Source organism: Callospermophilus lateralis, chromosome 2 (assembly GCF_048772815.1).
Source record: "Callospermophilus lateralis isolate mCalLat2 chromosome 2, mCalLat2.hap1, whole genome shotgun sequence".
NCBI classification, from domain to species: Eukaryota; Metazoa; Chordata; class Mammalia; order Rodentia; family Sciuridae; genus Callospermophilus; species Callospermophilus lateralis.
In genome coordinates, this window is record NC_135306.1 from 209,118,069 (window position 1) to 209,181,127 (window position 63,059).

Below are 63,059 nucleotides of genomic sequence, written 5' to 3' on the forward strand. Positions count from 1 at the left end.
AGGTTGTATATATCCTTCCGCTAATTGTTGTTTGACCAGGTCATGAGCTGCTTGTATCTTTTCTTTAGTCAGGGGCCACTGAGGAACCCACACTGGTCTTTCTGAGTTCCAAGTAATTTTTGTTGTCTCAGTGACCCCTTCTGAAAATCCAACCCATGTCTGTCTGTTCCTTGATCTATTTTTATTGGTGCTGCTATACCTTGTTCTTGTTCTCCTAATCTTTTTTCTTTCCTGAAATCTTGTCTAGCCCTAGTAGTGGGTGCATTTTGATTGATGTTATTTGTTAATGTCAAACCTAATTGATCTAGGACATCTCATCCCCATACATTCATAGGAAGGTGATCCAATACATAGGGCTGTACAGTTCCTTCACATCCTTCAGGATCCTTCCAATCTAATACCATTGCACTTCTATGGGGATTAGTCACCACTCCTAGGCCTCGAAGCGTTTGAGTGGGCTGTTGTAATGGCCAATGTTTCGGCCAAATAAAACTTTTTAGAAAGGGGGATTTATTAGACTGACAGAAACGGAACGTCCCATGACAGCCATCTACAGGCTGCAGAGCCAGGAGAACCAGAGCTGCTCAGTCCAGGAGGCTGGAACCTGGATCCAACAACGCAGTTTGGGATGAAAGACCTGGAAACTCCCTGGAGAGCCACTGGTCAAAGTCCCTGTGGAGGGTGAAAGGGCTGGGGTCTGGTGTCCTCAGGTGCCCGCCGCATTGCTCAAGAGCCTGCTCAGGAGAATCTCCCTGCCCTGCTCCTGCCCGGACCGGTTCCTCCACCTTTCTGTTCCCAATCGTTCCTAGAAATGCCCTCACTGAGGTGCTGAGAAGCCTCTTGATCTTAGGCATCTCTTAATCCAATCAAATAGACGATTCAGATCAGCCATTACACTAGGTGATCTAGGAATAACTATCAAAAATGAATTAGGTGCAGTGGCTCTCACTTGCAATCCCAGCAGTTTGGGAGGCTCAGGCAGGAGGATCACAGGTTCAAAGCCAGACTCAGGAATTCAGTGAGGCCCTGAGCAACTTAGCAAGACTCTGTCTCAAAAAAAAATAAATAAAAAGGGCTGGTTTGTTCTGGTTCAATCCCTGGTACCAATAAATAAAGTAAACATGAATGGAACGAATATTTACAGACGTACATAATAGAGGTCAAACAGTCATCTATATAAGTAAGAACACTGAAATATTAATTGCTAGACATAAGTACTCTTGGCTTCTTAAATTCTAAAAGACAATATACATATAATTTCTATAATTGGGTCTATTAAATGTGTTTTCATAAATTGTTGGTGAAAGCACATGAAAGGGAATACAGACCTCAACACCAGCTGGGGGGCATATTCTCTGGAGGGAGACTGGCCACAGCTGCTGCCAGGGTCTGGGTTTGATAGGGTTCAGCAGGGCCAGATCACGGAGGAATTTGGTTCCCTGCTGGAGGTGGGCTCATTTAGTGTGGGGCAGGAGGGCGGAGGGGAGCAGCTGCAGGTAAGGGAAGTTCCGGTGGCCTTGTTACAGAGGACAGCAGGTTCAGCTCTAGGTAGGGCCAGGTGCAGGCACTCTGTGCTCTCCCCCTTTCCCTTCCTGCCCTCCCTCTGGCTGAGCTGGACTCTGTTTTACCCTCTGCAAGGACAAAAGCTCCAATTTGCCACAGACACCCACAAGCCGCCGGCTCGGCCGGGCAGACGGCCGGCCGGACTGGGAACAGTTGTAGATCTGGGGCCCATTGTCTGAGTCCTTCAGCTGGTACATGAAAGAACAATTTAAGATGACTTTCTTTCTGGGTCTTCACTGGATAACAAGGTCACTAAGAGTTAGAATTCTAAGTACCTCGGTCTTGTAACAGGGGCTCACTTGATGCTTTGACTCTATCCCTTGTGGCTTTGAAACTTACATGCTTTTTTCTTTTTCCCAACTTCTCCCTGACCTTCTCCCTGACCTTCTCCTTCCTGATCTCTCCTCTAATCTCATATTCTCTGAATCACCTCTTTACTCCCCCGCCCCCCTCCCCCAGCTCGTTCTTTCCGATGGGCAGAATCGCAACTTGGGACAGGAGTCCCCTGCATTTCTCCTTTGCTGACAAAGCAATGAACTTTCTTTTTTTCCTTTTTCTCAAAACTGTGTCCTTGTTATTGGATTGGCATCGAGGACAAGGACTGAGCTTTTGGCAACACTGTTACAGGTAAAGTTTACAAAACCTGGCCTAGAAAGCAAAGATTCTGCTTTTTTTTTTTTTGGTATCACTGATTGAACTCAGGGGCACTTGACCACCGAGTCACATCCCCAGCCCTATTTTTGTATTTTATTTAGAGACAGGGTCTCACTGAGTTGCTTAGTGTCTGGCCCTTGTTGGAGGCTGGCTTTGAACTCATGATCCTCCTGTCTCAGCCTCCCACCATGCCTGGCTAGATTTTGCATTTTATTAAGACAAGTTCTCAGGTTTTATGCTTTGCTATGTTTTTGATTACTTTGGAAAACTAAATTTTAAGTCTTCTATTAAATTTTACCAGACCTTGCCCACTCAGGAACACCCTGAATCCTTTAAAAAACTCTGCAAAGTCTTTATGACTTCATTATCTAAAAACAAACAATAAAAAACCCCAGCACAACCAGGTATTTAAAATCTCAGGTATGTTCTTTTCACTGGGGGTTGAAGACCCAACCTTTGTGCACATCATTTCCAGCCTCTAGGATGGAGAGAGAAGTAATCTTGCCTATTTGGGATGTTTCAGGGACCCTGAGAGATTTCTTGCCTCCCTGGCTTCAGGAGCACTGGACTACCTGTAGGTAAGCCCTGTGGGACAGGCCAGTGTAGCCTTAAAAGCACTGTTTTTCTTGTCTTCTCAAGACACAAAGCAAGGTTTGAAGCACAGAACTCACAAGATTGTGGCAATACAGATTTTATCCCGAGACCTCATCCCTTGGGTGCATGTTAAGTAACCAAAATTATTTTAAGGCAGAAAATTAAAGTAACTGATTTTTTTTTTCTGCAATACAGCTTGTCCACAGTAAGTTGAGTGGCAAAACATGACCTCAAAATGAGGCCTTAAACTCCAATTAAAAAACTTTTAAGTTTGGCCTTTGGGATTTTCAACAGGGACAAGATTGAAGAAATCAGGGGCTGGGGTTGTGGCTCAGTGGTAGAATGCTCGCCTAGCATGCATGAGGCACTGGATTCAATCCTCAGAACCACATAAATGTAAAGATATTGTGTCCATCTAAAACTAAACAAAAATATTAAAAAAAAAAAAAAAGATTGAAGAAATCAAACAAAAAAGTCCAGAGGGACAAAGACAATTTGAGGAAAAGCCCAATCATTTTGCCCTCGTGTTGGGCAACAGACCACTGCCCCCTTGGATATACCCAGAGGTGCCATATGGAAAAGTAGCCTTGAGGCTACTCCTGCTGTAGAGATCCTGAACACAGGAGTCAGAAGGCCCAAAGTGGGGGTTACCCACACCTGTTTATGTCCCTCTACAAAGAGGAAATCACTAGCAAGAGATTGGCCTTCCCTCTGAAAGCAAGAGGGGTCATCTGTTCTAGTTATGGCTGTCCTAGAAGACTGAAGAGGTCCACGTCTTTGATCAACTGGGCATCACCTCAGGAGAGCCTCAGGTGACTCTAGCGGAGGGAAAGACACTCGCTTTGCGATAGGGGCTCAGTTCTCTGGCTTGGCTGAGCCTCCTGGCCGTCTTCTAATCAGACTAGCGCTGTGGCTGGTATTGATGGAACCCCAGGCGAAACGGTGCTTCAAACCTCGGCCTTGGTCAGTGCCTGACTTGAGCGCTCCCCTTTTATGAGTAGGGGCGTTGTTGAGGGGATGGACGGGCTGTGTCCTGATTTAATTCGACTTCTTACTGACATGAGTAAAGGATGGACAGTTTGTGCGTTATGGTCGTGCTGGGCAGAAAAGCGTGGTGCCGTCCACCGCACCAGGCCGCGGCTTTACCCGACAGAGGACTCGCAGCGCGCCGCCCGCTCCCCAACACTGCGGCGGCCAGAAGCCCGTCTTGCCCACTGCGGGCCACGCCCTGCCGCCCTGTGCCCGCCCACGTTGGCCTTCCCGGGGGCAGACAAGTCAGTGCCCCCAGCGGGGTCTCCCGGCATGCCGCGCGCGGAGCGTCGGAGTGCGCGTTGCCTAGCGACGCGGCAGTCCGGAAGTCGGGGGCGGGGCGGGGCGGGACTTCCGGGGAGGCGGTTGCATCAGATTCTGGGAAGCGTCTGTCGCTGCGGCCACGGGTCCGGGATTCCCAGCGATGGCAGGTTCCTCCGGGGAGCAGGGTGAGTGGCGCGGCCCGCGCGGAGGGGACTGCCTGCCTGTGCGCCAGCGTCCAGCGGGGCTCTGAAGGCAGGGGGTCCGTGGCGGGCAGTGTCCAGCGGGGGCTCAGAGCAGGGGGCCTCCGGGGCAGATAGCATCCAGCAGGGATGTGAGAGCGGTCGGGTCCGGGGCGGGCCGCGTCCAGCGAGGCTCCGAGGGCGGTGAGGTCAGGGGCTTGCGGTGGACAGCGTCCGGCCGCGACTCTGAAGGTGGTGGGAGTCTGGGTGGACAACGCGCATCAGGTCTCTGAGAGGAGGGAACCGGGGGGCGGGCAGCATTCAGCGTGGCTGTGGTGGAGTATGGAGTGGGCAGTGCCCAACCTGGGCTCTGAGGGCAATGGGACCTGGAGTGGACCGAGGGTCTCCAAGGTAGGCAGTGACCAGGCCCTAAGAGCAATGGGGGTCTCCAGGGCAGGCAGTGGGTTCCAGGGGTGAGCAGTAGGTCCTGAGGGAGCAGTGGCCAGTCCCTGGTTCTGAGGGCACTGGGTCCCTGGGATTGGCAGTGGGGGTCTGAGTTTTGAGGAGTGGTCCACAGGATTTTTTTTTCAGGTGGGAGCCCCAGCCTGGCAGCCACCCACCCCAGCTAGTGAAGCCACTCTGTCCCCAGTCTCAGTTTTCTAGCTGGGTTGGGGGAGGTCTCCTTGCACACCCAACTGGGGAGGTGGCCTAGAGTCAGACAGTCTGTTTCTAGCTGGTGCCTGAACCAGACCTCATCCCCTCCTACCCCATTTAGAATCTGAGGGCAGGCAAAGGCTCAAGGATTGTTTTGGTTTTCTGCCCAGCCAGGTGGGTGGAAGGGCAGAAAAAGGTGCTCAGGGAAGTGGGGCAGAGGAAGCCAGAGCTACATGTACACACCATAAAACAGCTTGGGGTTTACCAAGTCTTTCATCTTGGGTTGAGCCAGCAGTCACAATTGGGATCTGCCTCATCAGAGCATTACTGCCCACTTTATTGCCAACCTAGGATGCTGGGGCGGGGGGTACTCTGTCAGCTCCCTGGGTCAGTCATGTCAGCAGGACCAGACCAGAGCCTTGGCAGTCAGATCTCTGACAAGCAGTAGGTTGTTTCTCACTGTTCCTTCTGTAAGATTTTAGGTGCTGGAAAGAATAGAGACTGTGGCCCCAAATCCTCACAGTCCGGAGCAGACTTTCCAAGGGAAACATTCTTGGCCCAGGTTTTATTCTTTCTGCTGGCAAAAAATAGGTGTGAGTTCTGACATCTCCCCTCCCTGACTCAGTGTAGGACATACCAAAATTTCTATGGCATCCTGTGGTATCCCTTATTCCTGAGAGTCCATTCTGTGATATCCCTTATTTCTTATTCCTCCACTGGTTCTAGACAGGTGGACCTGACCACCTAGGAAACCCATGTTTCGCACCCAGTGGCGCACTCAGGTGACAGGGCTGCCTGTCCTGTGCCTGGTGGCAGAGCTATGCAGCATTCCACTCAGCTGGCGTGCCTGGATTCCAGCACCACCTCCACACGCCCCAGAGTCAATAGCCTTTGGAGGTCCACCCAGACTCCTGTAGAACAGCAGTGAGGCTAAGTGCTCATCCCTGGAGCCCACCTGGCAGGGCTGGGGTCCCAGCTCTGTGCCTCCTCACAACAGCACAAAGTGATGGTGTCCATCTGGGAGGGAGCCGTGGGTAGTGAGCTCAGAGATATAAAGGTCTTACGACAGTGCCTGCCATGTAATATGTGGAACCCAAGTCTTTAGTTTTTAGTTTTTAAATAAAAGTGTGTGTGTGTGTTTCATTTGTGAAACTAAGTGGTAGAATGAGAGTATTTTAGTCAGTTTTTTCACTACTGTAACTGAAAGGCCTGACCAGCACAATTATAGAGGAGGAATAGTTTATTGAGGGCTCGTGGTTTCAGAGGTCTCAGTCCACAGAGAGCTGACTCCACTCCTTATGGCTCCAGGTGAGGCAGAACCTTGGGGCAGGAGAGTGTGGCAGAGGGAAGCAGCTCACATGATGATCAGGAAGCAGGGGCTTCAGATATAAAACATATACCTAAAAGGTGCGTTCCCAGTGACCCTCCACCTCTAGCCACACCCTGCCTACTTGTAGCCTCTACTCAGTTAATCCCATCAGGGGATTAATTAACCAGTTAAAACTCTTATAACGCCATCATTTCTCCCCTACACCTTCTTGCGTTGTCTCACACATGAGCTTTTTGGGGGTACCTCACATTCAAACCATAACAGAGGTGTTTGGGTTTGTTTCTTATTTGTTTATTTTTTAGTTGTTCCAGAACTTTAGGCTTGCAGACCTTGTGGGATTTGGCTTATTTCTGGAGATGGCTCTGTCAGTTGGGATGAACCCCAGATGTCTGACAGCAGGTGGGCTTCCTCAGCCTAAAGCTATAGGGCCATAGTGTGGCTGGTGCACTGCCCACCCGACTCCACACACAGACCCTTCCATGGGCTGAGCCTCAGAAAGAGGAAATAAAATGAAGTCATGAAGACCTCATGTCACAAACAGAGACATTCTCAATGTTGTGTGTTTCCCATTTTGGATTGTTTTTTATTCCCCAGATTGGTTCTTTGAAAGTGACCATCTTGGGGCTGGGGATGTGGCTCAAGCGGTAGCGGGCTTGTCTGGCATTCGAGCGGCCCGGGTTCGATCCTCAGCACCACATACAAACAAAGATGTTGGTTGTGTCCGCCAAATACTAAAAAATAAATATTAAAAATCTCAAAAAAAAAAAAAAAAAAAAAAAGAAAGTGACCATCTTCCCAGACTCTTCAGGGAGCTCCTCATTTCGGGACTGTCTTCCCTAAGTTGACTGAGCACATGTGCTGCTCCCTCTTGATTGGTGGGTCCAGCCTCTCCTGCAGCCCCCGTGCAGGCCAGCTCTGTGCAGGGCCAAAACAGCGGCCCACCCAGGGCCTCTGAGGTGGATGCAGCTCATTTCAGGACCTTTTCCTGCCGACTCAGGTCACCGCTTTGGTTACAAAATCTAACTAAAAGGGTCTTCGCAATCAACGCAGCCAGTACTGCCCAGCATGCGTCAGTACTGCCCAGCATGCGTCAGTACTGGCGCTGTCCTGAACACCTGTCTGTCCTCCCTTGCGACGTCAGAGCAGCTCTTTGCAGTAGGTACTGCTGTATTTTCCTGTGCAGATGGGAACCCTGAGGTCCAGAGAGGTCCCAGTGTCTTAGCTAGCCAGAGGCAGAGCCAGGCTCTCCTGGGCAGGCTGAGGGCAGCGGGATGTGCTGGGCTGCCTTGGTGCCTGCTGTTTGGAGTAACCAGAGGCTCCAGGTCTGAGTGTAAGTTGGGCAAAACAGAGCTCTCGTGCTTCTCTGCTTCCCAAAGCAGAGTGAAATGTACCTATTTATAGGCCATAAATATTTGCTAATCAATGATCTTAGGATTCCATGATCCCAAGTATATAGGGTCTTAGGAGGAAGGGCACTCATGGTGAATACCTGCCTTTCCAGCACCTGTGTGGTACCTCCCTGTGGTCATCTCTGCGTGTCTCGGTGTGTGAAGAAGGTGGTGGTGAATTCCCTGGGGAGAGATGATGTCTGGGAGTCACCCTGTTACGAGTGACTACTCAGGTGCGAGGTGGGAGCCCTTGGTGTGGGATATGGCTCTGGATTTGGAGTGGGCTGCATTGTCTCCGAGGCGGTGGGAGCAGGGGACGTGTACCTCTCTCCAGGATTCGCAAAGGTTAGTGTTTTCCAGTCCCCTGTTTGAGAGCTGCTGGTGGGGTGGGGAACCCCATGGGAAATATGTGGGGGCTGAAGAGAGCAGCTGAAGGAGGCGCCCTGGAGGTTGAGGAGCATCTACAGAAAGGGAGCCATCTGCGGTGGGTGTGGGAGGTTTACCTACAGGGTGAAGAGTTCAGCTCCAGCGGGGTTGGCAGGTGGAGGGCTGAGCGCGCGGGAAGGTGCAGACCCTGGCGGTCGAGGCTGACCTCCAGGAGGTGTGCTAAGCACAGACCTGTGGACAGGTTCTGCATTTAGTGGGCCACCCATCTGCCTCTCCAGGTTCCTGCCACGCTGGGGCAAGCACAGGGTGCTGTGGGAGCTTGTTCAAGCCCTCCTTGCTGGGCCCACCCCCAGAGGTTCCGACTGGCAGGTCTCAGGTGGGCTCAAGTATGTGACTTCCTTCTAAGTAGTCCCAGCTCCTGCTGATGCTGCAGAGGATGGGCCTTGGTTTGAATGACAGGACGAGCCTCCAGGGACGGGGGCAGGAGCAGAAGTCAGAGAGAGCAAGCCTAAAGGTGGATGGGAAGAGCGAGAGGGAGGGTGGCCCTTTGCCTGTGAGGAATGTGGGTCCTGTGATGTGATTTTGGCTCAGTCCCTGTGCCAGTGTTTCAATTCGTGTGGCTTAGTGAGTGCTTTCTAAGGACTCCAGTAGTGTAGACTGTGATAGTCACCGTCCACCTTTGGGACATCCCCACCCTCAGATCCTCTGTCCTTTGATGTGTTTGTTGCCTGGTGGTGGACAGCCCTCCCCTGGAGACAGAGCAGGAGTTTGGGCAGAGGTGTGTGGGTGCCGGGTGGGGGAGTTCTGCCTGCTCCCTGGGTTCCCGTCTCACCTGGCATCAGACTGAGGGTCTGACTCAGGCCCACCCCCTGTGAAAGCCGACCTATTCTGTTTCCTCCACACCCAAATGCAGCTTCCATAATTAGCCAAAGAAGCGTCCCTGGCTGCCTTGCCAGCCTGAGAGGACTGTCTCTCAGTAGGGCCTGGCCTAATTCCCTTGTTGTCTGGGCTGCTCCACAGGGTGCATTTAGGAAGGAGGTGTGATCCCGGAAGTGCCTCTAGGAGCTCTCTGAGGGTGTGAGCCCATCACGGCCGTGAGCCATGATGATGATCATCATCGTAATGCAGGAGCGATTATGATAATGATGGCAAGCTGGGTGCTGGCCGTGTGCCAGGCAGTTTTACAACATTTTATAAGTGTAATTTCACTTACTGCTCCATAGCTTTACGAGTGGTTTATACGGGAGGAAAGCAGGTGCCTGCCCCGAGGCGACCGTCTCCAGGGCCTCCCAGAGCCTCCCGCAGCATCTTCCTTTGTGCTCTAAGGCTGTCCCAGTCACTGGGACACTGTGCAGGTTTTTCCCATTAATGTGCCATGTGCTCATGGATCAGTGTAGACAATCTGAGCCGCGAAGAGGGAGAAGGCAACCGAGTCTCTCGTCACTCTGCTTGTCAGAGAGTGCTGCTGTCCCTGTTTGGGGGAGTCCTTGTAGTCGCCGCTGTCCCCAGGAACACCGAGTGTGAGAAGGGCCTGCGTGTGCCTACTGTGGGGAGGTGGGCAGGACCCAAAGCCACCTGTGTGCTGTTGCCCCAGGATGCCCCAGGGATCCTCTGGCTCAGCTCCCTGTCACCATGGCTGAGCCCATCTTAGTGTCTCACACTAGGCCTGAGTGGAGGTCAGCTCCAGGGGAGTAGTTTCCAGTGGACGCTGGAGCCCTGGGGACAGAGCTCAGGCTCCCTGATGTGTCACTAGTGAACTGCATCTCTGCCATAAGCAGGACCACTGCTGGTGCCCATACTCCTTGTTCCTTGGCAATTAAGCACCTGAGAATGCGGAGGCAAGCATAGAAAGCAAGTTTTATTTAAGAGAGGGTCAGAGGTGGCAGACGTCTGTGCTGCGTGTGTGTGTGTGCGCGCGCATATTGCTCTTTTATGGACCTCAGAACCCCCTCCTTCTCTTTCTTCTCCCTGTACCTGCCTAAGGGCAGGAAGGAGCAGGAACAGGACGGGAGTGAGGTCCTGGAGGTCAGCTGTTAGCCACCCCTTGACTTCCCTGGATGACCAGCCCTCACCTCTCCACCCCCAGCATTCAGGGCCTACACTGACTGCCAGGCCTTCTGCCCCCTGCCTCAGTTTGTTGGAAGGTGACATCTCCTGTCCCCTCAGGCAGGTGGGGCTGAGATAGACATCTTTTTGGCTAAGAAAGCATGGGAGGGGGCTGGGGATGTGGCTCAAGCGGTAGTGCGCTCGCCTGGCATGCGTGCGGCCTGGGTTCGATTCTCAGCACCACGTACAAACAAAGATGTTGTGTCCGCCGATAACTAAAAAATAAATATTAAAAGATTCTCTCTCTCTCTCTCTCTCTCCCTCTCTCTCTCTCCTCTCTCACTCTCTCTTAAAAAAAAAAAAAAGAAAAGAAAGCATGGGAGGGGGGTGTCAATACAGTAGGCTCATTTTATAGAATAATTTTCTTAATCTCGCGTTCCCACCATCCTCATTATTTGTCCCCTTATGGTGCCACTTAACAGGCCGCTGGGCTGTCGGGGAAAGATCCGGAACTAGAAGTTTCTGGAAGGAAGTTGCTCCATGCCAGGATTTTTTAAAAATATCTATCTTTTAGCTGTAGTTGGACACAATACCTCTCTTTTACGTATTCATGTTTTCATGTGGTGCTGAGGATCAGACCAAGGCCTCGCTCGTGCTGGGCGAGCTGAGCCCAGCCCCAGCCCCAGGCCCAGGCTTTCTAGTCTCCTCTTCATCTAGGGTGAGGCTTTCCTGGCCCTGGCCTGGCCGTCCTCAGGACTGCCCAGCAGGGACCGGTGTAGCTGGGGAAAGGGATGCCTGCCTGTCAGGCCCCACCCCGGAAGGCAGTTCCTTCACTGTATGCAGAATTCCAGTGTTATTGCCCAGGGCCTGGAGCAAGGGGGCTGCTCCCCAAAGCCCATGTCTGGATCCTAAGAGGTACCTGCTGGAGGAGGGAGAGCAGGTGGGCCAGGCCTGGGGCAGGGAGTCCTCAGCCAGAGGAGAGGCTGACCCCAGCCAAGCTCCAAGGAAAGCGAGGAGCTCGGGGGCATCTGGGGGTGTGTGTCCCCCTAAGTGCAGCAGGTAGGGTCCATATGACCAGAGGGAGGCCATTGTGAGGCTTAGAGCAGGTGGTGATGTGGCCCCTGCTTCTCAGCAGGGAAGGGTTGGGCTATGCTGTGGGGCTGGTGTCTGCCACTGGGGAGTTGAGGTGAGAGGTGGAGCCGAGGTGAGGGCCTGGGGTCTCAGCACAGTTGAAGGTGGGCTGCACGTGGCTGTCCGAAGGACAGCTCTGAGGTTGAAGAGAGCACCTAACCCTAGGCGTCTGCTGCAGGGAGCAGGGGCCATGGCTGTGGCTCTGCACACTGGAGGGAAGCAGGGAGGGTCGGACCTGCAGAACTGGTCCTGGCACCAGCAGGCGTGTTTCTGGGAAGCCTTGTGAGAACAGCATCCAGATGGAGAGTTCAAGGGGGCTTTCCACCTGGCGCCCACACCGTCCCTGCATAGGAGGAGCTGGGGCTCTGGGACCCCTGCTGCAGCCTTGGGGGCTGGGCACTGGCTGTGGAAGGACCTGGAAGGAGGATGCAGCTCAGGTGTCGGGTGGTTTCTGCCACCACAGCTCTGCGCTTCATTTCAGCCCATCCTCACTGGTACCTTCATGTTCTAGAAAGTTCCATTTGTAGGAATTGGGGGAAGGGCTTCCACGGCAGAACACGTGGAGAGAGGCCTGTGGCCCCACAGTCTCCTCGCACACGTGCTGTTTTTCAGGAACATGGGTTGATTCTGGGTTGCACAGCAAGCACGAGGTGGAGGAGCAAGGAGGGACAAGTTCAAGGGGTGCAGTGTTGCTTGTGGGTTATCTCCCCTCCCCGCGGCTGCTCTGCTGTGCATCCTGCACTGACCCAGGTGACCTCACGGGCTAGGCAGCTGGGCAGCATGGGGAGAGGTGATGGGGCATGTGCTCAGCACCTGAGCTCTTTGCCAGGTATACAGGGTGTCTGTGTGAAAAGAATGAGCCTAGTCTTCTTCCCACTATACCCTTTGGCAAATGAGATGACCAGGAGGAGCTGGGCTTGGTGTGGCTCACCTCAGGGACTGGCACAGGCTCAGTCCCCTGGCCTAGGGGCCTGGCTGGTGCCACTTTCCTTCTCTGCCTGTGCTTAGGGAGCCTGGGTTTGGGGCAGCTCCTCATCCCCAGGCCCTGATGTCAAAGGTTGATGTACCCAGACATTTGCTACAGTTCCTCCGTGACTAGGAAACAGCTGAGAGCTCTGTTTTTATTTAGCAGAGACTTGCACGGAGGACAGGGTGGAGGGAAGGTGGCTGCTGGGTGTCTGTTCTTGTGACTAAAAGGATCAGTTGAACTGGGCTGCACGAAATAACCACACAAGAGACACAAATACCTTTTTCTTTGGGGTCGCTGTGATGGCTCCTCTGACCTTAAGGGTCCGCAGAAAGAGAGAGAGCGAGCACTCGCTGACCCCTTTTATTGAGGGAAGCTATTCAAATGAGGCAAGGGGTCAGGTTTCAGGGAGCTGAGTCTATCTTCACGTTGTCCACTGTCAGCAGGTTGACTGACACCTGGGTAGGCCACACCCAAGGGCACAGTAAGAGGAGGGGACACACACAAGGCACTTCCATGGAAGATTCTATCCTAAACAGGGCAAGGGGTGATATTACAAAGGACCAGGTGAGCATAGCTCCACCCATGGGGCTGTAGAAAGACACACGCATGCCTGAGACACCGAACCCAAGAAGGGTAGGAAAAGCTCTGCCACATTTTTTGACTGAGTGCCTCAGCACCCAGCTGGGGAGTGTGACTCAGTCACGTGTAAGGTTGGTCTCCCACAGGCGGCTTAAGTGGTGCAAGTGAAAAATGACAGGGGGCTGGCCAGTGTGCAGGCCACGGTGCCCTTCTGGTGGTTCCTGCAGGCATAGTGCTTGGTCCTTGGAGATACTCCTGAGTGGCAGCAAGTGCAGTCTTTTAAGTCGGTGCTCTAGGGAAGGACCAGCATGGCTGGGCCACCATGCTAGAAGTGTACCTTCTGGCAGCCCAAGCATTCTCAGGTAGGCTGGGGTCATCCTGGGGATGTGGGTGCTGGAAGCCATGATGTCTCTGGTCATCTTGGTACAGGCGTGTGGGTGATGGCAGCATGTGCCGGGAGCTCGGGGTTCTCACCCATGCCTTGTCCCCCACACACATCCCCACTGTCTGCAGGGAGAGGCCCTGCTGTGAGAAAGGGCTCTGGGCTTTTTTTTTTTTTTCTTTCCTTTTCTGTTGTGAGTTTTAAAATTTGAGTTGAGATGGGCACAGTGGCATACCAGGTAATCCCACCAACTCCAGACTTGAGGCAGGAGGATTGCAAGTTTGAGTCTAATTGCAGCAACTTAGTGAAACCCCGTATGAAATATAAAACATTAGAAAGGGCTGGGGATGTGGCTTGGTGGTGGAGCACCCCTGGGTTCAATCCCAGCACCAAAAATAAAATAAACTTAAAAATAAATAAATAGAGGTGAAAGCCCATAGCAGTGAACCGTCTTGAAGCACACAGCCCAGGGCGGTCAGCGCACCACGCTGCTGTCCCCTCAGCAGGGAAGCAGCGCCCTCCCCCACAGCCTTGCCCCGCGAGCTGCCCCTGCACCTCTGCCGCCTGCGGATGGTTGACATCCAGGAAAGGGTTGGGACACGTGGGTCTCTTTTGACTCCTGCCCAGCAGCTCGGGGCAGTCTTCTCCTGCTTGATGCCCTGAGTCCTCTGCCTCATGTCATCAACGCTCTGCCTCACGTTGCGTGCCCTCTGCCCACCTGTCTGACGTCACATGTTCTCTGCTTCATGTCATGTGCCTTCTGCCAGCCTGCTAGATGTCCTGTGTCCACTACCTCATATTGCATGCCCCCTACCTGCCTGCCTGGCGTCAGATGTCCTCTGCCTGATGTCCTCTGCCCTCTGTCTTTGCAGCTGCCGACTACAGGTCCATTCTGAGCATTAGTGACGAGGCAGCCAGGGTGCGGGCCCTGGACGAGCACCTCAGCACGCGTAGCTATGTCCAGGGGTACACACTCTCTCAGGCAGATGTGGACGTGTTCAGGCAGCTCTCGGCCCTGCCCGCCGACTCGAGGCTCCTCCACGTGGCTCGGTGGTTCAGGCACATAGAAGCGCTCCTGGGTCGCCCTTGTGACAAGGGTGAGGCCTGCGGGCCCCAAGCAAGTGAGTACCAGCTGCTGCCCCTGCCACTAGGGTCTGTGCTCTGAGGTCAGGGTGTTCTCCACCCCCCGTGGCGTGTGGTGGCGTGTGGTGGCATGTGGTGCCATGGGACAGTGGGCTGTGGGAGCCTCGCCCCAGGGTCCTGAGCTTGAGGTCTGGCAGGGCAGGTGCCGTGCTCAGTGGGTAGCATAGAAGCCACCCCGTGGAGTTGGTTCCTCAAGATCAGGACATTCCTGTTGCTGGCACAGCTGTAGTGACCAGCGGCCCCCTGGGGGTGTCCAGCATGCTGGGCTGTGGGCCCCAGTCCTGGGGAGCTGAGTCGGTCTCTGGCTTAACTTGTTTTTCTTTATTTCCCTAAGACCGCAGTGTGTTCCTCCCCTGATGTGGTGCCATTAAACACTAAAGCTAGATGAAGTGGCACTGAAGTGTTCAGGCCTCGGAGAGCATTTTGAGATGAACTCAGCTGTGTGGCTTCAGCTGCGTCCTTTCAGTGCCGCTTGCACCCCCCGGGTGCCACTGCAGTTATCTTGGGAGAAACGCTGCTGAGAGTCTCGGGGCTCAGGTTCCTGGGTGGCTTGGGGCTGTCTGAGAAGCCGAGGTGCCCCCTTCCATAGCTGCCTTGAGGCCCTGAGCGCCTGGCTGCCCGGGGCTTTGTGCGTGCACCCTCCTTCCTGTAGGGCAGGCTGAGTGCTACCTTCCATGGCCCCACTGGCAGCTCGGGGGGTTTCCAGACTTGGGATGGGGGATTGGGAACATGCTTCCGGGCCTCTGCTAGGTCCCGTTTCACATGGGGCCGAGGAGTGCCAAGTCACCAAGGGTAGGGGTTTGCTTTGGTTTTCTGCATAATCCTGCTGCTAATACCCTCCCATCACAGGGAAGGAGGAATTACTGTGTGGGTCGCTACAGCCGGTGTGCCCGGTGTGCCCGGCACGGTGCATCAGGTTCCCTCTCCACACGCTGCTATGCCCCAGCTTCTAAAGCATAGCCTGGAGGGGGTGAGACGGGAGGATCTGCCCCCTGGGAGGGCAGGCCTTGCCAGCACACCCCACCAGCTGGAGGAGAGGAGGGCTGTGCTCCTCCAGGCCTTATGACCCACGGAGACTGCCTGTGAGGCTCTCTGGAGCCCAGGAAGGATGTGCGTTAGGTCGGCCCACCCTTGTGCAGAGCATGCCGTGAGCCAGGGCTGGAGGCAGAGGTGGCGCTGGAACTGAGGGCTGCCACTTGCTGTCCAATGGTTTGGGGCAGGCCTCAGACTCCTGGGAAACCAGCTGTGAGAACCGGAGCAACTGCCCATCCCAGACTCTTCTGATGCTCTGCCCTGGATGGTATTCTTCCTCCTTCCGACCCTGCTCCCTGTCACCCACCTTCCCTTTCAGCACACTCATAAGCCAGTCCCCCTATGGGCCATTCTGTGCTTTAAACATGCCCACATCTGGCTTTCGAGGCACCTTCCCCAGCTTCTCCCCAGGGCTGAGGGCCTCAGCAGCTGGAGGGTCCTCTCAGACTCTGAAAGTCTCCATTGCAGCCTGTCCTGCCCACTTCCCACCTCCTCAGCCTCCTCTCTGTGGCTCCAGCACAGAGGCCTGTCCAGTCCCAGGGCGTAGAATTTGCTGGATGAGCCCTTTCTCGGAGCTGGGCTCTCTCCTGCAGCCCCCACCTCTCCCCGCCCCCGGGGGGTCACGCCTCAGCTTCACGGAAGAAGGGCACAGGTCTGGTGGCAGCGAGGCCTCCTTAGGAAGATGCAAGTTCAGCTTTGGGCTCTCCCCCAGGAGGTGACTAACCCTCTACCTCAGGATGGTTTCTCTCGGTGGCTCCTGGCCGGGCCTTCTGCCAGTGCCAGCTTCTGCCTGGGGCACGGTGCTTCCTGGAGGCTTCCTGCCCTTCAGTCTCCCGGGTCCCATTTCCAAGGCGGTTTCTGCCAGGTTGGGGCAGTGTCCCCAGACAGTGCCTGGCCAGGTGGGACTGGTGCTGTCTGGGGTGAGTGGAGCATGTTCACTGTCACAGAGAGAACCCAGGCAGAGGCCGACGGCTTCCTTGGGAGGTGGTGAGGACGCTGATGAGGACCACCAGGTGTGGGGCAGTGGTCAGAAATCCAAGACTCTCGCTAAATGGGAGCCCGCTGACCTGGGCGATGGGAGAGTTGTGAAAAACAGGCTGTAGTGTCACGCCTCCCAGGCTTTCCCTTCTGCGAGTCTGAATTTGTTTCTGCCAAACGTCCTTGAAACCTCTTGCCAGCTGCGGGCAATGAGATTTTCCTTCCAGGGCATTTGATGCGTTGACCTCAGTGAGCCTCCATGCTTGGCTAAGGGTCGGGGACGTCCCATGATAGGAATCTGTGGCCACCTATGACAGTGTCGCGAGTCAGCTGGCTAGGACCTCCTGCTTAGCGCCGTCCTCTGTGGCCTCGCACCACCTCTCCCCGGTGTGCCGCCTGCTGGTTACCAGTCCTCCGTCTCAGCTCAGTGGCCCTGGCAAGGGCGGGGACCTGGAAATGCCAACATTTGACACTTGTGCGGGGCCTGTGCAGGCTCTTCCTGTGAGCAGAGGCACCCCCTTCCCAAGACAGACTCACCTAGGAGGCCGAGGGGCAGGGAATGAGCCACCCAGTGCAGCCTAGAAGGGTAGACTGTGACCCCCATCCTGAGGGTCTTCTCTGCAGCTCAGCAGAGGCCAGCAGGAGCAAGGTCCTACCTGGGCGCAGGTGTGCACAGGAGAGCTCCACAGAGCCCGGCTCTGGGACTCCCCGAGGAGGGGGCGGATGCTGCAAAGCAGGCGCCAAGCCAGCCCTAGGTGGTTAGAAAGTGGTCAGCTACCCAGGGCTGAGGATGGGAGGGTGAAGAACCGTATCCTGGCACCTCCTCAGGTCCTCATGCCCACACAGCAAGGAAGCCATCTGCCTCAGGGGGAAGGGCCCCAGACCCAGGGCACGCACCAGGGTGGGCTGTGCCACATGGTGGCAGGAGCAGGCAGGAGAACACTGACTGCCTGGCAGAAAGGGACTGTGGGGACCGGCAGGGCCAGCGAGGGCCAGCCTGGGGGTGGGGTGGGGCACAGGCTGTGTCTGAGGTTGAGCATGCTGGCAGCTAACCACTCGCTGCTCAAGCACAGAGCTGCAGAGGAGCTGGAGCCCTTCCCCCTGACCTGTCATGGCCACAGGAGAGGCTTGAGGATAGGTAGCATCCATCAACTTTACTTTTGCCCAGATGAGGGATCCTGGGAGACGGGGACAGTCTAGGTGGCAACAGTGTAGCCCATGGACAGTCAGGCAGCTGACCCACGGGCTGTGGACAGCAGCTTATGTGGTGAACAGTAGGACATGCGGCATTCTAGGCTCACATTGGGGCTCGGTTGTCATCAGACTCATGTAGGATGGGAACAAACCCAAGAAGGTTTGTATTGCTTAGTGTTGTTTCATTGAAAATCACAGTTTTGTGGTCCAAATTAGATCTCGAGGTGTAGGGCGACCTGTGTTTTTGGGTGCTGCTGTGTGATCTGTCTGCTCTTCTGCCACCCAGGTAAAGGCCGGCGAGTGCAGCCTAAGTGGTCTCCTCCAGCTGGGACTGAGCCCTGTAAGCTCCGTCTATATAACAGCCTCACCCGGAACAAGGTAAAGAGGGGTCAGGTGGTGTGTGTGTGCGCGCCTACGCGCGTGGCTGGGATCCCTGTGTCGCAGTAAAGGGAAACTTTCCTGTTCACCACGCAGGGCTCCAGAGTTCAGCCTCTTTGGTTACCTCCTGTGCTGTGGCCAGTATAACCTGGGGGCAGAGCTGTGACTGGGGAAGCCTGCCCACTGGCTTCTGGGTGTGGGCTACCCTGAGTAGGCACAGGTGCTCGAGGGCATTCACAGCCAGGCCAGAGCTGGTAGGCCTTCAGAGCCCAGGGTTGCAGCGGGTGTTGCTCGAGCAGAGCAGGAAGGGGCGAACTGCCTGCCAGGTGCTGGGAGCCCGAGGCTCAGAGGAGAAGGTAGGGCTGCAGCTGACCCAGCAGTGCTGCCCAGGCTGTGGTTGGGGTGTTCAGAAAAGGTTGGGATTTTGATCAGCAAGCATGCTTAGCGGGCAGGGACAGGGGCAGGGGCAGCGCAGCCCACAGTCTTGTTATGGAACTCATTGGTCCTGATGTCCCCCAAAAGCTTTTGGGGTATTGGGGTGGTCTGGCCTGCAAACCAGGCGCTCAGGGAGGGACAGACCCTGGCCAGACAAGACCCTAGGCTTGCTCTAGGGCCCAGGCTGCTGCTGTTGGCCCCAGTGACTTTTCTGAAGAAGAAAGCAGAAGCCAGACCCCTGAGGCTGTGCCTGGAGCAGGTGGGGGGCTGCGAGCACCTGCTCAGGCCCAGACTGCTCGCTGCCTTTGTTGTACAAGTAGCATTCCCACAAAGGATGCACACTCCAGAGAGGGAAGGACCCCAGGGGAAAGGGGCTGTAGCTGTCTCCATCAGTGGACAGTGAGCGGGGCTGCCGTGGATTCTACGGCTCCCACCAGACTACTGTAGCCTTTTTAATCCAATAAAATAGTGCTCGTGAAATACACTTGGGCAGAACAAAGGCAGCGGGCAGTCTGGGTCTGAGAGCAGGGGGATGTGTGTTGAACTTTGGGTGCTCCTGCGCAGCTTCTGGGATCTCTTGTGACGGCTCTCCTTCACTTCTAACAAGGACGTGTTCATACCTCAAGATGGGAAAAAAGTGACCTGGTACTGCTGTGGGCCCACTGTCTATGATGCATCGCACATGGGGCATGCCAGGTAAGGTCCAGTGCCGCTGGTGATCCACCTCGCTGCAGGAAGGTTAGGGCTGACCCAGAGGCCAGTGTCCCCAGCCTGGTTGCTGTCCTGGACTCCACTCCAACACCAGCTCTGCAGGTCCCATGTGCAGAGTTTCCATGGCTCTCAGACCTGAGGCCAAGTTGCCTATGACCCTGACCTGTCTGTCCATAGGTGTGGCTTGAGGAGAGTTCGTGGCTGTTACGGTAGAGGCCACAGAATCCTTTTACTTACACAGGTCAAATTTCCCTTTCTGGTGCTTGGAGCCAGAAGCATGTTTTATTTCCGATTTTGGAGTATTTGCATGTATGTCGTGAGCTATCTTGGGGATAGAACCCAAGTTGAAGCAAGACATTTGTTTGTTTCATGTACACCTTATACATATAACTTGAAGGTAATAGTTTTTGCAGTTTTGTGCGTGAAGCAAAGTTTAATGGTGTGGGCTTTTCCTTCATGGCATCATTAGGCTGCACATCACGAGGACTTTGGGTTTGGGGGCATTTTGGATTATCAGTTCAGGGCCGCTTAGCCTGTACATGCTCCTGTAGTGCCCGGCTAACATACAGCATGTGCTGATGGAAGCTTATATGTTCACTGTTCAGGTCCTACATCTCTTTCGACATCCTGAGAAGAGTGTTAAAGGATTACTTTCAGTACGACGTCTTCTACTGCATGAACATCACAGACATTGATGACAAGGTAAGGGGAGTGTTCCAGATCAGTCACACTCACAGGACTCTGATCCGAAGTCGCATGGTGTAGGTTTGAGCTAGCTTAGGCGTGACTTAATGCACCTACTTGAGTGCCCTCAATGGTTTGGTACTAGCTTATGCGGATGTGTGGACACTTACGTAGGTGTAGATGCCCCTAGAACCCAACATGTTCAGGGGCCAGGTTGAGTTTGTGTCCCTGGTGCTCTGAGAAGGGAGCCTGCTCTGTATCTGGCTCTGGAGGAAGTGGGACCCAGCACCTGTTTCTCAGGCATCAGGAAGTTCACCTCTTCTGCTCAGCAAGTAGCAGATTGAGGGTGGTGTTGGGGTCCCAGGGTGCTTACCCACCACTCACACCTGCTCAGTGAGGGGCAGCCTGCTGCACGGATGGGCGTGGGCTCTGAGCACACCCTGTCTCCCACTGCAGATCATCAGGAGGGCCCGGCAGAAGTACTTGTTTGCACAGTATCGGGAGCGGAAACCACCAGCCACCCAGCTCCTGGAGGATGTTCGAGCGGCTCTGAAGGTGAGCCCTCTTCTGCTCTAGATGTTGCCCTGCCTCCTGCTTATGGCACTAGGGCCCTCTGTAGGTCATTTCCCCAAAGTGCAGTCTGTCTCCACAGGGCAGTGCATAAGCCATTTTGTCAGGGGTACTGCAGTCTCGGCACGTGTGGCTTCTGCCTGCGGGAAAGTGAGCAGGACAGATGCATAGGGACGGAGTGCAGGGTAGGTGGCCTTCCTTCTGCTTCCAGGAGAACCTGAGGCATCACAATGCCACTGACCACACTTTCTCCTGAGAAGACCAGACAGCATTACTGTCCAGTTACAAAGCTGAGGTCATGACCAGTCTGCTGCCTCTGCCCAAGTGCAGAAGTTGTGTTGGCTTGAGATCTGTTGTGCCCACGATACTGCGAATCTTCAGAACTATCGAAATACGTTTTCTCCAACTTGATAATCTAATTCTGAATAAGCATATTATAAACGCAGCTCTGTATTGTATTACATAATATGACAAGATATGTAAGAGAAAGTCATTTTATTTGCTTTAATAACTCCCAGGACTCCCTAGTAATTAGAGTGATATTACTGGCATGTCTGTGGCATTTTATCTCTGAAAGGAAATGAAGGCATGAATTGGGGTCTCGCTGTCAGGCTAACAGGACTGGGGCCTGCTGGGCTGCAGTGGCCTTTGAGATGGAAATGGCTGCTGCTTCTCAGGGCTCTGCATGTACTCTCGTTTGGCCCCCCAGCAGCTAGAAGTATTGCTCTCAGCCCCATTTTACAGGTGGGCCACTGAGACGCAGAGCAGTGAGGGTCCCACCCAGTCATGTGTGAGGAGGGCCAGCGCAGGATTGCCTCAGCTGAGGACACAGGCCTCTTGGCCCACTGCTTGGGGAAGAGCTGGGGTGCAGACTTCTCGATCACCTTGGGCCAGTGAGAAACACTGGCCTTCTCTGCCTTGAGTCAGCTCTGTGAGCACAGGTTTCAAGTGTGGTATCTATCAAGGTTGATATGCCCCTTTTTCTGTAGCCATTTTCAGTAAAGTTAAGTGAGACCACAGATCCTGGCAAGAGGCAGATGCTTGAGCGAATCCAACACACAGTGGAGGTGGCCACAGGGCCACTTGACCAGGCCGTGCTCGCCGGCCTCTCTGAAGAGGAGATCAACAGCCGCGCGGAGGTGAGCGCTTCCGGGGTCCCTGCCAACTCTGTGCGTAAGATGCTCTGCAGGGGACCAGTCTGCGTTTTAGAGTCAGATGCCTGGGCCCATGACTGGTGGCCTTGCTCTTGGGTGGCTGAGTTGGTGCTCCCCATCCTATGCCCTCCAGCCCCATCTCCTAGGTGCCGAGCAGAGAGCCACTGGAGCAAGCCCGGGATCCATGTGAGTCCCATCCTGCTTCTCCTCGGACACTTGCTCCCACCGTGCCCACTGGGAATACAGGGGAGTGGCCTTCTTTGGGGATCATCCCATGGTTGTCCAGTGTCCTTCCCAGGGCCAGGTTCTGTGGGTGAGAACCTATGGGACCGGCCGTGGCACTGGGCAGGTCTGCTGCTGCTGCTGGAAAGACCCCCTTCAGATAGGAGTGAGGGCAGTGGACACACAGGGTGCCCACTTTGCTCCTGTCTCTCCCTTCTCGCTGCCACCACCCTCTGTTGGCCACCCATAGCTCTGGGAATGAGAAACAAGCTGGGCCTGGCCAGGGCGGACAGCAGTACCAGAGAGGCTCTGGCAAGAGCCCACCCTGGCTCCAGACCACAGCCTTGCCGACCCTCACTACTGACTCCTGTGCCCCTGCCTCAGAGACCTGTGGCCTGAAGTCCGAGTCAGCCATTCTCCCCCAGTTTTCTTTGTAGTTTGCTCCTGCTGAGTTCCTACAGATTGCCTGGCTGTGCTTGGTTTTGAGCTTTATGAAAATGGATCCTGTGTGCATCACCTTCCAGCCACGTGCTTCCACTGAAGTCCTGTTTCTGAGGTGGACCCACATGGTCACTTTCACGCCTCCAGGGCTGCTGGGCTAAGCTGCTGGCCCAGGCTTCTGAGGCCTGTGCTCAGCTTTCCTTGTTACCAACAATGCTACCACAGAGCCTTTTTTTTAGTTCTTTCCAGTTACACATGACAGTAGGGTATGTTTTGACATAGATATATACGTGCAGTGAGACTTCCCATTCGTGTGTGGTGTGTGATGTGGAGTTTCACTGGTCGTGAGTTCATGCAGGAACATAGAAAAGTGATGTTGGATTCATTCTGCTGCCTTTCCTGGTCCCAGCCCCTGCCCTTCATTCCCCTTTGTCCAGTTCAGTGAACTTCTATCCCCCCCCCCCATCACCACTTACTGTGAGTTAGATCTGCATATCAGAGAGGACATTAGGCCTTTGGGGTTTTTTGGGATTGGCTTATTTTACTTAGCATGATGTCTCTAGTTCCACCCTTTTACTGGCAAATGCCATAAGTTCATTCTTCCTTATGGCTGAGTAGTATTCCATTGTGTGGGTTTTTTTACCCATTCATCTGTTGAAGGGCACCTAGGTTGGTTCCATAGCTTAACTATTGTGAATTGAGCTGCTATAAGCATTCGTTTGGCTGCATGACTATAATATGCTGATTTAGATCCTTTGGGTATAAGCCAAGGAGGGGGTAGCTGAGTCAAAAGGTGATCCATTCCAGGTTTTCTGAGGAATCTCCATACAGCTTTCCAGTTTGCCATCCCACCAGCAGTGCCTTTCCCCCACACTTGCCAACATTTACTGTTACTTGTGTTCTTGATAATCGCTGTTCTGACTGAGATGAGATGGAATCTCTGTAGTTTTAATTGTCATTTCTCTAATTCCTAGACATATTGAACATTTTTTTCATATATTTTTTTTAATAATTTTTTTTAAAATGTTTTATTCACTTATTTATTTTCAGTTATCGACGAACACAACATCTTTGTTTGTATGTGGTGCTGAGGATCGAACCCGGGCCGCACACATGCCAGGCGAGCGCGCTACCGCTTGAGCCACATCCCCAGCCCCTTTTTTCATATATTTGTTGACCAATCGAATTTCTTCTGTGAAGTGCCTGTTTAGTTCCTTTGCCAATTTATCGGTTGGGGTATTTGTTTTTTTTTTTTTTTTCTGGTGTTAAGTTTTTTGAGTTCTTTATATATCCTAGAGATTAATGTTCTATCTGAGATCCAGGTGGCAAAGATTGTCTCCCATTCTGTAGACTGTCTCTTCCTGTTCTTGATTGTTTTCTTTGCTGTGAAGAAGCTTTTTAGTTTTATGCCATCCCATTTATTCTTTTTTTAAAGAAATATTTTTATAGTAGATGGACACAATACCTTAATTAATTTTTATGTGGTGTTGTGGATCGAACTCAGTGTCTCACACGTGCTAGGCAAGCGCTCTGCCAACTGAGCTATAACCCCAGCCTCATTTATTGATTCTTGATTTTACTTCTTGCCCTTTAGGAGTCTCACTGAGGAATTTGGTTCCTAAGCTGACATGGTGAAGATTTGGGCCTACTTTTTCTTCTGGTAGGCGCAGAATGTCGGATGTGTTGCCTAGGTCCTTGATCCACTTTGAGTTGAGTTTTGTGCAGGGTGAGATAGAGGAGTCTAATTTCATTTTGCTACATATGGATTTCCAGTTCTCCCAGCACCATTTGTTGAAGAGGCTTATCTTTTCTTCAACCTATATATATATATTTTAAACAATGTTATTGTACTTTTTATATATTTATTTTATTTATTTTTATGTGGTGCTGAGGATTGAACCCAGTGCCTCATGCGTGCTAGGCAAGTGCTCTTCCTCTGAGCCACAACCACAGCCCCCAACATATGTTCATGGCACCTTTGTCTAGGTGTGGTGACCGTATCTATGTGGATGTGTCTCTGTCTTCTCTTCTCACCATTGGTCTTTATGTCTGTTTTGGTGCCAGTACCGTGCCGTTTTTCTTACTATTGCTCTGTAGTATGGTTTAAGTTCTGGTATTGCGATGCCCCTACTTCACTCTTCTTGCTAAGGATTGCCTTGGCTATTTTAGACCTCTTATTTTTCCAAATGAATTTTGTGACTGCTTTTTCTATTTCTATGAAGAACATCATCAGGACCTTAATAAGCATTGCATTAAATCTGTATAGCGCTTTCGGTATTATGACCATTTGACAATGTCAATTCTGCCTATCCAAGAACATGGGAAATCTTTTCACCTTCTAAGATCTTCTTCAATGTCTTTTTTTAGTGTTCTGTATTTTTCAGTGTAGAGGTCTTTCACCTCTTGTTAGATTGATTCCCCGATATTTTATTTTCTTTGAGGCTATTGTGAATGGGATAGTTTTCCTAAATTTCTCTTTGAGTTGATTTGTCACTGATGTATAGGGACACAATTGATTCATGGGTGTCAATTTTATATCCTGCTACTTTGATGGATTCGTTCTAGAAGGTTTCTGGTGGAGTTTTTTTGAGTTTTCTAAATATAGAATCATGTCATCAGCAAATAGGGATAGTTTGAATTCTTTTCCTATTTGTATTCCTTTAATTTCTTTCTTCTATCTAATTACTCTGGCTAGAATTTCCAGGACTATGTTTAGTAGAAGTGGTGAAAAAAAAAAAATTCCCTGTCTTGTTCCAGGTTTTAGAGGGAATGCTTTCAAATTTTCCCCATTTAGAATGATGCTGGCCTTGGGTTTAGCGTATACAGCTTTTACAATGTTGAGGTATGTTCCTATTATCCTTAGTTTTTCTAGTGTTTTGAACGTGAATGGATGCTGTATTTTCTCAAATGCTTTTTTTTTTTTAATATTTTATTTTATTATTATTATTTTTTTTTTAGTTATCGGCGGATACAACATCTTTTGTTTGTATGTGGTGCTGAGGATTGAACCCGGGCTGCATGCATGCCAGGCGAGCGCACTACCGCTTGAGCCACATCCTCAGCCCCGAATGCTTTTTATGCATCTATTGAGAATATATATATACACACACACACACACACACACACACACACACACATATATATAAAATCTTTAAATATATTGATGTGGTGAATTATGTTTATTGATTTCTTATGTGGAGCCAACCCTGCATCCCTGGGATGAACCACTTGATCACGGTGCACTGTCTTTTTATTAAGAATCTTTGCATCTGTGTTCATCAGGGATATTGATTGGTCTTAAGTTTTCTTTCCTTGATGTGTCTTTGGTTGTGGTAGCAGGGTGATACTAGCCTCCTAGAATGAGTTTGGAAGTGTTCCCTCTTTTTCTGTTTCATGGAACACTTTGAGGAGTATTGGTGTTTGTTCTTCTTTGAAGGTCTTGTAGAACTCGGCTGAGAATCCATCTGGTCCTGGGCTTTTCTTTGTTGGTAGGCTTTTATTGGCATCTTCAATTTCATTTCTTGAAGTTTATCAGTTTAAATTTTCTATGTCCTACTGATTCAATTTGGGTAGATCATATATCTCTAGAAATCTGTCTTCAAGATTTTCTATTTTGTTAAAGTATAAATTTTCAAAATAGTTTATGATTATAATTTGTATTTCAGTAGTGTCTGTTGTGATATTTCCTTTTTCATCACAAATTTTAGTAATTTGAGTTTTCTGTCTCTCTTTGTTAGCATGGCTAAGGGTTTATCAATTTCATTTTTTCAAAGAACCAACTTCTTGTTTTATTGTTTTTTATTTGTTTGTTTTTTGTTTATTTCAGTTTCATTGATTTCAGCTCTGATTTTAATCATTTCCTGTCTTCTGCTTTTGGTGTTGATTTTTTTTTTCTAGAGCTTTGAGATGTAGTATTAGATCATGTATTTTGTGACTTTCTATTTCTTTTAATGAATGAGCTCAATGCAATGAACTTTTCTCTTAGTACTGCCTTCATAGTGTCCCAGAGATTTTGATATGTTGTATTAGTGTTCTCATTTATCTCTAAGTATTTTTTTATTTCATCCTTGATTTCTTCTGCTATCCATTGGTTATTCAATAGCATTATTTATTTTGAAGGTTTTAGAGTAGCTTCTATAATATATTTTATTGTTGATTTCTATTTTCATTCCATTATGATCTGATGAATGCAAGGTATTATCTCTGTTTTTTGTACTTTCTAAGAGTTGCTTTGTGACCTAAGATATAGTCTGTTTTAGAGAAGGATCTGTGTACTGAAGAAGAAAGCATGTTTACTCATTGATGGATGAAGTAATCTATATATGTCTGTTAAGTTTAAATTATTAATTATATTTTTTAGTTCTGTAGTTTCTTTATTTAGTTTTTGTTTGAAGGATCTGTCTAGTAGTGAGAGTTAAAGTCACCCAGTATTATTGTATTGTGATCTATTTGATTATTGAAATTGAGAAAGGTTTGTTTGATGTATGTAGATCCTCCATTGTTTGGGGCATCTGATCTTCTTTTCCCTGACCTTCTCCTTTCTGATCTCATTTTTTCTGAGTCACCTCTATGAAAACCCCCTGTTCCTGTGGATGGGCAGAATCACAGCCTTTGGGACAGGAGTCCTCTGTGTTCCTCCTTGGCTAACTAAGCAATGAAACTTCTTTTTCCTTTTCCTCAGGACCTTGTCTTGGTTATTGAATTGGCATCAAAGACAAGGACCAAGCTTTTGGTGACACACTCTGACATCTCTTGTCTATTAACTGGCACATTTATAAAGTTGGGGTTCAAGGCTAGGGGGCAGCTCCCTGGAAGAGCACTTGCCTGCCTAGCCACATGCAAGGCCATGGGTTCATGCCAGCATCCAAATGAATAGGTGTCTGTGTGAGTGTGTGTGCTCAATAGATCGCGCAGGAGTGTGTGTGTGTGATGTAAATGATAGACACCGTTGACATTCAGAGATGGCTGACACAGAGGGACATTAATATCTACCATGTTTGTTACTGGTTTTTATTTTTTGCTCTTGTTCTCTGTTCCTGTTCTGTCTTCCTCTCTTTCTCAGCCTTTACAGTTTGTTGTTGTTGTTTGGGGCACTGGGGATTGAACTCAGGGGCACTCGACCACTGAGCCACATCCCCAGCCCTGCTTTTTATTTATTTAGAGACAGTGTCTCACTGAGTTGTTAGTGCCTTGCTTTTGCTGAGGTTGGCTTTGAACTCACGATCCTCCTGCCTCAGCCTCCGAAGCCACCAGGATTACAGGCATGCGCCACTGCACCTGGCCCTTTTGCATTTCTTTTTAAACATTTATTTCTTAGAAATAGTTGGACACAATACCTTTATTTTATTTCTTTACTTTTTTGTGGTGCTGAGGATCGTACCCAGGGCCTTTCACGTGCTAGGTGAGCACTCTACTGCTGAGCCACGACCCCAGCCCCCTTTTGCAGTTTTATTGAACACTCTCTGTGATTCCGTTTTCTTTCCCTTAACATACCCAGCTTGGTTTTCTCTGGTACAGCTGGTGCCCTGGAGTCCGCCTCGGCCTGACCCCGCCGAGCTGGCGGGCAGCAGTGGCCGCTCTTTGTGTTCCCTCACACATAAGCAGGAATAGTCGTCAGTTTGAACAAAGAGTCTGTTAGATTCAGGAAGAAGGAAAGTGCCATTGGGGGTCTTTTGTTTGCTTGCCTGTTTTCATTTGTGCCTAAGGACCAGCCTCAGGGCCTGGGGCACGTGGAGCAGGCTCTGCCTCTGCACCAGGCCCCAGGAGAATGACAGTCTTTGTTTGACCTCCACTTCCTCTTGCTTCCATGTGCTTCCTCTTCACGTAGATCCAAGTTTCTGACCTTCACCATTTGCTTCTCTCTGAAAAGCTTTTCGGCATTTCCTGGAAGGCAGGTGCTGCCAGCAGATGCCTGGGTTCTTCTGTTTGATGAGGAAGCCTCCACTTGGAGGGTGGCTTCGCATGTGCAGGCTCCTGGTGGAGGCTCCTGTCAGCACCCCTCTTCCCCCAGCTGCTTGCAGGACTTTCCTCTTTGACGGTGGCTGCCCAGGTATAGTGCCTTCCGGTGCCCTGGGCCGTGGTCTGGAGTCTGACAGTGACTGGGGACACACTCAGGCACTACCTCTGTCCCTCTCCCCTCCTCCTGCTCCTGTTACTGAAAGCTCCTTGTCCCCCAGGTCAACCCAATCACTAGGACACAGTTTTGAGAAAAAGGAAAAAGAAGTTGCATTGCTGAGCTAGCAAAGGAGAAGCACAGGGACTCCCGTCCCGGAGGCTGCGATTCTGCCCATGGGGAGAGCAGGGGGCTTTAAAGAGGCGACTCAGGGCAGCGTCCCGCCTTCTCTGTCAGGACTGTAACTCGCCTGTTCATCTGGGGGGCAGTCTGAGGTCTCCTGGTGCCTTCCCCAGGCCGAATCGCTCGGCTCCTGTGGTGGGTGTTCAAGGACGGATGACTCTGCCTGCTTCCCTGAGGTTAGGGAGGACGGGCAGCAGGGCTCGCCCGCAGCATGGGGGGAGCGCTGTGAACCACCATTGTACCCTCTGGGGTCCCACAGTCCTTGATGCTCTGTTCTCTCCAGGCTTCACTCATTCTGCTTTTCATTTCTGGAACTTTCTGAACACAAGAGTGTTCTCCACTGTCTGCTCAGTGGTGAGCCACCAAGCACTGTCTTGTGTACCTGGGCTGGAACCCAGAGTGCTCCACCGCCGAGCCACATCCCAGCCATTTTTGTTTTGTTTTGAGATAAGGTCTCACCAGGTGGCCCCTGCTGGCCTTAACGTCCATCCTCCTGCCTCAGCTTCCCAGTAGCTGGAATACAGGTGTGCGCCACCGCAGCCACTCATTTCTGGGACACCTTCCTCTCTAGCGTTTTTGTTGTTCTTTCTTAGAACTTCCATGTCTCTGCTCTCCTTATCTATCTGTGAGAAACACACCTGCCCAGACCTGAGGATCAACTGGGAGACCCGAGGTGCAGGGAAGCGAGACTTCAGGCTGGTCTTGTAGGATCTGGCGTCTGGGGAGCAGGAGCACTCAGAGGTTACAGAGAGTATGCTGTGCCCTAACTGTTCCCCAGTGCCCCATTGGCCGAGTGCTATGCGGTACACAGTCTTCTGGGATGTCACCTAGGTTTTACTGTCTCCTATTGGTTTATTTTTTTAAAATGCATAACAGGGCTGGGGATGTGGCTCAAGTGGTAGCGCGCTCACCTGGCATGCGTGCGGCCCGGGTTCGATTCTCAGCACCACATACAAACAAAGATATTGTGTCCACCGATAACTAAAAAATAAATATCAAAAAATTCTCTCTCTCTCTCTCTCTCTCTCTCTCTCTCTCTCTCTCTCCCTCTCTCCTCTCTCTCTCTCTCTCCTCTCTCACTCTCTCTTTAAAAAAAAAAAAAATGCATAACAGAAGAATTTCTGTCTCTGTTGGCCAGGCCAGCTCCGTCCCCCGCCTCCTGTGTGTCAAGGGCTGCTCGGGTGCAGGACTCTGAACCCGCCACACTGTGGCTGCGGTGCTGCTCTGAGTGGTGCCCATGCCCTTCCCCTCGAGGCTGTGCGTACATCCCCAGGAGTTTCACATTGAAGGCTGAATTCTGTGTCCTGAAAGTGGACTGCGAGACTCTGTCTCTAGGTCTGCTCTTGCTTGCTGCCTACCTGTCCACAGGGAAGCCCTCACATATTGGTTGGCTGTCACAGCTTCTGTCTGATCGTCCAGCATCCCTGCCACGTCCACTTCAGAGGCTGGCTTGGTCTCTGCAAAACACGCTTTGGCCTTTCATGGGCCTTGCTCGTGTGTGTCCAGCCTTGGAGAGGAGCTGCTGTGAGCAGTCTTCGGTGGCGTGGCCAGCGGGGGGGTCGGGGCTGTGTTCAGGGAGGCTGTGCCTGGCGCTGCAGACCTCATGTGCACCTCCATTTTCCTCCGCGGTTGAAGCAGGGTGGTTGGAGCTGGCCGGGCTGGGGACTTCCCTCCTCTGGGCAGGTCCGCTCTGGTTATAGTCCTCTGAAGGGCAGAGTCTTGGGCTGTGCTGTGTTGCTGTGACAGAACACCAGACGCTGGTAACTTGGATTGAATAGTAAGCCATTTCCTACGGTCAGGGGCTCTGGAGCCGGCAGGTTCTCTAACTGCGTCTTCCCCTGGGGAAAAGTGGAGGGCAGCAGGTCAGACTCTGCCTCCAGGCCTTTTCTAGTCCATGCTGACCCACTCTTGAGCGTGGGCCCTGTGACCTAAGCCCTCCCTAGGCCCCCTCCCATCTCTGCTGGGTTTGGGGAACACATTCCGACCAGAGCAGGCAGCTAAGAGCAGAGTGCTGGCGGATCTCAGGGCTCCCTTCCTGCCCTCCGCCCAGAGGAGTGCTTTGTCCGTGTCCTCTGTGAGAACTTGGCCAAGTTCCTGGAGGTGAAACTTAGAACAGCGTGGGGGTCCCTGTGACTGGGTCCCCTTGGGGCTGTTGACTATCGGCTATCCACCTGGCCTCCAGGACTCGCCAGTCACGGCGCTGCCCTGGTGAGCCGGGCCTCCTGTCCACTCCCAGTCCGCAGCTTCTTGCCTGCTGTTAGGATGGAGAGGTACCTCCCAGACTCCTGCCTGTGGGTGTGCTGCTGAGGCCCCCCTCTGTCCTTCTCCCTCACCTGAGAGGCCTGTGCCGCAGGAGAGTCATCACCAGTAGGTGGCTGGAGAGCCTGGTATAGGTCCGGCCTTGGGCTGGGTCTACACAGGGCTTGTCCGAGGCCCCAGCTCAGGCTTCTGTCCCACTTTGGCCTCCTTTGGCCTTTGTGCGACTCCCTCTGGCACTGGCCTGGCGTCTCCATGCCCCTGTTGAGCGCTGCACTTTGGGATGGTTCTGTGGGTGTGTGACTGAGCGAGGACTCAAGTGGCCACTCTGCCCCTTGAACCCTGCCGTGTCGCTCACTCCGAGCTCACACGACGCTGCTGCCACCTGGGGGTGGGTTCTCTGTGCTCTTATACCTCGATCCTTCCCATGCTCTGGACCCCTCTTCCTGAGCACCTGTGGCCAGCTCACCTGGGCCGGTCAGATGCCGGTTCCCGAGCACTGACAGCACAGCCTGGCTTCTTCAGACCACCACCGAGGCTCGTCCTGCTGCGCTGGCTCCTGTGCCTGGCAGCTGTGGAGGACGTGGCAGCCTTCTTGTCACCTTCCCTCCCTTCTGTCTGGCTCCTTACGAAGAAACCGCCTTTCTGGCCTGTTTCCCTGAGGTCCTGTGAGAGGCCGCCAGGCCCTCGTCCTGTCAGCCTCAGCTTCCCGTTGGCGACTGCTGGGTCTCTTCTGCTCGCTGCCCTCCCTCTCTGGGACACCACAGGTGTGAGGCCCAGCTCTCAGCCACCCCTCTTCCTGGTCTTCCCTCTCTCCTTCCGGTTTCTATTCCTTTCACTGACTCCTTCAGTTCTCTTCTCCTATTCACCGATTCCCTCTTCAACTACCTCACCCGCCCTGTTGACACTCAACAGTTAACAGACTTCATCTCTAAAAATATGGTTTATTTCTCCTTTTGAAAGTCCCTGGCCCATTTGGTGGCCTCTTTGGCCTGCTGCTTCTCATCACCACATTCGACACTTGCTCTTTTCACTGTGGGTCTGGTGACAGGGCGTCTGAAGGCTGGCGTGTCTCTGATGGGTTTCCTCCTGATTGCTTGCCCTTGGGCATGTAGTGGCCTTGACTAGGACTTTATTCTTGCCTGGTCCTGGTCTGGTAGTTCTAGGAACAGAATTCAGGTGCCTCCCTGAGAGCCGGGGCTCATCTCCTCAAGGTCAGCCCTGGGGTTCCTGTCCTGCACTGAAGGCAGGCCTGGGTCTCTGCCTCTGGGTGCACACCTGCCTTTGCCACCTGTGCACCCTGGTGCCTGCTGGGCTGGGGAGGCGCACGGGCACCTGCCGGTTGGCCTCTTGCAAGGTTGCTAGCCAGGAGCTGTTGGCAGGCAGTGCCTGGGGGCGGGCCCTCGTGCTGCCCTGCGCCCCTTCCTCCTGGTGTGCTGGGCACTGTCCCCCGATTCTTGCTCCAGCCAGGTCACCCCTCTGCACTCCTCTCCGCCCTGCGTCTTTGGCTCCACTTCCACCAATGGCTGCCTCCCGTGAGGCCCTGGCCGCCACTGCTCAGCTCAGCCTGCTACAAAGCTGGACTCCTCCAGGGCCTCCAAGGACAGAGTGTCCCCTCCTGAGTGCAGGGGCCTGTGGGTGTGGTTGGGCCATGGGCACAGCCATGGTGCGCTGTCCCTCGGCAGCTGGTTGCGTGAGCTCTGCTGTCTCCCCAGGAGGTGGTGACTCGTGGGTCCCAGCTGGGCGCTATGGGCACTGCGTGGCTCCCACCACCATGCTGGATGGGCCTGGTGAGACCTGGCACAAGCATGGGTGTTTTGTCCCCTCCTGTCCCTTCCTGTAGACGTTGCTGGAAGAGGCAAAGGACTTGCTTTCTGACTGGCTGGACTCCACATGTGGCAGCGAGGTGGCCGACAACTCCATCTTCTCTCAGCTGCCCAAGTTCTGGGAAGGGGAGTTCCACAGAGACATGGAAGCTCTGAACGTGAGTGTCTGCTCCTCACTCAGCCGCGGCCCTGGCTTCCAGATCCCTGTTTGGGTAAAGCCAGAAGGCCCGTGTGACCCACAGTGTCCTCAGCTTTGCAGACCCAGCTGTGAAATACTTCCTTGGGGGCACGAGTGGCTTGTTCGTTTTTGTTTTCGTGGACTTTTTTTTTTTTTTTTTTTTAATATATCGTAGTTGGACACAATACCCTTATTTAATTTATTTATTTCTAGGGGGCGCTAAGGATTGAAACCAGAACCTCTAAAGTGCTAGGCAAGCGCTCTGCTGCTGAGCCACGGCCCTAGCCCTTGTTTTTGGTTTTTAACCAGAATTTTTACCTTTATTGACCCCTGACCCAGAAAATAAGTTGGGAACGCTTATGAAGGTTGGAAGACTCCTGTAAGGCCAGGAGGTCGTCCTGCTTCAGGGCCTCTGGTGGGGAGGAAGGGCCGTGGGCACAGGGGTGTCTGGCCCGCAGCCCAGGCAGGGAGAAGCAGGCCGCGCTGTCTGCGGCCTCTCTTGGTCCCATAGTCGTCCCCAGAGCTGGGCCTACCATCCATTTTACCACAAAGGAAGAAGACTCACACTGGCGCAGAGCTGAGGTAGTGAGGCAGGGACCCTGGTGACCCAGCCAGCTAGTCGGCGCAGTGGGTTCCTCGTGGCGCAGGCCCACCCGCGTGCCTGTCCCTCAGCTGGACCGTTCGGGGCTTCCTGTTTGACAGACAGGTGATGTGTTCATGGAGTGTGTTCCTGGGAGGCTGAGGTGTTTGGAAGGGACATGCTGAGACTTGCCCTTGTCACCCATAGGTTCTGCCTCCCGACGCCTTGACCCGGGTTAGCGAGTATGTGCCAGAAATTGTGAACTTTGTCCAGAAGATTGTTGACAACGGCTATGGGTAAGAACAGAGCCCTCCCTCAGTGCACACCCTCCAGGGCAGCAGCTGCCCAGCCCCTGTCCAGGCCTGGAGCAGGGGAGCTTGTGCTCCTGGGTCACCTGGGCACTCGCCCCCCATGGTGTTTGGCCCTGCCGCTGCCATCTTGGATTGCTGTGCGCACGGCCGTGGGTTCCCGGCTCTGCGGTGGCTGCTGTGCAGTAGGTGCTGAACTGTGCAGGCTGGTGGCTCAGGGCAGGAAGCAGAAGGGACAGGTGGTGGCGGCGCATAGCCTGTCCCGAAGCCCCATCAGCCATCCTCCTGCAGCTCCACGTAGCCCTGGACTGAGGAGCAGGTGTCTCGCTGACCAGCCCCTCCCGGAAGGCCTAGTGTCCTGCCCTGGGGCCACTGGACAAAGTTTCTGGAAAGCTCAGCAGTTAAGACTGTGGCTCACTGGCCTAGAGCAGCTGTTGGTGTGCAGGGCTTCGGCGCTACGTGGACGCTTCAGTGTGTGTGTCCTGGGGTCCAGTCCCAGGGGCAGGGGCATGTCACCAGCATCCCGTTGCTCAGTGCACACACTACCCACCGTGCTCTGGTGAACGCTCCATCGTGTCCACTGCAGGGACACTTTCCATGTTTCTGAAGTTGGTTTTCTGCGAAGGAACCACAGTGGAAGCCAGCCAGGGTTCCGGAGCCTGTGGGCCGTGCTCGGTGTCCCGGGCTGTGGAGGGCCCTGGGCCTGCCCCTGGGTGGCTGCCCTCCCCACCCAGCTGCATGTACTGGCCGAAAGGGGAGCAAGGCCCCAGCTGTGTCTGCGGCAGCACTGGCTCTGACGTGAGCAGCCACCTCTCCCCCTTATCCCAGGTTGCTGCAGGCCACCATGAGATTGGGGCGAACCCCCTTCAAGGAAGACAGGTTGTTAGGCCTGGAATAACCTGGAGGCTCTTGGAGAGAATGGCATGGCCCCGGGTGGTGGAGTGCAGGTGGGGAGAGGTGATGGCATGCTGTGCAGGGTGGTATCATCAGTTAAGGCTGTGGCGCCCAGTAGCAGGTTCCCAAGGGACATACTGCTAGGCAGTGGCGAGGCCTCTCTGTGGTGGGCGGGAGCCCCCACTCAGCCTGCGCAGCTGGCAAGTCTTCCCAACAGCCACAGGTAAGGCGGAAACAGGAGACACAGGCGACCTTGGCTCTCGTGACTGCGGCCTTGGATTCAGACTGGTGTCCTATGGCGTCTGCTTGGTCCCTGAATTCCTCTTTGTCTTCCAGCTATGCTTCAAATGGGTCTGTCTACTTTGACACCATGAAGTTCGCCTCTAGTGAGAAACACTCCTATGGCAAACTGGTGCCCGAAGCTGTTGGGGACCAGACCGCTCTCCAGGAAGGGGAGGGTAAGGAGCACGCCCGAGGGCAGGACTGAAAGGACCCCCATGCAGCCGCGCTCCCCCGGGTGGCCAGCAGCAGGTGCTGCTTCCCCTAGAGGGACTTGAGGGCCTGTCCACACTAGACCATGAAATGCATTGTTTCATACAAAGCCAAGGGAGCGGCCACTATGCTGTCCTGACAAGTGGCCTGGGGCCTTGATTTTGGGGGCTGCTGTCACTGTACATGAGGTTGGAACGGACTGTGGGACTCTGGGATGTGAGCGAGCATCCTGAGTCTCTCAATCTCCAGCCACATTTTAAGCAAGGACACCAGGCTTCCCGAGCTCAAGAGAGCCCCACCTGGGACACCTGGTCCCCATTTCTCCAGGCTCCTTCCACGAGTGAGGCTGGGGTGTTTGCAGGGCAGGTGCGGCTCCCGTGCTGGAGGCGCTTCCCACCGAGCCCTACTTCTGGAGGGCAGTTCGGCCATGAAAGTTGCTTTTCAATCAAGCACTTTCACCTGTAGGTTCTAGTCTGGAGAAACACGAGCACCTAAAACAACCCAAAGTCGGTGAAAGAGGGCAGGCTGGGCCGTTTGGGGACGTGGACATTCGACCTGCGGCATTAAGGCTCCAGTGTTCACAGGCATGGGAGGAGGAGTTCATGGAGATGGAGCACCTCCCCAGAGGACTCGGAGTCCCAGCTGCCGCTGCGTGCCATGCCCTTCTCAGGAGCAGAGTCAGCAGGCCAAGATGAGCGGGGTGGGGACGGTTGGATATGGTGAAGGGGCACAGATGAGAGGGGGCAGCAGCAGCAGGTCTGCATGTACCCCAGAGTCGCTCTCATGGGAACCTCATCTCTGAGCACAGTGCAGTGTGCGGGGCCCTGGTGCTGTGGGGTCGTGCAAGACAGAGGCCTGTGCCTGGGTGGAAGGAAAGCCACAGACAGATCCACGCAGCGAGGTGCGGCCTGTGCACTTGGGGGTTAAGGGGACACAGGAGCGTCGGAGGATGGCAAGACAGCATGGGGGTGCAGATAGACGCGGGGGCAAGGTGAGGGACCTGGGAAGCCAAAGGCTGCTGCTTGAGCAACGCAGAGAGGCTTGTCGCCCGCAGGACAGATCAGACCTCTGACTTGCTAGGTGCTGGGAACAGCAAGAGCAGAGCCCCGCCTCAGATAGGAAGGGTGGCAGAGGGCACACCCCCCCTGGAAGGACATCTCCACCCGCTCCCAAGGGCTGCGTACCCCTCCCATGGCGGTCTGCTCCCTGTGCCCAGCGAGAGGAAGATGCCCTCAGAAGGACTGTGCAGCTGGTGTGTGCCCCATCTCCTGGGAGGCTGAGGCAGGGGTCTTAGGTTGGAAGCAGCCTGGGGACATAGTGAGACTCTATCTCAAGATAAGGTAGAGGGGCTGGGGCTGGGGCTGGGGCGTGGCTAGCAGGAATGAGGATGGGAGGGATTGTGTGATTTCTTTCTCAAAAAGTCTGAAGCAGAGCCAGCTCTGCCAAGCAACCGCCTTTACGGCCTTGGGGCGCGAGAGAGACACGATCCTTTTCTGTGAGGTGTTTCTAAAAGTCATTGATTTGATCCCCAGCACCACCACAAAACAAAAGTAAGTCATGATACGTAGACAGTCCTGAGTAAACATGCACGGCGACAGCTAATTGAAAACCTGCACGTCGGAGGGTGTCATGGAGCCCCATCCGGCCATGGTTTGAGGGACTCCTGGTGGCAGACCAGCAAGAGAGGGACATGAAGACATTTCAGTCAGGTTGTCAACATACCCAGACGCTGACTGTGACAATTTCTGGGATGAAAGCTGATGGCCATCGTCCTCCATGTTCAGGGCATGTCCCTGATCTGAGGCTCGGGCCTGGGCCCTCCTTGGCATGGCCATCCCTCCCAGTGTCTTCAGGGAAGCTCACTATGGCCCCTCCACAGCTCCTGGCAAGATGGAGTCTGTGCCTCCTGTTCCAGGGCACACGGGAGGTGTCACCAGGGAAGGGTGCAAGTCTGGCTGGCCAGGCTCTGAAGGGCCAGGCTGGGTCTTGGTGCCCTCATGCCTGGAGCAGGGCCTTTGCTCTGCCCCTCACCAGGCCAGGTGGCCCTCAGTGTGGATCTCGGCTGGCCTGTGGGCCATGGCCACTACACTGCTGTGCCTGCTGCTGCCGCCTGTCATTCACCAAAGTACACAGAGGGACTGTGCCACGAGTCTAGCAAAATGCCACCTCCCCTCCTGCAAGTCCCCAAAGGCTGCTGGCCCTGGGCTCATGGCCTTCCTGGCTGATGCTTAGCTGCTTCCCCTTGTGCCCCTTGTGAGCCCAGGAGGGAGGACACTGCCCACTCCTGGCCCTGTGAAGCTTGCACACAGTAGCTCAGCCATGCCTTGTGTCCCCAGAGCTCACAGGCTGACAGCTATGTGGGCCATCGACCCAGGGATCCCCCCTGTGTGGACCTGGGTTCCCACGCTCTGCCCCAGTGAGCTTCACACCAGGTCGCCTCCTTGCCTCAGCCCAGAGCACCGCAGCCTGACCTAGAGCTGTGGAGAGCCAGGGCTGCAAGGAGGCAGGGTGGGGTGGGCATCTCTGCGGCCCAGGGATTGGCGTGGCCTTGGCACGAGAACGAGTACTCTGGAGCCCACAGCAGCGTTTCCTGAATCCACCCTGTCAGCCCCAGTTCCTGTCACAGCAGACGGATACTAGGGGGCACACTAGAGCAAGCCAGGAGAAGGGCAGGCCGCAGAGCAGCTGTGGGGGAGTGCTAGACACCCTGCAGCGTGTGCCGAGTGAGGAACCCTGCCTGCCCTCCCGCTTGCAGGCGACCTGAGCGTCTCAGCTGACCGCCTGAGTGAGAAGCGCTCGCCCAACGACTTTGCCCTGTGGAAGGCCTCCAAGCCGGGAGAGCCGTCCTGGCCGTGCCCCTGGGGGAAGGTGAGTGCGTGCCGGTGGGCTGGGCGCCTGGCACCAGCGCAGCCCTACCCCTGAGGGCAGCTCTGCATGTGAAGAACTTCGGCACCAGGGCCGGAACCTGGGGCTGGTACAGCAGAGACTCTTGGTCCTAGGGACCCTATGTCACAGGCCTCACTGGGCCTCCCGAAGCCACTTGCCCACCTGGGACTTGTACTGTCGGTCTGTGAGGGGGTGCTGGGGGGGTCAGATGCCCCCACCTCTGCAGCCCTGGTCTGGTGCCCTGTGGACTCCATTGGAATATCGCTAGCTCTAGAGAGCCAGGTGGCCTGGGACAGCCGTCCTGCCGGCAGTGCTGAGGGAAGGGAAGTGGTCATTGGCCTCTTGGAGTGCTGGGCTGCTGGACGTCATCCCAGGTTGTTGTTTGGATCTGGCTTTGGACTCTACAGAAGGTCACTCTGAGTGTTTGTGGGGGAGTTAACACCGTCTGGTGAGCTCAGAGGCTTAAGGTCATACTTGGGGCTGTAAAGGCCCCAGCAGGCAGCATGAGCTGTTGACGTCTGCAGGGTCGTCCGGGATGGCACATCGAGTGCTCTGCCATGGCAGGCACGCTCCTGGGAGCCTCGATGGACATTCACGGAGGGGGGTTTGACCTCCGGTTCCCCCACCATGACAACGAGCTGGCACAGTCAGAGGTGAGTGAAGTCGGGAGCCCCTGCCAGGCCTCAGGAAGGGCCTTTCTGGGTGCATCTTGCCTTTTGCATTGGAGCTTGCAAGGAATTTGACCTAGTCACGGAGCCAGATTTCCCACACTGGCAGCCTGGTCTTTCTGACAGAGAGGCTCAAACTCAAACCAGTCGTGTTACTTGTTGGCAAGCGACCTGGCGTGGTCCCTCTGAGCCTCAGTTGCCCACCTAGGAAAGGCAGCACTTGCCCAGTGGACGCTGCACAGTGCAGCAATAGCGTGTTCAGTGTCTGGCTCCCCCTGGAAGGCCAGGCCCTGGGGACGCTGGCCAAGCCATCCTTCCCGTCTTCCCATGCAGGCCTACTTTGAAAATGACTGCTGGGTCAGGTACTTCCTCCACACAGGTCACCTGACAATTGCAGGCTGCAAGATGTCGAAATCGCTGAAGAACTTCATCACCATCAAGGACGCCTTGAAGAAGCATTCGGGTAAGCCTGCCGCACGCGCACCCTCAGGTAGTGGTGTGGTCAAGGGGGCCACCGGGGACTGAGGCTGTCTCGTGCCTCACTCCACAGCGCGGCAGTTGCGGCTGGCCTTCCTCATGCACTCCTGGAAGGACACACTGGATTACTCCAGCAACACCATGGAGTCGGCGCTGCAGTACGAGAAGTTCATGAACGTGAGTGCCAGCTCTCGGCGGGGTGGGAGGTGGCAGACACCAGCTCCACGGGCTCCTGTGGTCCATGCAAGCGGCATCTCCCTCCTGCTCTGGAAGGCAGGGCACGGCATGGGGGAAGGTGGCTCGGGCCGTGGGATGAGGGCGCGCTCCCCCGAGAGGGCTGGCAGCTCGGCAGGTGTAAGAAGGTCCTGTCCCTCCTGTTCACGAGGATGGACCTTTTTGACTTGGGCTTCCTGCCAAGCACATGTCTCACAGGCTCAAAAAGAGCGCGCTGCGGTCCCGGCTGTCAGCTTGGTCTCTGTGGGCCTTGGGGAACCGTGGTTCTTCAGAATCTGCCTGAAGTAAAACCCATCAGGACGGTTCATCCGAAACGTCTAGTGGGAAAGTTGCCTGATTGCTGCTAAACTGACTTTCCTAACCTCAGGAGTTCTTCTTAAACGTGAAGGATGTCCTTCGAGCGCCTGTTGACATCACGGGCCAGTTTGAAAAGTGGGAAGATGAGGAAACAGAACTGAATAAGAAGTAAGTGGATCCTTTTCGTTGGTGTTTGTGGGCATGTGCTTGTTCTCTTCAGCCCAGGGCCCGGCCGACTGTGGCCAGGCCCCAGAGCCTGAGAAGCTGGTCCCCAGGATGTGCAGCACCTGCTGCCGGGCCTGCCGTGCTTGGGGAGCGCTTGGAGGATTGTTGTTGATGGTATCAAGTCTGACTGGGTTCCTTGTTCTTCCACGTGTAGCTTTTATGACAAGAAAAGGGCAGTTCACGAAGCCCTCTGTGACAACATCGACACCCGCACCGTCATGGAAGAGATGCGAGCCTTGGTCAGTCAGTGCAACCTCTATATGGCGGCCCGGAAGGCTGCCCGGCGGAGGCCCAATCGGGCCCTGCTGGAGAGTGTCGCTGTGTACCTCACCCACATGCTGAAGGTAGGGGCAGGTGCCGGAAACCCAAGCTCTCTGGCTGCATGGGCCCCGTGACACCCCACGGTGGGGAAACAGGCACCCTTGGAAGCCAAGCCCTCTGCTCCTCCCGTCCACGCGTCAGGAGTTGAGGCTGCAGTGTTGTCCCTCCCTACCCCGTTCCCACCTTGGAGTCTGGAAAGTGAATCCATGTCCCAGGCCCCAACTCTGAGCACGTCTTATGCAGAGCCACTTCTGGAGCAGCACTGCCACAGCCCCAGGACCTCGGAGTGGCTCTCCTGCCTCACCCTCTCCCCATTGTCAGGCTGGGGAGGGCCAGAGTGGCCACCTGAGCCAGGGCCCACCTGGACGACAGGCCTGCTGTGGGTCTTCAAGCTCTCGGAGCTGCTCTTCCCACCTTTCCCTGGCTGTGGAGACCCACCAGAAAGGCTGCCCTCCACCATGCCCCGCGTACGCCAGCTGCTCGTGGGCTGGTGACCGCGCGAGACGTCTCACCTGTCCATCCTGCACATGGGTCATGTGCCATCTCTTTCTTCTTTAGATTTTTGGGGCCATAGAAGAGGAGAGCTCCCTGGGTTTCCCAGTTGGAGGGTCTAAGACCAGCCTAAATGTGAGTAGTGCGTGCCTGGGCCCATGGGTCCCTGTCCAGGGCCTCAGGCCACCCACCCTTCCCCGCTGCTTGTTCCTCTGGAGTTCCAGGAGTCTCCCCTGCCTGGCAGCCCTTAGGCATACCGAGACAGGCACAGGTTCCTTCCCCACCAACCCTGCCAGTTGCATTTCAGATGTGGCTTTGCAGCTGCCCCTTGTCATGTGGAAGGGCGGCCTTGGCAGCTGGCTGTTAGGATGCCTTTGCTGCCCTGCTGTCGTGAGCTCCAACCTGGCACACCTGGCTGAATGGGTCCTTGATGGCCCCTGCCATGTCCTGCATCCCATTTCCCTAGTATCCATGTAAGTTGGACGCCAGGACCCTAGAGGTGCCAGAACCCATGGGTGCTGAGGCCCTGACGTGTACCGGTGGGTTTTGTGCATAAGCTACATGTCCTCCTGCAGTGCATGCCATCGCTCAGTGGTTTGTGAGACCTAATGCAGCGCCAGTGCTCCCTATGTGGTGGCTGTACCGTGGTGCAAGGGTGATGGGAGAAAGGCCTGTGTGTTCAGGGTGGACACACTTGCGTCCCTGATTGTTGCCATTCATGGTTGGCTGCACCCAACATGGCTTCACTGAAGGTCACGCATATAGATAGAGCACTGGCTGGAGAGCGCTCCACTATCTCTCTGTCCCGTGGCTGGGCAGAACCAATGCCAGTTCCAGTCAGCTCTGGCTTTGACACTGTGCCCAGGGGCTGTGCACACACTACCAGCCCCTGCTTTGGGAGGCAGGAGGTCATCCTGCAGAGTCACCATGCCAGGTGTGAGCATGCAGACAACCCATCCTGGTGGGCTCTGCTCCGTGCAGTCTGCCTCTCCGATTGCAGTCATGTCAGGCTCCTCCGCTACGTAAGGGCTGCTCATCTCCGACGTCCTCCTACCCCCTGCCCTGTCGAGTGCTCCCTAGTCCTCCACAAGAGGGCACATGTACACACTGAAGAGGACCTGCTGCTACCTGATGACAAGAGCTCAGCGCAAAATAAAGGCACAGCCTTAAACCTGCTTCCTACAGATAAGCAGTGAGGACCCCTGCAGGGCAGCAGCTGCGCTGAGCCTGGGAGATGCCTGTGGAGCTGCAGGGCCGCTTCTGGTGCTTTTTTGAAAGAAATCTACAAGAGCTGTTTTGTTTTCCTGTGCAAATAATACTAGGGTGTTTGTTTTCTTTGAAATAAGAAGCAAAAGAGAGCTCCTAGGCTAGTCAGTCTGCCTTTGAGTCTGTACCAGTGTTTGGTCTTGAACTCTGCTGTGGCTATGGGCCCTTCACATAGTGCTCTGTGCATCCTCCATGTGTCCTGTTAGCCCCTCTGAGTCAGCTCCTTGGAAGTAGCCACGAGTGAGTGAGCCAATGGGATGAGCCTGCCAGGCCCAGCGTCCTGCGCCCACAGCGCACTCTTTCAAGTCATGGGCACCAGTTGACTTTCGAGTCCCAAATGCTGTCAAGCTGCGGAGGTGGCACCTGTTCCTCTGCCTCCTTGGTGTTGGCCGTGCATCCCAGTACAGTCAGTCAAACCATGGGGGGTCGGTAGTCCCAGGCCTCCTTGAGACAGACCCTGTCGCCATCCAAGAGCCCCCTGGGCACCCTGCTGGCCCAAGGCTTGTGCATGAATAGAGAGAAAGACCCAAAGCCACCAGGAAGCCCGGAGTCTCCACTGCACGGGAGACGGCCTCTGCCCAGGGGTCAGACGGGTCAGGATGTTCAGCTCAGACTGCTGGCTCCCAGGCCCAGCCAGCTGGTGGCCGTCTGCGTTGTATCTTGATTCTTGAGCTACCCCGTGACCTGGAGGCAGAGACCTTGCTCAGAAGCCATCTTTGGTTCTACTGAACAGACAGGAGGAAGGCGCAGGAAGAGTGGCCGGAGCTTTGTCCTGTGCACTGCTTCGCCCATCCAGCGTCCTCCCTCCTGCCTCCTCCTCAGCACTCCTCTGTGGTCAGTGCTTGTGCAGGTGCGTGAACACCTTGGCAAAGATGGTTAGCACTAGGCAAGGGTATGTGGGACTCACGACCAGCCCAGCGGCCACTTGTAACATAAAGAAGGTCCTCACACTTCTGTGTCTGCCCTGCTGAAAGGGTGCAGTTAGCACTGTAGAGGAGCTGTTGAGCATCTGGCCAGAGTGCCTCTGTGCCCTCTGGCCCATGTCACCTGTGCTGCAGGCCCGCAAGGTGCTTGTCACCTGCACACCTGTAGACCATGTGTTGGGGACAGGGTGTCAGGCTCTGGGACACTAGGCCCAGCAGCACTGCCCAGGCTGTCCCCGCCCTTCACTACATCTCTAAATTGAATACCTAACGAGGCATTCAGTCACAACATAGGCGAGCTGCCCTCTGAGCCAAGACCTTCTTTCCACAGCTCGAGTCCACAGTCATGCCCTACCTGCAGGTGTTATCGGAATTCAGAGAAGGCGTGCGGAAGATTGCCCGGGAGAAAAAAGGTGAGGCCGTTGCTCAGAGAGCAGGAGTGGCTCTTCTTTGCTGGGTGAGCACACAGCTGCTCATCTCTGCACTGCAGACCCTGCGCGTCACCCTCTGTGGGCTGCCCAAACGCTGCAGGCCCCATGGGGGCAGCACAAAGGTGCAGAGCCTGGCAGGACTCTGGGCGAGAGCTGCGTGGACTGCTGTGATCATCCTGCAGAGCCATGGAGGGCAGAGTTCCGCTCCTGGTGAGCCAGCAGGCGTGCTGGAACGCAGAGCCCAGGGCGGGAGCCTCCTGCTGGGGGGGTGCCCCCAGAGTCACTGTTCTGCGTGGGGCCTGGCAGCGGAATGCCTTCATCTTAGGGTCCCCAGGAGGGCTTTCTGTCTGTGCTTCATTCTTGGATATCCTGACATCCTGAGTGTGTGAGACTTGAGATTTGGGAAGTGCTGGATCTCTGCGTTTTGGTTTTTTGGCCAGTCCGTCCAGGTTGTTAAACCTGGCAGTAAGTGGTGTCCGGCGGCACTCTGGCTTCTCATGCCAGAGGGTTCTGAACCTGTGGCAGCACCGCTGACACCCGTCAGGATGCGGGGTGGCCTCGCCAGCTTTCCCCACGCTGTCTTGTCTGACCTCGCGGTCTTACAGAAGAGGAAAGCAGGGCCTGGAGGAGGCGGCCACCGTCCCCTGCCCCGCTCAGCCTGGTCGGTGCCAGGAGCCTGTGGTGCCGAGCCTCCACTGTGCAGAGAGCATCCTGGGCTCACTGTGGGTACAGTGTCCAGGCAGGTCAGTGTCTAGGCCGCGTGGCTGATGGTGGAGTGCAGGGCACCCAGGAGAGCCTCAGGGTGGGGGCTGCCCCTTTTTGTTGTTGGTTCGTTTTGGATACCAGGAGAGTGCGCTTTGACGTCTCATAATTGAGGTTGTTCGCGATGGTCGTGTTCTCGTGTGAACATGGGGAAGTGGCGTCTGCTTCATTCCACTGTCTTTCCCCTTTGCCTTCCCTTCCCTTTATTCCCCTTTGTCTAATCCAGTGAACTTCGTTCCCCCACCCACCCCACATCGTGTGTTAGATCCACATATCAGAGAGGACATCTGGCTCCTTGACCTAACATGATAGTCCAGTTCCATCCACTGCCAGCAAATGGAGAGGCTGCCTCTTGAAGGAGGATGCGAGGCGTGGCCAGGGGAAGGCTCGGGACCAGGTCCAGGCCTGTCTTGTGCTGGAGAGCAGAGCAAAAGGGAAGATGACTCTCAGCCTGCAGCTCCTCTGGTCAGGGGGAGTGCAGGACACGGCCAGAGGAGGCGGGCTGGGTGACCCCATTCCAAGGCTGCCTCTTGTGCCCATAGAGGGGCCTGGCCTGCCCAGCAGCCAGTGAGCAGGCTGCAGCGAGCATTTGGTGCTTGCTGTCTCACCTGGTGCTTCTCAGTGATTTAAATCACTTTCACCACTGAGAAGCACCTGATGGCCCACTGCAGAGCTGTGTAGATCTCTCAATGGCAGCAGCCCCATTGCCATCGCTGGGGTCCTGGGCTTGGAGCAGGGGCCTTGTGGGCAGCAGGGCATTTCCGTCGGCCTGTCAGGACCTCGGAGGCTGAACCCAGAACTCGGCTCAAGGACACACAGGGAGCACGACCCAGCCCCAGGAGGAACTCGGGCACGCAGGCCAGTGGGCTCCAAAGGTGACCTGGCCATGTGGTAGCCACAGCACAGCAACACTGACCAGGACAGGGTGTGCTTGGCCTTTAGAGCAGCCCCAGCAGGCTGGCCTCAGAGTAGCTTGTTGGCTGGCTTTTTGCTGTTTGTTTGTTGCTTGGAGAGAGTGGACAGCCAGAGAAGTGGGTCATGCCAAGGGATGGGATCACCATGCTGTGCTCACATGCAGCACTCCTCTGCCCCGATGCTCAGGTGGTCTTGCAGTCAGCTTACCTGGGCCAGAGACCCCAGGGCTCTCTGGACAGTCCAGGGGCTGGAGGCATGTGCTGGACGTGACTCTACCCACACAGCAGCAGCAGCAGCAGCAGCAAGTATGGCTCTGATTCCCAGCACTGTGACAGGCCCAGGAGGAGAGTGGGCCATAAGCTCCAGAGTGGACTGAGGTAGCAGTTCTGCCCAGGCCAGGCCAGGAGGGAGCAGGGGTCAGGGGAGCCTGGGACAGGGCCTGCAGGGCTGGGCAGACCTCTGTCGCCTGTGTTCACCCTCCATCGCCTCTTTGATATTCTCTACGGAGGTTACCATCGTGACTGTGTTTGGTGCACTAGGCACGTCCAGTCTGCTGGGCAGCCACCTCCACCCCCCAGGCTTCTGCTCTCCCCAGCCTGGACTCTGTTCTGTTGAATGTGACTCCTGCCCTCCAGCCCTGCTCCTCATCCTACTTTCTGTCTGAATTCGAGTGCTCCAGGGATCTCATGTAAGTGCAGGGCAGTGTGTCCTTCTGCACCTGTCTGCCCCCACTTAGCAGAACGTCCTCAACTCTTCCACGTCCCAGCAGCCTGAGGATTTCCATCTGTTTGGAAAGCTGAGTGGCGTTCCACACGGGGCTCCTGCACCTTCCTGCTCCCCAGGGTGGATCGCCCTTGCCTCGTGCTGCTTCTCCCCAGTGTGTTCTGGGCAGTAAGTTGCTCGCGGCATCACCTGCTTTCCATCCCTGTCCCTGACTCCAGCTCTGATGGGTGCCCTGGGGCTCTGTGGGCACATGCTCCTGGGGCAGTATGCAGTGCCCACCAAGAGGGAGAGAGGAACAGTTGCCACCCGGGGTGCTGACAGTCACCCCATCCACACGAGCAGGACACTTGTAAGGAGTTGTGACTGAGACAGCCACGATGGACCCTGTCATTCAGGAGCATCTCCAGTCAACAGGACTCTGAGTCCTCATGGCTGGCCCAGGTGTCCCCAGGAGGTGCCCTGTCTGGGGACCACGTCCAGGGAAGGCCATGTTCCTCTGCTGTGTCCTTCTGCCTCCAAGGCAGCTGTGCCTAGTCTTCTGACCGGGGGCACCTCTGCTCAGGCAGCCTCGGACGTGGAAGATCCCCTCTCCTGCCTGATCCCCCTGTAGGTCCGCATCCCCAGCCCCAGACTAAGCAGCTGGCCACAGACCTACACCTAGCCAGAGCCGTTCTGTTTCCTTTTGTTTCTGTGTTGGGTCCTGGGGAGGGAGCCCAGGGACACTCGACCACTGAGCCCAGGGCCCTCTACCACTGGGCCCAGGGGCCCTCGACCACTGAGCCCAGGGACCTCTACCACTGGGTCCAGGGGCACTCGACCACTGAGCCCAGGGACCTCTACCACTGGGTCCAGGGGCCCTCGACCACTGAGCCCAGGGACCTCTACCACTGGGCCTAGGGGCACTCGACCACTGGGCCCAGAGGCCCTTTACCACTGGGCCCAGGGGCCTTCTACCACTGGGCCCAGGGACACTCGACCACTGAGCCCAGGGCCCTCTACCACTGGGCCCAGGGGCCCTCGACCACTGAGCCCAGGGACCTCTACCACTGGGCCTAGGGGCACTCGACCACTGGGCCCAGAGGCCCTTTACCACTGGGCCCAGGGGCCTTCTACCACTGGGCCCAGGGGCACTCGACCACTGAGCCCAGGGCCCTCTACCACTGGGTCCAGGGGCCCTTGACCACTGAGCCCAGGGACCTCTACCACTGGGCCCAGGGGCCCTCGACCACTGAGCCCAGGGACCTCTACCACTGGGCCCAGGGGCCCTTGACCACTGAGCCCAGGGACCTTGACCACTGGGCCCAGGGGCACTCCACCACTGGGCCAGGGACCCTCTACCACTGAGCCACGTCACACCCTTTTTAAAATTTTTTTGTTTTGAGGCAGGATCTCGCTAAGTTGCCCAGGCTGGCCTCGAACCTGCAGTGCTCCTGCCTCGGCCTCCCAAGGTGCTGGGATTACAGGTGTGCGCCATCACGCCTGGTTCAGGCCTAAACCTAGGTAGCAACAGAGAGTTCAGAGGCTGGTCTTCCGCCTCCAACTCGTGGGAGACAGAGCCCGCGCTCTTCTGATGCGTCCACCCAGCCTGCTTTCTGTCTGTAGACAGCGTCCTGGGTGTCGGGTACAGCATCTCTCCTGTGGCACCGTGTCTCCAGTATCTGCCAGCCGGTTGTGTGGCAGTGCTTTGTGCCTTTTCAGGGCTGAGTGATACTTGGGGTGGGATGGACCACGTGTGGCCGTGGCCGTGCAGAATGCTGCTGTGGTCTTGGGGGCCTGCACTTGTTCAGTAGCAGAGGAGAGAACAGGCGAGGCCCGAGGCACCAAAAGGTTTCACGGGCCTGGAGGGAATTTCAAGCTAAGTGGGTACAAGCAGGCCTCAGCATGAGGGCAGGTGGCAAGTCCTGCTCCTCAGCTCTGCAGAGGCCAGGTGGGCTGTGGCGGGGGGTCTCCCAAGGAGTGTGTGTTGTGTGTGTTGGGAGTGGGAGGCCTCCCTGTGCCTGCTCTAGGGACCCCACCACAGCGGGCAGGGTCTTGGCCTGAGGATGAGGATGGTTGGCATCCTATTTGCCTGTCATACCCTGTGTTTCCTTGGTGACATTTGACGTGGGCTGGAACAGCAGATGTGGGTTAGCACTGAGGCAGGGACGGTCATAACCATTGGGGGCCAGCTGACAGTGTCCACTGTGAAATGAGGGACCATCTGCAGTGGTGGGCATGGCTGAGGTACTGCAGATGTTCACGTTTCTTTTTTTTTTATTATTATTGGTTATTCAAAACATTACAAAGATTGCAGAATCACATCGGTTACACATCCACATTTTTACATAATGCCATAATAGTAACTGTTGTATTCTGCTACCTTTCCTATCCTCTACTATCCCCCCTCCCCTCCCTTCCCATCTTCTCTCTCTACCCCATCTACTGTAATTCATTTCTCTCCTTATTTTTTTCCCATTCCCCTCACAACCTCTTATATGTAATTTTGTATAACAATGAGGGTCTCCTTCCATTTCCATGCAATTTCCCTTTTCTCTCCCTTTCCCTCCCACTTCATGACTCTGTTTAATGTTAATCTTTTCCTCCTGCTCTTCCTCCCTGCTCTGTTCTTAGTTGCTCTCATTATATCAAAGAAGACATTTGGCATTTGTTTTTTAGGGATTGGCTAGCTTCACTTAGCATAATCTGCTCTAATGCCATCCATTTCCCTGCAAATTCCATGATTTTGTCATTTCTTAGTGCTGCGTACTAAGAAATGTGTATAAATTTACTCCATTGTGTATAAATGCCACATTTTTTTTATCCATTCATCTATTGAGGGGCATCAGGGTTGGTTCCACAGTCTAGCTATTGTGAATTGTGCTGCTATGAACATTGATGTGGCAGTATCCCTGTAGTACGCTCTTTTAAGGTCTTCAGGGAATAGTCCGAGAAGGGCAACGGCTAGGTCAAATGGTGGTTCCATTCCCAGCTTTCCCAGGAATCTCCATACTGCTTTCCATATTGGCCTCACCAATTTGCAGTCCCACAAGCAATGTACAAGAGTACCCTTTCCCCACATCCTCGCCAGCACTTGTTATTGTTCGACTTCATAATGGCTGCCAATCTTACTGGAGTGAGATGGTATCTTAGGGTGGTTTTGATTTGCATTTCTCTGACTGCCAGAGATGGTGAGCATTTTTTCATGTACTTGTTGATTGATTGTATGTCCTCCTCTGAGAAGTGTCTGTTCAGGTCTTTGGCCCATTTGTTGATTGGGTTATTTGTTTTCTTATTGTTTAATTTTTTGTGTTCTTTGTATACTCTGGATATTAGGGCTCTATCTGAAGTGTGAGGAGTAAAAATTTGTTCCCATGATGTAGGCTCCCTATTTACCTCTCTTATTGTTTCTCTTGCTGAGAAAAAACTTTTTAGTTTAAGTAAGTCCCATTTGTTGATTCTTGTTTTTAACTCTTGTGCTATGGGTGTCCTATTAAGGAATTTGGAGCCCGACCCCATAATATGTAGATCGGAGCCAACCTTTTCATCTATCAGACGCATAGTCTCTGATTTGATATCAAGGTCCTTGATCCATTTTGAGTTAACTTTTGTGCATGGCGAGAGGAGGGGATTTAGTTTCATTTTGTTGCATATGGATTTCCAGTTTTCCCAGCACCATTTGTTGAAGATGCTATCCTTCCTCCATTGCATGCTTTTAGCCCCTTTATCGAATATAAGATAGTTGTAATTTTGTGGATTGGTTTCTGTGTCCTCTATTCTATACCATTGATCCACCTGCCTGTTTTGGTACCAGTACCATGCTGTTTTTGTTACTATTGCTTTGTAGTACAGTTTGAAATCTGGTATCGCTACACCTCCTGATTCACACTTCCTGCTTAGAATTGCTTTTGCTATTCTGGGTCTTTTATTTTTCCATATGAATTTCATGATTGCTTTATCTATTTCTACAAGAAATGCCGTTGGGATTTTGATTGGCATTGCATTGAACCTATAGAGAACTTTTGGTAATGTCGCCATTTTGATGATGTTAGTTCTGCCTATCCGTGAACAGGGTATATTTTTCCATCTTCTAAGATCTTCTTCTATTTCTCTCTTTAGGGTTCTGTAGTTTTCATTGTATAAATCTTTCACCTCTTTTGTTAGGTTGATTCCCAAGTATTTTATTTTTTTTGAGGATATTGTGAATGGGGTGGATTTCCTCATTTCCAGTTCAGAAGATTTGTCGCTGATATACAGGAATGCCTTTGAATTATGCGTGTTGATTTTATATCCTGCCACTTTGCTGAATTCATTTATTAGCTCTAGTAGTTTCTTTGTAGACCCTTTTGTGTCTGCTAGGTATAGGATCATATCATCCGCAAATAGTGATAATTTAAGTTCTTTTCCTATTTTTATGCCTTTAATTTCTTTCGTCTGTCTAATTGCTCTGGCCAGATGTTCACGTTTCTAAGTGGAGGTCCTTCCCCAGTGTGACAAGGCCCTGCGAGTTGGGCAGTGCAGTCTGGGCGGGGGCGCTGGTGTTGGCCCCCTGCCTGATGCAGGCCGTCTTGCTTCCCCTGCCTGGCTGGGCCTCCGTGTGCCAGCTGCCGAGGGACTGCCTCCCCTCGGGACTAGCTGCATTTCCCTGCGGAAAGGCTGGGTTGGTCGTGGCCACTACTGTCTGAAATCAAGTCCTTCAAGGCTCTTGGTTTCTAAATGCGACAGGGACGGAACACTGGCCAGAACTGGAGTGGGCCCAGTGGGCCTAGGAGAGCTGTGTCGTGTGACTCCAGTGGCCTCACTGTGCTCCATGTTAAGGACCCCAGCTCCACCCCAGAGCTGTAGCCTTCCCACTGCCCTCTGACCAGGTGCCAGGAAGGGGTGAGTCAGCTGGTCACTGATCTTGCCCTTGGCATCAACAGAGAAAGCGACTCAGAGATTGGGAATGTCTAAACCTGCAGGACTGTCCTCAGTACAGTCCCGGTGTCCCCCCACCCGGTCTGCTGTGCTGTGTCCTTCGTGAAAGAGACACTTCAAGCGGACCGGCCTTGTCTTGTCTCCTCCAGCCATCTGCTTTTGGGGTTCCCCTGCCTTTCATCCTGACACAGCCCGGTAGTCAGGCTGAGCCTGGGTGCTGGATAAGCAGTTCTGGGGCTACCCAGCCTCTATCCTGGACCCCCTTCACCCAGCTGTGTCCTGGCTCTCTCGGGGCATTTACAGTTGGTGGCCTGGTCCTTCTCCTGCACTGAGGCCCATGAGGGGAGCAGGGAACGCTTTCAAGACTTCAGGGGCACAGGGCCAGGCCCTGAGCAGGCACAGCAGCAGCCCGAGGCCTAACCTACCGAGTGTGTCTCCCTCGGGATCCTGAGCCAAGATTTGGTGGCCAGGAGTTCCCAGAGTCCTTTACCTGGGACCAGGGGCGCTTGGTGCCTTGGAAGCCTTGTGGTTGTGCAGTAGGAACCTGCACTAGGAAGAAGCCTGGCCCTGCTTGCTGCACCCGCCCAGGGCATCCCAGACACCCCCTGGCAAGCATCCCAGGCAGCCAGGCCCTGGGCACTGGCCACTATGCACAAGCCTTTGCTGGTCCTTAGGCTTACCATGGGAGGTGGCTACTAGGCCTGGGCTCGTCTGGGCTCTGGGAGCAGCACCCCAGGTTCCCTGATGGAGGTGGCCTTGGTAATCTCTGGGCTTCTTCTGCTTCCCACAGAATCAGGCTGGTGCTTCTCCTAGGTACTGGGGACAGTGTGTGGTCCGGGGGACCTGGGATTCCTGCATGTCTAACAGAACCACTTTTCTCTGCCAACAGTCCCTGAGGTCCTGCAGCTCAGCGATGCCCTCCGGGATGACATCCTGCCCGAACTTGGGGTGCGGTTTGAAGATCACGAAGGTGGGTGAGCCTCTCAACCTGCTTGCCAGAAATCTGGGAAAGGACACACCAAGAGTTCCTGAGGGCCCCACAGTTTTATGGGTTCCTGACAAATCCCCAAGTGGAAGCCAAGCACCGTGGTGCTTGCTTGTAATCCCAGAAATTCAGGAGGTTGAGGCAGGAGAATCACAAGTTTAAGGCCAGCCTTGGCAACTTAGCAAGGCCCCGTCTCAAAAAATAAAAGGGAGTAGGGGTGTAGCTTAGTGGTATAGTACCCCTAAGTTCTGCTCTCAGTACCAAAAAAAAAAAAGGAATCCCCAAGTGGAATCTCCATGTTCTTCCCATGTCCCAGGTGTCCCCAGCCCAGCGAGGCAGGCAGTCTTCAGGAGGGTAGTCGTGGTTTGTGATGTGTTGGGGCCTGACGGTCTGATGCCTGCAGTCCTCTGGCCTCTACTGCCTTTCCTTTCCCACACTCAGGGAGCAGCCCAGGCACTGTAGTTGTCACTGTGTCACACCTTGCCTGCTGACAGCGTGCGGTGTGGGGAGCTCAGCTGACAGCTCAGAGGCTGGCAGGCGGCCTGCAGGAGGACAGGTGCACAGGCCCGCGTCTCACCAGCTGTCTGCTTTTCAGGACTGCCAACGGTGGTGAAACTGGTGGACAGAGAGACCTTACTAAGAGAGAGGGAAGAGAAGAAAAGGGTTGGTAAAGTTGGAATGACTGTGCTTGATTCTGTTGAAAACAAAACACCTTTGGGGTTGTTGCATAGTTTACTTTTAAGAATTTACATTTATGCTTTTATTTTAAAATATGCCAGTGCTGGGCTGAGGTGTGACCTAGTGGTGGAGAGCTGGGCAATCCCCAGGGCCCAAACCAAACAAATCCCTGTCCCTGTGAATGTCTGAAAGAAAAGTCAGCTCCGCAACTGCCCGACAGCCTGAACCCAACAGCAGGCCGTCTCCTCAGCTGAGGGGGGGCGAGTGACAGCAGACCCTCAGTGCCGCCTGGCTCTTCCCAGAGTGCCCCTCCCAAAGCTCCTCCACCCCAGCGAGACCCCATGATCCAGAGATCCCATGTTCAGAGACCTGGCTGTCAGTGGGAGAAAGAACAGGAGCAAACACACATCAGAACTGCTGGGCTCAGCCTGGGAGGCGCCCTCAGGGACATGTGCAGCCACGCAGGCACGGGGAGTGGCACTGAGACAGGTGGGCCTCTGGGGGTGGCCTCCAGAGCAGGTTTGGGCCGGGCCGCTCTTGAGGGACTTGGAGAGGAGAGGTGATTGACAGAGCCAGGGTTGGGTCTGGGGATGGAGTTGAGAGTGGCCTGCGGTGGCACTGCAGCAAGCCCCCTCCCCCGCCCCGGAGCAGGGCCCAAGACTCAGGTGTACACAGACGGGGTTTGCAGGGCCTGGGGACACGGGGAGGAGCTACCCATCAGCTGAGGAGAGTCAGCTGGAGCTGCCCGGGGGACTCCAGACAGTCCCAGGGTGGTGACCAAGGAAGGTGTGAAGGGAGCCTGCCCTAGAGGTTGTGGCCTGACCTCCCATAGAGGCCCTCTCCATTCTGTCACACTTGCTCTCCCCAGCCTGGGTCTCCGTCCACACGGGGCTCCCCTCCCGAACTGAGCAAGCACAGGCTCCTTAGGGGAGCCTTAGCCTGCCAGCTGCCTGGAGGTGACCAGAAGTTGCCTGGGGCCTTCCTGCCACCCCCAGCCAGGGGTGGCCCAGCCTCCTGCCCACACATCTGGCCTGAAGCTGGGGTGCCTTGCCGAAGCCTCTTCCCTCTGAGGCAGCAGCTCGTGGCTTCTCCAGGTCCACAGTTGGGGCCGGTCTCCCAGGCTCCAGCGTGCCCCTGCCTGCTCTCCTCCAGGGTAGTCCCTCTGCACACGAGCCCTCCTGCCTTGAAAGGGCCGAGTCCTCCTAGACAGGCCACCATTCCTCTGCACACTGCCGTCCTGGCGCTCTGTCGGCCCCTTCCTGCCTCCCCTCCCCTGTGACCTTGCCCAGCCCACCGCTTCTCTGGTGTCCACTGGGCATCTGCCACGACCCCAGGCCCCAGCCCAGAGCCCGCCTGCCATGCTCCTGCACTTGGCTGCCTACCTCATAGCTCCGGGAAGCCAGGAGCACCCGAAACCCTGGACATCCCAAAGAAATCAGGTTCTCGGCTCCCCGAACTTGTTCCTCCCTCCCATCGGTGGCAGGCACCTCCATGCCCACGGCAGCCCGAACTCCCGAGGCAGGCTTGGCCTGACCTCACCTGAAACCAGCCTGCTGGCTCCACCACCGCCCCGGGCCGGGCCTCCCCAGCCCCTCCCGACCCATGCTCCAGCCTGGATTCTGCTGGGTGGAGTGGAATCCTGCATTTTGCTCACCTCCTCCTGTCCCATCTTCTTGACTGCCCCAGTGCTGGCACCCGTTCCTTGTGCTGCTGGCCTCTGCCCTCTCCCCCTCCTGCCTTGTGCCCTTGCTCTCCTGGGTACCGTGACCTGTGCAGGTCATCCCCAGGCCCCACTAGATGCAGCCCCCCCTTCCAGACCAGGTTTGTCCTTCTGGTCAGTGTCCTGCTGTTGTGCCTGAAGCTTTTAGTGTTGGTTTTGTCTGCTACCCTGTCCTCAGGTCCAGAGCATGGTGGGCACCCAGAGGGCCACTGAGAAGCTCTGGAACAAGGGTCAGCCACTGCTGAGCACAGGTGTGCCACCTAAGCCCAGGGCACCAATCTGTCTCCCACTCCGAGGGCTGGGCTGGGCTGGATAGGAGTCCAGCCCTAGGCCAGGTCCTGGGAGACATCAGGAGGACCGGGACCCTGGCTCATTGACCCTTTCTGTTCCCCTAGGTTGAAGAGGAGAAGAGGAAGAGGAAGGAGGAAGCCGCCCGGAGGAAGCGAGAGCAGGAAGTGAGCATGTCTGCTTGTTGGGGGGACTCCCCCAGGTAGAAATGCACTTTGGCCTGGGCCTTTGTGGCTCTTGGCCTCCCTTGGACTTGGCCAGGCCCCGGAGGACCCTCTAAAGGGAGCTCCACTCTGCCCCCACCTGCCTTCCTACATGGTGCCCTGGAACCCGGGGGTCCACCCAGGAGGGAGACGGCCAGGGGAGACTGCCCGCCCGTCACCACAGCCTTGCAGGCTGGCTGCCCTCTGGACGACTGACAGCCTTCCTCTGTCCCACGAACGTGGCCCTTGAGTTCCACCCTGGCTTCCACCTTCTTTCCAGCCATCTGAGTTTGAGAGCAGTTTGGGGGCTGGGGGTGGGAGTGGGCATCCTGGGGACAGTGTAAAGCCCCTGCCTGCTGCTTGGTGGTTATGACCATACTCTGTTCCAGGCAGCGAAGCTGGCCAGGATGAAGATTCCACCTGGTGAAATGTTCCTCTCAGAAAGTGACAAATATTCCAAGTTTGATGAAAATGTAAGAAATTCTTCTCCACATTTCAGGACTCATTAGACCACCCTGAACTGGGGTGGCAGGAGTTCTCAGCCGTGGACATGTGGGAGATTCTAGGGGAGGCTGGGGCCCAGGGGGTCCCCTCCTCGCAGGTGCCTCCACCTTGCTCCCGCCTCTGACAGTGGGAGTCACGGCCTGGGCTGGACTTGGGATGGCTGAAACAGAACCCGGCAGGGCCTTGGGCCTTAGCCGGCCCAGCTCTGCCCCACCCTCGGCCTCCCTGCCAGGTCTAGGTGTATTTGCTGCACCCCTTCAGCATGGTGGGCCCTGACAGAGACAGGGTGCCCAGACTCTGGTCACCATTCTCCACGGTGGCCATGGTCTTAAACTCTTAAGCCAATGCTGCTGGGTCAGCATGCTGGACCCTGAGCAGAGGACGTGGCCACAGCAGGGAGAGGCGCGTGGAGGAGGAGGAGGGAAGAGGGTGCAGGGTGGCGGGCCTGGCAGCTCTGTGTTGCCCTTGCAGGGCCTGCCCACGCACGACACAGAGGGCAGGGAGCTGAGCAAAGGGCTCTCCAAGAGGCTGCGGAAGCTGTATGAGGCGCAGGAGAGGCTGCACGAGGAGTACCTGCAGATGGTCCAGGACGGAAGTCTGCCCTGACGGCCGGGCACTGAGGCTTCCGCCCAGGGCAGCACCCGCACTCCTGTCCTGTGGACCGCTGTCCTCGCCCCGAGCAGAGGACTGGTTCACGTAGGTGCACGTGGCCGTCGCCCTGCAACATTACCAATAAACCCTCTGAACAGTGAGGCCCTGCCGCCCTCTCTGCCGCCGACCTCCACTCAGCTCCTGCTGGAGCTGGCAGCCGGGCCGCATGGTCAGCAGGTTGGGACTTAAGCGCTTGGTCAGTGGAGCCAGCGGAGGAATTTCCCCACATGCCAGCAGCCCGGCTAATCCCTGTTGTGTGGGTGCATTTGGAGGTATTTGAGTAGGAAAAAGACCGGCTCAGCCTGGCGGATCCCGCTGGGCCACAGACAAAGACCGCTCAGTCTGCCTCTGCTCTGATGGACACGCACACTGCAGGTTTCCTAGAGCAGCAGGCCAGTGGCTGCGGGTGGGCCCTGGCCAGCTGCCAGGCCTGCCACGGCTGACAGCAGCCCGGGTCTGCAGGGCTGGCGGGCGAGATAGGAGTCTCCACACCGGGGCGTGTCCTCCCCACCAGCTCCCCACAGGTGCTCCCTCCAGCTGAGAGTCAGCGCCTGCCCTCAGATGTGCCCAGCCGGCCTTGGTGGAGTGTTGTACCAGGGACAGAAGCTCCCTGTGCCTGTGAAGGCTGGTGTGGGCCGGCTCCGACTGGACTGAGGGCAGGCTTTGGTGTTGGTAGGAGACCACACACTTGGGGGGTGTGGCAATGCCCAGTGGTGGACGTACCCTGTCCCTATGGTTTGGTTCTGCCTGTAGGAAGCTGCCCTGAAGGCCCCCACAAGGTGTGAAATGTGGCAGCATGAGACTGTGTGAGGCTGGTGCAGCCCTGTCCGTGTAGGACCTCGGCCCAGAGCTGGCGGACTGTCTGTACAGGCTGACTTTGTCGGTCTTTTGTGTGTGTGTGTGTGTGTGTGATGCTGAGGATTAAGCCCAGGGCCTTGTGTGTGCAAGGCAAGCACTCTACCAACTGAGCTATATCCCTAGCCCAAACTTTATTGGTATTTTATATTTAAAAAAAAAAAGTCCCCCAGACAGCATTAAGCAGCCTGTCCCAGTTAGCTATTGCTACATAACAGACACCCCAGAACCTGGTGGCCGAGAACCATAGCCATCAGCTACACTGGCCAGGGGCTTGGCAGGCAGTTCCTGGCAGTCAGGCAGCTCATCTGAGGTTCACCTGGCCCTGGGCTGGGGCTGCTGGGCACCTCTCATTGCTGTGGTCTCTCCCAGCGACTTTGGAGGCTGTGTCCAGAGAGAAGAGCTGGAGGGTCCTAACTCCAGAGGCCATGGCATCTTCCTAGTGGAGACCATCACAAAGAGCTACCCACGTCCCTGGGGAGGAGCAGGACAGGTTTTGAAGGAATCTGGGGGGACCAGGAAACCACGGCAGCTATTTCCCAGTGTGCTGTCTGCCACTGTGGCCGGCTTGGTCCTGTGGTGGGCAGGGAACTTCACAGCAGGGAGCACGAGGTGGAGCAGAGCCGCTCTCTGTGAAGCCAGAAGCAGAGAGAGAGGAAGAGCAGGGCTCCCAGTCTCCCCTTCAGGATCAACCCCATAACCCTACCTCCCTCCAGTTGGACCCCCTACCTCCCAACAGCACCATGGGCTGGAGACCAGGCCTTTACACCTGGGCCTTTGGAGGACATTCAGATCCAAACCATGGCTGCTGGAAACTGATCAGCTCGGCTCAGAGACCGGCCTCTGCTAGTCACCTCGGTGGGGGCCTGCCCAGGCCAGGGGTGCACAGCAGTCCAGCGTGACATGGTAGTTCTGCCTCTAGTAACATTGGTATGGTGTTTCCAAACTATGCTGAGACAGAGCAAATAACACTGATGTCAGCAACCAGGATTTTAATGTAAGAGATGAAATACAAACTTAAAAAAACAAGTTTAGTCCCTGTGCTGTTGCGTATGAACTGGACAAAGCAATATGACCTGACCAACAGTGTGAGCCGCAGAGTGTCTCCTGGCTCTAGACGGGAAGGCGACTCCTTGGAGCAGTGAGTGCCTGGGCTCCGAGGGGCTCTAGATGCTGCCACCTCCTTCAGAATCCGCCAGTACAGAAGTGGGAAGCCTGGACTCTTTGTGCCCAAAGAAGGACACTTCTAATGACTGATGGAGTCACAGCAAAAGAATATGGGCAAGCCAGTGGCATGAACTGCTGGCTGTGTCTAGGAATCACACTAAGGGGAAAGCTCATCTCAGAGGTCACATGCCACCCATGTAGGTACTGTTCTCAAACCTAGCTATGGGGATGGTGGGGGTGGCTGCAGGGGACAGCAGGAGGGCACCTCGGTGGGACAGTGGTGTGTCCTTGTGGTGGCAGTTAGGCAGCTCTGCCCATGTGCTGGCCTCATGGGAAGCCACCCACTGCCAGCATGGGTGCCTGGTACTCACCTGGCATGCTCTGGCCCTGCACAGTGCGGCCTCAGGGCTCACGGGACCCCGGCACTCTATCTACAGCTTCCCCGGGAGCTCCCCTTGGCATGTCTGGGACAGTTGGGGCAGTGGAGAGTGTGATAGCTGGAATCCAGGAGCCTCTGCTCTCCCTCAAAAACAGCCAAAGAGTACTGTCACTCCTGGAGCAGCCCTTGTGACAGCCCTGCTTCTACAAACCTGTTGTGCATAAGTGACTGCATCAGGCATTCTTCCTCCTTCCATGGGACTGTCCCAGGCCACCAGATGGCCCCAGCTAAAGGGAAGACTTGCCCAGTGTTGCCCGCTGGTAGAAGGGCGACCCTTTCTGGTCTTGATGGAGTTGCTGAGACCCCTGGGAGAGTTCCAGGGGCTGCATAACGCACCGTGGCAAAGTGTCCTCCCACAGGTGACTTGTGGGTTCTAGGGAGAAAGGCACAAGTCACTTCACAGATGCCAAAGGGGCTGGGGTGTAGCTTGCCCAGCCTGCTCAAGGCCCGGGTTCCATCCCCAGCACCACAAAAAGAAAAGATCACATGAAGGAGACAACGTCCAACCTGACGGAGAAATAGGCTCTTTGTGCCCTCACATGCCTCCAGTGTCCTTCCCTGCAATGCTCTGGCATTTAGGCACCCCCATGGATGGGAACAGAGATGCTGCCTACTACCACCACAGGCCCAGGCGACTTGGCGCAGCTAGCCAGATGCTGCCTGCTTTTCCAGGTGCCGGTCTGCCTCCAGAGCTCAGTCCGCCTCGGGGACCACCTGCAAGGGCAGGGAGTCCAGGAGCACAGCACAGGCCAGGTTCCCTGAGCTCCGGGTGGCAGGACCCAAGAGGAAAAGGGCTGCTGACGGCCACAGCTGGTGAGAGACTCTCAGTGCCAAGGAGCCCCTGGGCCACCTTGGGAGTCTGATACCAGGGCTCCCCAGCCACTTCACTTAAACAGCATCTGGGGATTTTAAACCAAGACCCACCCCTCTCCTGCCCTCATGTCAGTGTTACTGGTGGGCAGTGCTAATGTGAGCAGCAGGTGGCAGGGACAGAGCTCATGGGAGACTAGGGGACAGGGCAGGGGTGGCAGACTCTCTGGGTACCCACAGCTGGAGCACAGCTGAGATGGAGGGCTAGGACAGGAGTGTGGCTTAGTTCAGGAAGAACAGGGACCCTCCAGGTGAAAGGGGCCTGGGCTGAGTGGACAGTGGCTAGCCAGGCAGGCTTCTGTCCCCCGAGTCCAGCATGACTGGGCTCTATGCAAGGGCCTTGTTCTAGCACCACCAGAGCCTGGAGCCTGAGGGCCCAGGAGCAGAAGTGAGCATGCCCCGATCCAGCGTCTCCAGGAAGGACCAGGGACTTCAGGGAGACGGCTGGTTCCCAGGTTCTGGGTGTTGGGTTTGAAGTGGAAAACCTTAGCCGGCTCCTGAGATCTTCAGACACGGGTCCAAAATGCCCGGACCACACTGTCCTCTGGGGCCAGAGCAGCGGCCACTGCGGGTGTCTGGCCCCTGTGGATGGCAGAGCAGGGGCTCTCAGTGAGGGTGGTCAGCAAGAGACCTGTCCCCTCCCACAGCAGTGGGCCAGGCCTCAATCTCAGCCTAGCAGCTCTGAGCATTCAATATGGAATGTCCAGAAATTTGCAGCCCCACTGAGGCATGTCCCCTGAGAATGGCCACTGACACAAGAGAAGCACCAGATTCTCAGGACATTGTACTGAGTTGAGTAGGGTCCCCGTGTTCATGTTCATGTTCATCCTGGACCTGGTCTGCACGTGTTAGTTAGATGGGTGAAGGTAAGGTCATCTTAGAGTTGGGGGCCCTAAATCCAGTGTGACTGGCTTTGGGTAAGAGGGGCACACAGGCTGTGGTCCTGCCTGGAGCCTTGGGAGGAGCCCAGCCTTGCTGAGGCCTGGATTGTGACTCCCAGCCCCCAGAGCTGAGAGAAGGGACCACTGTGGCTTCAAGCCCCCTGGTTTGTGGTACTTTGCAGCAGCCACAGGAAATAGACACCAGTCTCATAAGTCACTGTTCTCTGTAGCAGAGAAACGACTTAGTGCTTTATGGAAATAAATCCACCCAAGAGCCAAATGAGATAAGAAAAGTGCCTGGAAAACGCTGGCACAGGGAAAGGCACATCAAGAGCACCGCGAGTTGTCCTCGCCCCCATCCGATGGCGACAATCAAAGACAAAACACAACAGGCACAGTTGAGGATGTGGAGAAAAGAGAGCCCTGGCACAGTGCTGCTGGGGACATCGTGGGAGCAGCACGGAGGGCCCTCGAACACGGAAACAGAAGCTAAAGCACGGGTCCCAAAGCAGCCAGTGAGGCGGTGGCCACAGAGCCCGAGAAGGGTGGGGGAGGGTGGCTGGGGAGGAGGCACACGGGCTCGGGGTGCAGCTGGGCAGGAGGACTGACTTCTAACGTGCCACGGCACAGCGGAGGAACTGGCTGGCGGCAACGGAGCACTTCCTGACAGCTGGCACAGAGGGTCTTCACGCTCCCGCCCACAGAACTGGTGGTGGGCAGGCCAGTGACCCCGACCTGGTCAGTACACATTGCCCCCGGCATGGAAATGCCACACGGGACCCCATCAACACCCATTATTACTGTGTGTCTATTAAAAATATGCCAGGTGCAGTGGTGCACGCCTGTAATCCCAGCGGCTCAGGAGGGTCGCAAGTTCAAAGCCAGCCTCAACATAAACCGAGTCACTAAGCAACTCGGCAAGACCCTGTCTGTGAATAAAATACAAAATAGGACTGGGGATGTGGTTCAGTGGTCGAGTGCCTCTGAGTTCAATCCCTGGTGCCCACTAAATAGATAAATGAAGAAATGAAATATAGAGGTGGTGCAGTGGCACCCACCTGTAATCCCAGGGGCTGAGGCTGGAGGATCATGAGATATTCAGAGCCAGCCTCAGCAACTCAGCAAGGCCCTAAGCAACTCAGCAAGACTGTCTCTAAATAAAATATAAAAAAGGGCTGGGGATGTGGCTCAGTGTTTAAGTGCCCCTGGGTTCAATCCCCAGTACCAAAAAATAAAAATAAAAATAAAAATACTTATCAAAAATTCATCCAGGACTAAAATGGAGAACAGATCATGCGGTCACTGTGCAGGCAAGTAATGATTGTCACCTAATTTCAGAACACACGGCATTTTCCAGGTTGCAAAGAACCCCCTTCTCGGGGTCACTCCCATTTCTGCTGGGGGTCCCAGACCCACCATGCACAGACCTGAGAGAATGCAAGAGGAACGGGCCCCCTGGGCCACCTACACATTGCCCACAATTCCCTAGTTGCAGCCTCACCCAGGTATCACCTGCCCCTCCCCCAAGCCCTGTCATATGGGGGACACCTCCCTTGTGGGCTCCCCCACACTATCTGGAGGGACCTGAGCCACCCTGAGCTATCTACAGATCCCAGAACACAGTATGCAGCTGGCCGGGCAGGCTCCACATGCCAAGCCCAGCTGGTCACTCCGTAGGTCCTCAGCTCTCAGCCCCGTCAGCCTTACCCCTGGAAGCCTGCTGACACTGCTCTTTTCTAGTGGTGGAGACAAGTGAAGGAGGCAGGCAGCAGTGCCTGATGGAGATAAAAGGGAGGTGACCATCCTCAATACCCAAGTGACTGGAGGGTGCTGATGAGGGAAGATGGGAGCAGAAAGAACGTGTGACATTCATGGCCTGCTTTTCAAACCCATGGGGCCCACCTGGAGGGTGCACATCTCCAGGCACGGGCAGGTGTATTCCTGGGTCCAACGTCCCAGCCCCAGGCAGACCCAAGAGGTAGTCTTTTAGCCCCTCAGAGCATCGGGTTCAGCCCTGGGCTCAGCAAGCAGCTGCTCCCAGCTGCCACACGTGTTCACTGAGCCCGGGGCCTGTGTGGGACTAGATGCACCCCAAAGCTCAGGGCAGGCTGAGCCTGGGGGGTCTGCTTCCTCTCCCGTCCCAAAGGTGTCCTACTACCCGAGTGAAGGGGGTGGTGATGACGGCAGATGCCGCATCGAGCTGGCTGCTCACTCAGTGCCTGTGCCCGTGTGAAGCAGGTACTACACTTCAGAGACGGGAGACGGGCAAGGCACTTGCCAGGGTCACCCAGCTAGAATCTGTACAGCAGGAATCCCTGCCCTTTAACCCTTGCTACCTTCTACACAGCCCAGTGGCAGAGGTGACTGGCACAGTGCCCCCGCTCTGTGATGGTGGGCTGCACGGTGGCTTCCCAAGGCTACATTCAAGTCATAGGTCTTGGCTTGTGACATTTGGCAGTAGGTTCTTTGTAGGTGTGAACACTGAGATGGAATCCCTAGGGTACATCTTGATTGGTGACTGGCATCCTCATAAAGAAGAGACACTTCCGGTAGGCCATATGAAGACAGAGGAGACGGGAGTGGCAGGGTTACAATCAAGGATGCCTGGAGCCCCAGGAGTTTCCAGGGGCAAGGAAGGTCCCTCACCCAGTGTCCTGGTGGGAGCACAGCTGCGTCACACCTTGATTTCAGCTTCCTGACCTCCAGAACCAGAGGACTGACATGCCTGTTGTTTCATTCACCGGTTTGTGGTACTTTCTTGTGGTGGCCAGAGGAAACCAGTGACCACATCACAGAAGTGACCCTGGGGAAAGAACCACCACCGCCGCCACCACCCATCCTGCCTCCATCAGGTCTCCCAAGGGTTCAGCTGGGAGGCTCCCCCACCTGGTGCCTCCCACACCAACCCCCCCATCCAGGCAGGGCCAGAACCAATGAAGGCAGGCGCACCTGAGACCGTGGAGTAGGGGAGCCTCAAACTGGAGCAGGCTCCAGGTTCTTTTCCTTCGTGGTCGGTCTGTGCTTCCTTTCCCGCTGTCGCCAAGAGCACTGCATGGTCATTATGGAAAAGTGGGACGGCAGTTAAGGCGCACTAAGGAATCCAGGCGGCACTCAGCCCGGGTGGACACCCAGCTCCTGCAGGGGGCTCGCCTTGGTTTTCCGGCCCCGCGGGGGTTTGCAGCAACCCGTGCCCTTCACCCCCTGCCAGGAGTCTGCAGATGGTTTTAAATCTCCCCGTCCTCCGCTATAAACTCGTAGCACAGTGATAACCTGGTGCGGGGATAGGATTTATGTGTGTGTACATGTGTAGTTTCAGAAGCACCATCACCCAAAGAAAAGGGAAGTTTTGTTGTTACCAGGGATTGAAACCAGGGGCGCTTAATC

At 55.0% G+C, this 63,059-nt stretch overlaps 1 protein-coding gene across 2 annotated transcripts; it reads left to right on the forward strand.

The window, feature by feature from the left end:
* The first annotated feature begins 4,207 nt into the window (after nt 1-4,207).
* Cars1 (cysteinyl-tRNA synthetase 1) lies at nt 4,208-55,564 on the forward strand. Of its 2 annotated transcripts, XM_076844866.2 has the most exons (23): nt 4,220-4,289; nt 14,023-14,271; nt 17,784-17,875; nt 18,918-19,006; nt 19,627-19,723; nt 20,162-20,260; nt 21,265-21,414; nt 32,487-32,627; nt 33,435-33,523; nt 34,766-34,887; nt 37,677-37,789; nt 38,332-38,460; nt 38,809-38,938; nt 39,026-39,129; nt 39,554-39,651; nt 39,863-40,052; nt 40,588-40,656; nt 43,042-43,123; nt 51,324-51,404; nt 52,015-52,082; nt 54,213-54,272; nt 54,698-54,781; nt 55,284-55,564. In XM_076844866.2, the coding sequence occupies exons 1-23, from the start codon at nt 4,265-4,267 to the stop codon at nt 55,416-55,418; spliced, it is 2,496 nt and encodes an 831-aa protein (XP_076700981.1). In that variant the 5' UTR covers nt 4,220-4,264; the 3' UTR covers nt 55,419-55,564. The 2 variants fall into 2 exon arrangements, with proteins under 2 accessions (XP_076700982.1, XP_076700981.1); XM_076844867.2 differs by lacking the exon at nt 14,023-14,271 and having other exon boundaries at nt 4,208-4,289.
* Nucleotides 55,565-63,059: the final 7,495 nt, after the last annotated feature.

Bases quoted from the DNA above. Each gene is read 5' to 3' on its own strand.
- Cars1 (XM_076844866.2), top strand. From the start codon at position 4,265: ATGGCAGGTTCCTCCGGGGAGCAGG. The intron at 4,290-14,022 runs GTGAGTGGCGCG...CTGTCTTTGCAG, and splicing joins AGGTTCCTCCGGGGAGCAGG to CTGCCGACTACAGGTCCATT. The intron at 32,628-33,434 runs GTGAGTGTCTGC...TGTCACCCATAG, and splicing joins GAGACATGGAAGCTCTGAAC to GTTCTGCCTCCCGACGCCTT.